The following is a 72,089-nucleotide window of genomic DNA, read 5'->3' on the forward strand; positions in this document are numbered from 1 at the left end:
ATCTCACCACTCCTGAGTTTGAGCCCCTCTTCGGGGGCTCTGTTGTGACAGTTCAGTGCCTGGAACCTGCTTCCAATTCTGTGTCTCCCTCTCTCTCTGACCCTCTCCTGCTTACACTCTGTCTCTTTCTCTCAAAAATAAATAAACGTTAAAAAACCTTTTTTTTAAAAAATAGTAACATTCTGATAGTACCAGATACTATAGTTTCCCTGCCTGAAATTGTTCTCATCTATCCCACCTAATATTTCTTTCTTTCCAAAGAAAATTATTTGCTCCCATCTTTCCAACACATCAGGTGAGGCAAGCCCATCCCCAAAAAGGATGAAGCATGATTTGTCTGAGTGTATCGCCGTAATCCTGTGGTCCTCTCAACATGTGGAAAGTAGGTCTACTGGGGACACCTGAAAAAGGTATAGATCACCCTTATAAAAGCATACCAGAGCAGTTCCCTTTTCCTGCCTTTGGAAATTATCAGATACAATGAAGCGTAAACCTGCTGCAGGCATCCTACTACCATTTCAGGAACACTGACAAGTGGTGTATGATAAGGAGATGAGATACAAAGTCCCAGCATCATTGGTGACACCACTGGCCTGATGAATTAACCAGTCTAGAGATGAGGTACCTTGGGTCTATCTGCTCTGTGAGACAAGTAGTTAAAGAAAAATAAAGTCAATTAGATTGGGTTTTTCCACTAGCAACACAAAGCATCTCCACTGAAATACTCCTGCCATACATTTTAATTCTATATTATAATGTCACACCATAGGTCCCAGATGAAATGAGACAATTCACTTCTTCATCTTAGGGAACAAAACGAAAGTAAAGTTGCAACCCTGGGATCAGCAGAACTTATCCCAACCATATAAACATTGCATATGTTACTGTTAGTTATTAACTTCCCAGGCGATAGTAACCTGTTTCACACAAATAGTGCACAATATATGACTGAAATATACATAAACTTTGAGTTGGCTTGAAATTTATAGCTGTCTCTGATCGTGGAGAAATTGTCTGAGTGTCTATTACCTTGAAATAAACTTCTGAATCTGTTGTCTGCTCTTTAGGTTTAATTTACATTTGACACTGACTCTTCAGACAGAATATGATAACAGAACTCATCATCTACTTAAACAATTTCGTTGCATTTCTCTGAAACCTTTCTAACTCTTTTATATTACTGAAGTCTATGAAATTTAACTATATATTGATTTATAATTATGATTCCACATTGTTTTATGCAAGAGACACAAATATTTGGTTTCCTTGTCTAGTTTGTTCCCATCATATACTCTCTGTCACATTTCTTTCATTAAATTGGGTTCATTTGTATATATTGTGTAAAGTTTTATCACGTTAAATATTGCCAATTCCTCACTATTAAATGAGAAGGGTGCCTGGGTCGCTCAGTCGGTTAAGCCTCCGTCTCTCGATTTCCACCCGGGTCATGTACTCATGGTTCATGAGTTTGAACCCTGCATCAGGCTTCACATGAGCCTGCTTAAGATTCTCTCTCTCTCTCTCTCTCTCTCTCTCTCTCTCTCTGATCCCCTGGTCCTCACTAAAGGCTCGCTCTCTCTAAAAGAAATTTTTGAAATTAAAAAACTATCAAATAAGACACTTCCCGAAAAGTTCAGCTTTCATTCCTATTCCCTTCAATCTATTCCCTCATGGTGCCCAAGAGGCAACCATTTTTTAAAAGTCCTTTCGTTGTCATATATAAAAAAGTAAATAGATTTAATAGATGATGGAGAAAGAGATAATGATAGATGGATGCAGATAAATTGAATTGATATAGCTATGTATTCCTATTCTCTTCCTGGATCCTACTAAACAAAATGTTGTGTGTTGTACAAAATCTCCTTACCTGTACAGAAGTGGAGATTATTGTAAGCAAGGGTTATTTTTTTCTTCTAGCTACATAGTATGTCACTGTTTGTATGCACATCAGAGTATTCATAATTTCCTTCTTTGTTTCCCAGCATTGCCTTGGATTTCTAAGATGAGATCCATACAGGATGTTCCCGTACAGACAGTACATTTGCTTACAATCTGGAAGGCCTCAGACATACCTCTTTTCCACTAGAGTCGTGGCTTGATCCTGATGGTCTAAGGGGAAGGATGGGGAAGCATGTGTCTTAAGCCAAAGTGTCAGCATGCCACTGATGTTTATCTGAGACACAGAAAGTGATGGAAGTGTAGATACAGCCCACCATCAGGCTAATGAAAGGGGTTTCCACAGGTTTAGAGACTTTAATATGAAAAATCAAGGAAAGGGGCACCTGGCTGTCTCAGTCAGTGGAGCATTCGACTCCTGATCTCAGGGTCATGAGTTTGAGCTCCACATTGGCCGTGGAGCCTACTTAAAAATAAAATGAAATAAAAATATGAAAAGTAAAATAAAAAATCTGGGAAAGGAAACAAAGTGAGTACAAAAATTTTGTGGGTGTCATATCATTATAAGTGGATTTCTGATATTTTTTGTCCCCTCTTTTGTGCAAAGGGACTTCTGGTTTGTCTTTGAGAACACACAGGTGTAGGACACCAGCATCATATGGGCCATGAAGCTCCATTTCCTAGCTCCAGAAAACACGCCTAATTACAGAATGGAAAAAGACCAAGTATAAAAGGGCATGATACAAAGATACCTTCCAGATCCACATCTGACCCAAATTCTGGAATATAAATAAAAACCAATATTGTAATTTGTTGCAATCCTCCCTTTCTCCCTTTTTCTCGCTACTTCTTTTCCTTGAAACTATATGCAACGGATGATTGTCACTCCATGTTTATTTGAGAAAAGCTGATAAAGACACGTGAACAGAGGTGAGTTCCAATGTAAAGGAGGCATTAAGGGGCTGAATACACAGGGAGCTGGGAGAGAATGAAGATAAGGAACTGCAGTCAGTACTGGGGCTTCCAGGTCAAGGACAGGGTGGAGGGAGCCATCAGGGAGGACAGGTTCTGCAGGGTCACTGAACGCAGGGCAAACCAAATCCTGAGAGAGCACTGTGTTTGTGGAAGAATACGAGCCAAACAGGAAACGTTTTCACTGTGTGAGGAAGCCTGAAAAGAAGGTTCTTCCTGGACTGTCAGCATCTCCACTTCAGCTCAGGAGTCCTGCAGAAGACAGAGCAGAGTGTTGTTCCCAGAACCACCTCCACAAGCAGCTTCCTCTCCCCTCTCCCAGGGCCTCATGTTAAAGCACCACAGTAAGAAGAAGAACATATTCTTTCTTGTGTATCCTTGATCTAAAGCTATTTGCAGTGCAGGCCTTTTAGTAGGTGGAGAGAAGAAGCTTCAGTTAACTGCCTGAGCAGAAGTCAGGTCCCAAATCTTTCACATTGTTTCTGTCTTTTCGTCTCCACCATCTGTTCCAGGATAACCAACTCTATCTCTAAAGAGCGTCAAAGAGCATTACCTGTTGGCTGAAGTCCAGAGTGTCCTGGGAAAGAAAAGGGACAACATACACTTAACAGAGACACAGGTAAATCTGTCCCCACATACAAGGTCCCAACCCCAGACCCACCTACCACCACAACCCGCATCGCATGATGCCAGTGGGATCAGAAAGGGAGAGATGTGACCCGGGAAGTTTCTATCACACCAATCTACTGTGGCTTCATTAGCTTTCATAGCTCTTCCTGATTTGGCCAAGGACCCCAACCCAAGATATCTGTCTTGTTAACCTCTTTCTTGTCTCTACAACCCATAATCTCTTATGCTGAAACACAGTAACCATGGACCCTCGCTGTCTGGATTTCTAGGAAATCTGAGGGCAAAGGGAGAAGGAAAGGCTTTACAAGGCCACTGGTCTACAGAGAGTTTATGCGATCAAAGCTGTATTTCTCTCCCACAAGGTCTATAGGGAGGCCCAGCTACCAACAGGTGCCTTACCTTTCTGATTCCGGAAGTAGATGAACAGCCCCACCACCAGGAAGAGCAGACCCAGAACAAAGCCCCCGATTCCACTCAGCATCTTGCTCTGTGCAGATTCAGAGTGAGCCCCTGAGAGAAGAAGCAGTTTTAGTGATTTTACCCCAAATCCAACTTCTCTGACAGACACTCTAGGATTGAGAACTTCGAGAATGAGGAATGTAGCCTGCCCTGGAAGAAGGAGAATAAGTGGCAATTTCTAGGGGAAAAAAAAATTTTTTTTAAATCCCATTGCGTAGATACAAGGTTTAGGTATTGAACTTTTTAAACATCACAGCTTTGACAAATCCACTACTTCAACATCTATGGATGAGGAGCCTGAGACTGCATGAAGTTCAAGTGCTTGTGCAGGGTGACAGAGCTAATAAAAGGCAGTGCCAAGACTGGATTCCCCTCCTGTCAGGAAGGACCCTACACAATAGAGGATGTGCTTCTTCCTGGATCACAACGAACAACACACAGCAATGGTGCCAGAAGCACAAACTCAGCCCGAGGCAGGGGACTAGTGCTCAGCATCACAGGAGAACCACTACCCGTGAGCCATGGAAAGTCTCAAAACATGGACAACTTCATTTCGGCCAGCGAGGCATAACTATCTCCCCAAGGGTTGTAGGATCTGTAGACACAATCACAGAATATCTATAACCTATCAGAGGATTCTACCACAGGATATCACTTGGCTCCTCCCAGTGACTGTGCTAAAGAGAAGAGAACATGGAACAAATGAAAATATGGTGAAAGGAGAGAGAACCCTGGCACTCAGGGAAAGCAAAGCCCCCTCCCTGCTGGGCGAGGAACTTATGGGATCAGAAAGCTTCTCACTCCACTCCACGGTGAGAGGGCTCGTGCGACTTGGATGCTCCACGTGGCAGGTGTAGACCTCTCCACTCTGAGGAACTGTTTCCAGCATCACCAGGGTCTGGAAGGTCCAGTCTCCATTACGGATCAGGCCTGTGGACACGACCCCAGTCTGCTCCTCCTGGCCGTTCCGGAACCACTTGACCTCAATGTGGCCTGGATAGAAACCATTCACGGAGCAGACCAGGAGGTTGTGGTGCTGCAGGGGCTGCGTCTTCGAGGGGAACACGGTCACTGTCGGCTCAACTAGAAGACAAGTGGTAGCAGGACTAAGTGAGGAAGACAGTCTCCCTGGTTGGCTGCCCTCCTGCCTCCGGTCTCTGGTCCCAGGCTGCATCTCGTGCCGGCCTCCCACAAAGCTGGCCACGTGGCCCAGTACCAGCCAGTCTCATGAGTCTTGAATTCAATCCTGACAGTACGGGTCCATTAAGTTTGAGACATGTTGTGGGAATTTGTGGGGTTTATTTTTCATAGTGTGAAGCAGTTACTCCTTTTTAAATTGAAGTGTGTGCACATTTTGCAAGGCATACAGTGTATCAGTTAAAAGCATGATTTCTGGAACAGGCTGCCTGGGTTCAAATACAGACTCTGCTTCTTAGTGATTGATCCTGGGAGAATATGACATTCCTCTGCACTCAGCTTTCTCCTCTATCAAGGGGGATAGTAACACTTATCTCTTAAGGTTCTGTGAGGATTAATGCACCTAAAGTATGTAAAGTGATAATTGGATTTTAGCCTTCACTATGTTTAACTACTTATTATCCTTGTTTAATTAAAGAGAAAATATGATTTAAAGCAGTCTGGGTAAATTGGAGAACAGCTTGAGGTTGATGGGGAAATAGACTATAAATCCTGAGAATGTTACAATTACACCTGAGAACACCCCAGAAATTGTTCTCCCCTGGGAAGCAGGAAAGACAGAGGTGATACTCTAGCCTATTTGTTTAATTTCAAGAACAGTGTGAGTCCTGAAAGATCGGGAAAGGAATGAGGAAACTCATTGATTTTAAAAAGTTCTCATAATTGCACTCAGATGATCAATCCTTCTTCTGTGCAGTATAAAAAAATTACTGTTATTGGAATTGTTATACCTTTATAATTGTCTCCCTTTGAAAGCTGACATTTGAGTTCAGGGTAGAGACTCGGACTATTTAACAGGTATCCTGAGTGCAGAGACAATCCCTTACACTACCAGCCTCAATAAATACTGCTTTTAAAAAGGAAAAATATGGGGGAAACATTTTTACAATACCATAAAATGGTAGATTTAGGTAGATGACAAACCTTTGCTAACAATTTTGTAGCATATTCATTAAATATAAATGTTTACATTCCTAGCATGAAAACTAATAAACAGTGCCAAAATATAAGCCACAGACTAGAGAAAATGCTGAATCGACTATCAGCAAAGCATTAATAATCTTATGCATAGAAAACACCTAAAATCACTGAGAAAAATACCAGAATCCCCAAGATAATAGTAGATAATTTTTACATCAGTAACAACAATTAGCCAGTAGATATGTAAAAAAAAATCCAAGGACCTTAAAGGCAAAGAAATACACATTAAAAATAAAAAAAGATATAAAATTTCAACCGAGTATTTGCAATATTGGGAGAAAAAGATCTAACAAAGGGGAAAGTGAGGTGAATTGTTACAACTATATAAAGAAATAATATGCAACTCCTTAAATACTTTCATCATTATAAAAACAGCAACATCAATACATTTAGTAACAAAATTATAATTAAGATACCTGGTTTCACAATCATTTCAAGAATGTAAGAATACATACTCTAAGAGAACAAAGAGCGGGAAGTTGAGACCTAAAAGAAGCCTCAGAAATATCAGGAGGGTTTGGGGAGCCTGGGTGGCTCAGTCAGCTAAGGGTCCCACTTGGCTCAGGTCATGATCTGACAGTTTCTGGGTTCGAGTCCCGGGGCAGGCTCTGGGCGACAGCTCAGAACCTGGAGCCTCCTTGGGATTCTGTATCTCCCTCTCTCTCTCTGCTCCTCCCCTGCTTGCACTTTTTCTATCTCACCCTCTGCTCTTCCCCCATTCCCACTCTGTCTTACTGGATCTCTCCCTCAAAAATTAACATTAAAAAAAAATAGAAATGTCAGAGGGACCACAGAAGTCCCCCAAATCTTCAACGATTAGTCTGGCCATTTTTCTCACAGCAGTGGTAGCACATACAGACACAGGCACACGTATTTCAGGGGCTTCAGAAAAAGAAGGGTGAGTGTCAGGGACAGAAGGTGACCGGCCTCCTCACATCTCCCCAATCTCTTAACCCTCCCCTCCCCTCCCCTCCCCTACACCTTCACCCCAACCAGGACACCCTCCACTTCCCTCCCCAGGTCTCCAACCACCTGCCCAGGGTGCCCTCCAGCTGGAGCTCCTGAGCCCCCCAGGGGCCTCCAAGGATGCCCGATGTCCCTTCCTGTTGCCTCCCCCACACCCACTCTCTCCACACGCACCACCCGCCCTTCCCACACACTCATTCTCTGTCCCCCTCACTTCACAGGGCACCCCTCCCACACTGTCCCCACAGCCACACAAGGACACACGACACTGTCCCCACAGTCACTCATGGACACAACCACGCCTTCCCCACAGTCACACACGGACTCACCACACTGTCCCCTCAGTCACACATGGACGCAATCACACTGTCCCCACGGTCACAACCATATGGTCCTCACAGTCACACAGAGACTCAGCCACACTGTCCCCAGTCACGCATGGACACAACCACGCCTTCCCAACAGTCACAAAACATGGTCCCCACAGCCACACAAGGACACACCACACTGTCCCCACCCCACAGACACAGCACACCCTCCCCGACGTCGCACTCTCGCAGGGATCCCCGTGACGTGCTCTTGCTCAACACCCTGTAGGCTCACTGGGACCCAGTCTCTGTCTCACAGTCGCAACCGCGCAGCCCCGGCCGCCCCAGCCCCCCTGCCCCCGCTCACCTCGCCGCTGCACCGTGAAGCTGTCAACAACACCGTAGTTGTGTCTGCAGACCGTGTCCACCTCGGCGCGCTTCTGCTCCATGAAGTCCTTCAGCCCGTTCCAGTACTTGGCGTCAGGCCGCCCCAGCTCGGTCACCGCCCGGAACTCCCCCACTTCGCTGTCGAAGCGCACATACTCCTCCCCGTTATAGAAGTATCTGTCCAGGAGTCGCACCCGCTCCGTCCCGTTGGGATAATGACACTCGGCCTTCCCCAGAAACAAGAAATGTGCTGTGGGGACAGGGGGACCCGGTCACTCGCGGGCTCCTGGAAGACACTGACGCCGCCACCCCTCGGGGCTCCACCCGCACCCCCAAACCACCAGCACCCACGGCTCTTCTCTCCTCTGTCGGCGGGGGCGGGGGGAGTCGGGGAGGTGACCCCTCTCCTGGGAGCTTCTCCGGGTCACTGGGTTCCGGTTCAGAAGTGGACCTCCCAGCCTGAGGATTTGCCCCTCACTGCCTCCTCCTGGACGCCTCCTCCCGAAGGACACCCACCTCCCTCCTCGCCTCCCACAGCCCTTTCCTGGCCTCACACACGTCCCACCTGCGTCCCCCTCCCCCACTCAACACTTGGTCTGGGCTGAGCTGGCTCAGGCCCCTGCGAACCCAGAGAAGGGAAACACCCCCACATCCCCTCCACTCTCGGGTTAAAATTTATGGAAAGTGATGGACAAAACCCAGCCAGGCAGGACTTTATTTACCTGGGGGGAGAAATGTCACAGGACAAGCCTGCAGTTCTAGAGCAGAGGATAACTGGGTGATCTGAGTTTCCTTAGGGCGCCAGACAGGTGGTCTCAAGGGGGATGTTTAGGATGTGACAGGAAAGAGTAACTAGATGTGAACTAGAGGGCGTGTGTGTGTTTGATAATTCAGGGAAAGGTAATACAATGTGCAAAATCTTGAAAGAATTGATGAACTTCCTCAACAAAATGGAAAAAGGGAGTTCACTGAAGCACAATGGGACAAAGGAAGGCAAAAGGTTAGACTGGAGAAATCATGGGGAGCTGGCAGTAAAAGCCTTACAGGTGATGTTGGAATTTTGACTTCATACTTCACGTAATGGGAAACTACTGAAGAGTTTTAAGGACATTAAAACCATGACTGCACTACAGTTCCTCAAGTCCTTACCTGGAATTTCCAAACTCCGGAAACCTAGGAAACCAGATCTTTTTACAAGTTTTGATGACAAACTCTTTTGCCAAATCTAACCTGATGAGGTAAAGGGTCAAACATGTCAGACCTCTTATTGGTCAGTCAGTCACATGGGCTTCTGGAGTTTCAATATATAAACACACACACATCATAACATATGTACAAACATGCATATACATACATGAATATACATATACATACATGTATGTATATATTTTGATGTTTTATTTTCTGTTTAATTGAACTAAGAAAAATTTTTATTCAACTGGATTTGACATGAACATTTTAAAAATAGTTTAAAAATACCTGTGCCTTTAAAAATGAGACAAATAAAAGGAGCTTTTGACATTATCAACCGAACAGAATGTAGCATTACTGCACAAGTTTGATACATTTTACAGAAAAATACTTGTGACGGTCACAATTGATGACTCATAAGGCAAGCTGTTGAAAGTTAACAGAGATGCTGATGATCAAGAAATCATGAAATCCTATAAAACATTGCATAAGGCAAAGAATAAAAGATGAAGATCTCGAGCTTGCATTGACTGAGTGGACTCAGCGAGAAAGTGTTCAATCTATGAACTGTTGATCTTATTATTTTTTGTAATAAAATAAGCTAAACTACACCACAAAGACCTGAATTGGAAGGTGAGTGTGTGTATAAAGGGTAAGTCTAGAGGTTTTAGAAGCAGCAGAGTATAAACCGGTGTTTCCAACATCAGTACTCTTGACATTTTGGACGAGATATTTTTTGTGGGAAGCCTGTTCTGTACGTTGTAGATTGTTTACTAGCATCATTAGCTTCTACCTAGCAGATGTCAAAAAAAGCCCCAAGTGACTACCAAAAATGGCTCCAGACATTGCCAAATGTTCCCTGAAGTCCCCATATGAGAACCACTGTTACACCACTTGAAAAATCTGTGGTAAAAAAAGCCAATGTTAATTCTATGGCAGCTGAGAATTACACTGAAAAATTTGCCAATATTGTATCTGGTAAAAAAAAAAAAAAAGAAAAAAAAACATTTGATACTGAACAAATTTATTTTTCTGGAAAAATGGCTCTTCACTGAGACCAGATTCTGAAAAAAAAAATTCATACTCTCTAACAAAAGAGTATCAAAAGTTACTATGAATTCCAACCACAAGATGATTGCTCTTGGGTGTGCTAATGCTTCAGGCTTACCCAAATCAAAGTGGGCAGACACTGGAAAAAGCCAAAATCCAGGATGCCTGAAAGGGACAAATATTTTACTTGTGCATTAGTTTTCAAAAAAGATAATATGGATAACCAGATACATATTTTATTTGGTTCAAAACCACTTTGTACCAATGGGTTTCGTTCATGAGAGGCAAGCTGGACTGGAAGAAACCTGGAAGTTAATTGTCCCTGTATAATTGTTCCACATACTGTACTCCTCAAATTCTTATAAAAATTAAAGCTTTGGCTTCTAATTCTCCCCCTGCCCCACCACCAAGTATGACATCTATGTTGCAATCTTTGAACAAGGAATTTTCTTATCCCATGAAGAACAAGTATAAAAAACTTTTAAACTCTGTTCTTGATGCAGTTTACAGAGGCCTATGAATCCACATCTTCTGAAATAAGTTAAAGGCTAGTGTTATGGCAAAGCTAATGTTTAATAAACCAACCTGAAAAACTGCCTAGCAAGACTTTGGGCTACATCCGAGTTTGCAAATGAACTACCAATTGAAGACATTGAAAACTGTCATGTGATTAATGAGAAAATATTATATGACACTTCAATGTATGTAAAGTTTATCTAAATAAGTCCAAGGAATAAGATGTACACTTGAGATGAGCACCAGGTAGCGTATAGAAGTGTGGAATCACTACACTGTACATCTGAAACTAACATTACGCTGTATGCTAACCAAATGGAAGGTAAATAATAACTTTAAAAGATATTCTCTGCCTAAATGTATACCTATAATCTTAAACAATCAAACAAACAAATAAGTCAAAGGTGCTGATCCAAAAATACTTATCACTGATGATGGGGTCACACGGGGCATTCCCTGAGTGATGGAAACATGGTAGTGGTGACTGAGAGCACTCCCCAACTTGCTCCCTACACTCCAGCTTCTCCAGCCTTCCTTCTGTCCCTTGCACTCAGCAAACATCTTCCCGCACTTGACCTTTATCCTATTTTCTCCCCCTACAACACTTGTCCTGTACATCCTTCACTTGCCTGGCTTCTGTCACCAGTCATATCTCAACTCAATGTCACTTCCTCAGGGAGAGCTCCCTACACACTTGAACTGAAGTCAGGTGTATCCAATTCTGTCTGTTTCACAGAAACAGTATTATTTTTCAGCGTACTTATTGTTGTCAGAATTTTTGTTGTTATTGTTAAATGTTTATCGGGCTTTCTCCTCTGTCATTACATAAAATCCATGATGCTAATGATCTTTAGCCTATTCAAATAGAATTCACTGAGCCCAGAACAGAGCCTAGTACATCATAGCTGCTCAGAGAAATGTCTGTGATACAATGGATAAACACAGGGCTCTGAGAATCAGTCATTGTGAGGATCCTGGAAAGCAAGAAGGGGCTCAGGTCCAACATTCTTTTACTCTGATGATACATTATATCCCCTCCACTTCCTGTGAGAAATCCACACAAACTACCTCCTTCTCCGTCTACTGTTGGAAAAAATATCACAGGTAAGGAAAAGGTGATTTTAAGAAAAAAGAAAAATCTCATTAAGTTTCAGCTCATCCTGTAGATCTGTGAGAGTGCTGAGGTCTCTGCATACACGGGGGATTCACAGTAATGGTGACAGCATGGCTCGGGAAAGAATAGGAACTGGAAGTGGAGGCAACCCAACATGACTATTAAAGAAAAACAGAAAACATGAGGAATAAACCTATGCCATCTGGGGACAACACCTCAGTGAGCCAATAAATTCCCTTGACTTGCATTTTGGCTTTCAGTCCTGTGAAATGTAAACACCTTCATGCACTCTGTACTCTGCTCGGGGTAGATAGTTGGAACCATATGAAATTCCTGATGTTGCCTATTTTTGGGTTACAAAGCCATAATTGCATATAATTTATCCTATACTAGTTGAATCCCTTCCTGTGGGCTCAGGCCACAGAACAGAAAGATGCAGGAGAAACGGACACCATAGAAAGGATCAACATAGATTCATAATGAAAAATTAACTTGTGCCGGGTTCTCAGAAAATATCTTAAGTTCTTTAAGACTCCAAAGAACTTCCCATATGTGCTTCTCATCTAAAATGTCATTTCAAGTACTAAGGATCTCTGCTGTACCTCCAGGGTGAGAAATAGAGATAAAACTAGCCCCAACTTTGGTCAGAGAACCTTCAGTCCAGGGATAAAGGGCTTGTAAACTTTGAGGTGCGGAGAAAGTAAAGGAGATAATGGGAGAGAACCCTTGATACAGCCTCGCATATTACAGAGAGGTACCAACATAACTAACCCTGTGAAGACATAACACAGGGTCTTCTAGGAGACACCTTTCTAATTCCTTTTGACTCTCTGTCCAATTTTCTGAGAAACTTTCTTATTTTCTAGCATAACTCAACATTATAAAGGGAACCACTTATGGGAATTAATTTGAAATCATTATTTCTGAGTCTTCTCAAGACCCTGAGGGAATGAAACTCAAACCTGGAGAGTTTTGACTGGGGAAGAGTTGGGAAGAAATGGCCTCTATATGTGGAGGCCCCTTACACAGCTCTTATAGAGAGGGCAAGGATTCAGCCTCCTTTTGTTTTGAATAGAATTGGGGATCTATATGATAAAGGTGGGCCATCATTAAAGAAAATGTCACAATTTTCTAAGGCACATGGCATGGACACAGTGGCAAAACTAATTTCTTTCTTTCCCCCCACTCCATAATAGCTCACCACCCAGGAGTGCACTTACATGAGGTGTCCCTGGCCCAAGCCAGGGGAGGGCTCAGCACCATCGATATCAACATCAGAGCTGTCATCCAGGAGCCTCCCAGGAAACACAAGCACACCATGCTAGAGAACAGAGAGGACAGGGGGCAGGGGAACAGGCAAGTCTCAGTCAGTGAGAACTAAGACCCTCCTTTAGCCCCCTCCTAAATAATACCAACCAAGGAATTTGTTTCTCTGCTCCTGGATTGGGTAATCTAGGTTTGACAACCAATCAGCATCACAAATATACTGCATCATCAGTTGCTGGTCAGAGATTCTGTATCAAGAGCCTCTTCTGAAACTCTGATTTCCTTCATTGGAAGGATTATTTTAATTTAGTACTTAAAAGGTTTGATCCAATATATGTGAAACATTTGACTGGGACCCTATTGTAAGCCAGCTCTATGCTGAGCAGTGATGTGCACAAAAGTTTGAGTCTTTAGGAGTATTCATGCCTCTCCCGTGAAGACAGAATAGTTTTGACGATAGTTTGTGTCAGTGTTTTAGGAGCTGAGCGAGTGGAGGGAAGATGATTGTTAATCAAAACATCTGGACCTTTTTGCACCATCACATAGTGTAGATTTGGGGAAATTAACCTTGAAATGAAGGCTTTCTGATACTGCAGACTTTCTGGTACTTGGATACTGGAAAGTGGTATGATTCTCTGGACTGCTCAAGCAAGGAGCAGCATCCCCTGGTAACTGATGATATGACAGAATTCTAGCTGTTAATTGGAGAGTATTGTCTGTATCTCTTTAGAGGTAGGGAGATCTCTGATAAACTAAGAGTCATTGGAATTTAGTCATTAACTTACCCGGAGTAAAAGGGTTTTTCAAGTTTGTCTGCTGATGCTGTCATTGAGTTTGAGGCACCTCCAAAATATGCAGAAAGGGGCTTAGAGAACATGATCTATGTGGAATGGATGGTCTTGGAAAATCCTTTGTATAGCACTTAAGCTAAAAAAGTGATCATACCAACTGTCCAAATCAAAGTATGCAGGGAGCTGAGACATTGATAAAGGACTCAAAGTCAGCCTTTAGCATAAAAGCTCTGCCTTAGAATAATTAATATTTTATGTGAAAATGTGTTCAGTCCATAGCTTTGGATCCCACTCTGATCTCCTCATTTTATTGGGGTTATGTCCCTTTATTATGTACCTTCTCTTGCTTTATGCTAAGGAGACATATAAGAAGCTGGTGCTCATGAATACATTACAGAGCATCCAGGAAAGAAAACACAATGGAAATACTATGAATAACATCCTTTGATGTAACCATATAGTTTTAAGCATATGTTTCTACTTTTATATAATTATTATGCATTGTATTAACAGAAGTGTAATCTCTCAGATTCAATAAGATTTTAAAGGACAACTATCTACCTAAAGTTCTGCAATAATTCACAATCTTCTACAGTCTGATAAGCAGCCCATGTTTATGGACTAGTGCCAGAGAACTCACCATGTTGCAATAAATGTGACTAATGTTTACTGAGCAAATTTTGAACATTTTATTTTGTACCCAGAATTATACAAGGGCTTTTTATACACCATATTTATATTTAACTCTCACATCATCTCAGTGATTTGAGTACCCTTTGTATCCCTTCAGATGCAGAGAATAAAATGATGGGTGTATGTTAAACAACTTTGGCAAGGACACACGGCCAGTAAATGGTGCACTCCATATGGAGCCAAGTTATATGTGAGTCCAGTCTCCAGAAGCCTAGCCATTACATCACACACCACCTCACATTCACTTTCTGAATAGAATACTCTCTATTGTGTTGAAACTATTCTTATCATGGTTGTGTATAACAATGCAACTACTCTTGTCAAAGAGTGACAGCATTTTATATAAACTGATTAGTTACCGTGTAGTAGTAACTCTAGTTCCTCCAAAAGTAGATGTTCTTTGATCCCCAAGTATTCATGGTCTTTCCAGTTTTTTCTGGTGGCTAATTTCATTTCTCAGAGCCTTGTGGCCTGAAAATATGCATAGCGTTGTGGTCTCAATCTTTTTGTACTTGTTGAGGGCTGATTTGTGACCAGTATGTGATCCATTCTGGAGATTGTTCCATGTGAACTCGAGAAAATGTGCTGCTTAGGATGACATGTTCTGAGTCTATCTGTTGAGTCCATGTAGCCTAGTATGTCACTGAAAGCCATTGGTTTACTGTTGATTTTCTGCTTAGATTTTCTGTCCATTGGGTAAGTGGGGTGTTAAAGTTCCTACTATTATGGTATTTTTATGAATGGGTTTCATGTTTATGATTCATTGATTTAAGTATTTGGGTGCTCTCAAGTTAGGGGCATAAATATTTATAATTATTAGATCTTTTTGGATAGATCCCTTAATTATGATTATAATACCCTTCTTCATCTCTTGTTACAGTCTGAGTTTTAAAATATAAATTGTCTGAAATAAGTATGGCTACTCTGGTTTTCTTTTGACATCCATTAGCATGACAGATGGTTCTCCATCCCCTCACTTTCAATCTGCAGTTGTCTTTAGGTCTAAAATGAGTCTCTTACAGGCAGCATATCGTTGGGTCTTGTTTTTTGTTTTTGTTTTTTTATCCATTCTAATATCCTATATCTTTTGATTAGAGCATTTAGTCCATTTAGTTTGAGAGTGATTATTGAAAGATATTAATTAAGTGCCATCATGTTGCCTATAGAGTAGGTGTCTTTGATGTTGTTCTCTGGTCCTTTCTAGTCTTTGTTGCTTTTGGTCATTTTGTTTTGTTTTGCTTTTTCTCCAAAGAGTACCCCTTAAAATTTGTTGCAAAGCTGGTTTAGTGGTCATGAACCCCTTTAGTTTTGGTTTGTCTGGGAAACTCTTTATCTCTCCTTCTATTTTGAATAACAGCCTTGCTGGTAAAGAATCTTGGTTGTGTATTTTTCCAATACAGCAAGTTGAATATATCCTGCCACTCTCTTCTGGCCTGCCAAGTCTCTGTGGACAGATCTGCTGTGAACCTGATCTTTCTTCCCTTGTAGGATAGGGACTTTCTTCCCATGCTGCTTTCAAGATTCTTTCCTTATCTGTATTTTATGAATTTGACCATGATATGCTTTACTGATGGTTGGCTTTTGTGGAGTTTAATGAAAGTTCTCTGTGCTTCTGGGATTTTGATGTCTGTGTACTTCCCCAGGTTAGGAAAGTTTTAAGCTATAACTTGCTCACATAAACCTTCTTCACCTTTTTCTCTCTCTTCATCTTCTGGGATTCCTTTGGTAGGAATATTATTCTGTTGAATAACTCATTGAGTTCTCTAAGTCTTGTATTATGATGTTTTGCATTTTATTTCTTTTTCTGCTTCATTATTTTCCATAATTTTATTTTCTATATCACTGATTCACTGCTCTATTTTGTCCATCGTCCAAGTAGAAGTGGTTCTACACGGGGAAACAGGAAAGACCGAGGTAATTCTCTAGCTCTATGAGCTGAGTCCTAACCACAACACGAGTCCTGAAAGAAAGGCAAAGGAGCAAGGAAACTTATTTTTAAAAGTTCTCGTTACTGCACTCAACTGATGAATCCTTCTTGCGGAACTAAAATATGTCTCGTTGGAATCGTTATCATTTTATTGTGCTTTGCCTTTTATTGATTTTTTTATTATTAAAAATTTTAGATAGTTATTCATTTATTTTGAGAGAAAGAAAAGAATTAGGGAAGGGGCAGAGAAAGAGAGAGAGAGAGAGAGAGAGAGAGAGAGAGAGAATCCCAAGCAGGACCCGCACAGAATTCGTTGCAGGGCTCACACCCACAAACCGTGAGATCTTGACCTGAGCTGAAACTGAGAGTATGACATTCAACGGACTGAAGCACCCAATGCCCCCTCTTATTTCCTTCTTTTTAAGCTGAGATTTGAGTTCAGGGCAGGTTCTGAGGCTCATTAATAGGTATCCATATTGCCTGAGACAATCTTGACACTACAGTCTCAATAAATACACTTACTGTTCTTATCAAAGGAGAAATACGGGGCAAACTTTTTTATCCTACCATAAAATGGTAGATTTAAGATTCATGAGAAGTCATTACTAACCATTTGTAGCATATTTCATTAAAGAAAAATGTTTACATTCCTGGCATAAGTAATAAGCAGAATCAACATATAAAGTACAAACTAAAGAAAATGCTGAATCAAATATCAGCAAAGGAATAAAAATCTTATGCATAGAGAACACCTAAAATCACTGAGAAAAACACCAGGCCACAGAGATAATGGAAAGTATATTATTTCGGAGCTGGAACAACAATTAGTCAATAAATATGTGGAAAAAAGTTCAAGAACCTTAGAAATCAAAGGAATATGAATTATAAGTAAAAAAACATAAATTTTCAACTGACTCTGTCAACATTCAAAAAAGATCTAAAAACGGAGATGTGAGGTGAATTGTTATAACTATAGAAAGAAATCATGTGCAACTCCTTAAATAACCTTATCATTATTTCAAGAACATAAGAATACATACACCAAGAAAAAAGCAACAAGCTGAGACATTAAAGTCTCAGATAGATCAGAGGGACCTCAGATGTCACCCCAACCTGTCAAAAAATAGTCTGACATTGTTTCTCTCTGAAAAGGTCACACACACACACACACACACACACACACAGACATAGGCACAGTTCTTTCAGGGGATTCAGAATTAAGAAGGGTGAGGGGCAGGAAGACAGGGTGACCACAGGCTTACAGTCACACACGGGCACAACCACACTCTCCCCACATCACACACGGACACACCACACTTTTCCTGGAAACAAGCTCTCATAGGGCCCCTCCTGACTTGTACTGGATCAAGACCTTGCACGCTAGTCCTGGACAGAGTCTCAGTCTCTGTCTCTCTCTCTGTCTCTCACTCTGTCTCCATCTCTCTCGCCCATCCCACACACACACAAACACACACATGCCCACACACACCCCACCCCTACCAGCCCTGCCGCATTCACCTCGCTCTACACAGTGAAGCTCTCAACAACCCCTTAGTTGTGTCTGCAGAGACTGTCCACTGTGGCCTGCGACCTATCCACGAGGTCCTTGTGCTGGGTCCAGTGCTCAGTGTCAAGCCCCCCCTGCTCTGTCACCACCTCCCCTGCTCTGTACTCCCCCACATCGCTGTCGAAGTGCACGTTCTGTTCCTGGTTAGAGATGTATCTGACCAGGAGCCACACCTTCTCCTCCCACTGGAGTAATGACACTAGGCCTTAAATTGCTACATGTAATGTGCTGTGGGGACAGGGGCGATCCGGTCATCCCGTGGGCTCCTGGAAGACACTGATGGAGATATGCCTCAGGAGCTCCACCCGCACCCCAAAACCACCAGCACCCACGGCTCTTCTCTCCTGTGTGGGCAGCGAGTGGGGGAAGGTGACCCCTCTCCTGGGAGCCTGTCGGGGTCACTGGGTTCTGGGCTCAGAGGCTGACCTCCCAGCCTGACTGCACCAGGCATTTGCCCCTCACTGCCTCCTCCTGGACACTATCTCCTGACAGACACCCACCTCCCTCCTCTCCTCCCACAGCCCTTTACCTGGGCCTGAAACATGTCCCACCTGCTTACCCCCTCCGCCCCTCCAAACCAGCACTTGGCCTGGGCTGAGCTGTCTCAGGCCCTGCCCGCACCTGAGAATCCAGAGAGGGGAGACAAACGCATCACCTCCACTAGGAGAGTTTAAAATTTAGGGAAAGTGATGGACAAAACCCAACCAGGTAAGACTTTACATGGGGGTGAGAAACGTCACGAGACAAGTGTCCAGTTCTAGAGCAGAGGATAATTGGATGATCTGAGTTACCTTAGGGTGCCAGAGAGGTGGTCTCAAGAGTGATATTTAGAATGTGACAGGAAGGAGTAAGTAGATGTGAGCTAGAGGGTGGGGGGGGGGGGCGGGGCGGGGAGAGAGTTACATTTGAGGTCAAGGTAATGTAGCTGTGCAAAAGCTTGAAAGAATTGGTGAACTTCCTCATGAAACCAGAGGAAAGAGTTTGTTGAGGCACACACAGTGAGAGGAAGGAGAGGGAAGTTTCGACTAGAAAGATCACATGGAGGTGGCACTAAAAGCCTGTGGATGTGGTAGCATTTGACTTTTATACTAAATTCAATGGGATATGCCTGAAGACTGTTAAGGAGATTAAAACTATGATTGAAATACAGTTCCTCGGTCCTTTGCCTACATTTCCAAATCCAGAACCCTCAGAAAACCAGATCTTTTTAAAAATTTTGATGTGGAACCTATTTGGCAAATCTAAACTGGTGTGGTAACAGGTCAAACAATTCAGAGCTCTTATTGGTCACTCAGTGCCATATGCTTCTGTAGTTTCAATATGTATGTAATATATAGAAAGATATATGTAATACATGTGTGTATATATCTGTACATACATGTGATAAACATACATACACACATATACACACACATATATGTATATATTTTGATTTTTTTAAGTTTATTTATTTGGAAAGAGACAGAGAGCACAAAGAGGGGGAGAGGCAGAGACAGAGGGAGAGAGAGAATCCCAAACAGGCTCTTCTTTGTCAGTGCAGAAGCCATTGTGGGGTTCAAACCCATGAACAGTGAGATCATGAACTGAGTTGAACCAAGAGTAGGACTGCTTAACCAACCAACTGAGCCACCCAGGTGCCCTGATATTTTTGTTTTATGTTTAATAGAACTCAGGGAAAAATTTTATTCAAGTATAATTAACAAGAAAAACTTAGAACTAGGGAAAAAATACCTCTGTGTTAAAAGTGAGACATACAAAAGAGAGCATCTGATATTATCAATAGAATAGAATATAGAATTATGGAGAAAATTTGATACATTTTCCTGAAAATGTCCTATGGCAGTCACAATTTATGACTTATAAAGAAAAACAAGTTGTTGAAAATTATCAGAGATGCTGATAATCAAGATATCATGAAATATTGAAAAACATTGCATAAGGGAAAAAATAAAAACTAAAGTTCCTGGCTTACATTGATGAACGGGCTCAACAAGAAATTGGTGAATTCATACAACTTTCTAGTTTCTTATTTTTGTATTTACACAAACTAAAATTCAAAGACTTGAGTTGCAAGGTGTGTCTGTATATGAATTGTGAGTCTAGAATTTTTAGAAGCAACCCAGTATAAACCAGTGTTTTCAAACTCAGCACTGTTAACATTTGGGAGGCTTGTTTGTTTGTTTGAAACCATACCCAGTATATTTTCCAACCACAACAGTACAAAACTACAGATCAACAATAAAACAGACCTGGAAAATTTACAATGTAAACACTCAGTATTTATTTGTAAATATTAAACAACGCACTACTGCACAAGCAACTGGCCAAATGAGAAATCAAGCAGAACACCAAAATATGCCTCAAAACAAAAGAAAAACTAAACACAAGTGCAATTTATGCTATCAATGTTTGTATTAAGGAAAAAAGTTCAGGTCTCTCCTCCAGCTATCCAAGCTGTTACAGGAAAGGAGGCTAAGGGGAAAAAAGTGGCCCCAGGCCCTGCTGTCGTGAAGAAGCAGAGGCCAAGAAGGTGGACAAGACAAGGCCCAAGAATTTTGTCATCAGACAGGAAATGCAGCCTAAAAGGGATCTCATTCATTGTGTCAAATGGCCCCACTACATCCAGCTGCAGCAGCAAAGGCATATTCTCCATAAACGCCTACAAGTGCCTCCCATGATTAACCAGCTCACCCAGACTTTGGACCACCAAACAACCAACCACTCCACTGCTGAAGCTGGCCCACAAATACAGACCAGAGACAAAGAAAGTGAAGAAGCAGAGATTCTTGACCCAGGCTGAGAAGAAAGCTGCTGGCAAAGGGGATGTCCCCACTGAGAGGCTGCCTGTCCCTTGCGGTGGGCTTAATAGTGTCACCACCTTGGTGGAAAAACAAGAAGGCTCTGCTGGTAGTGATTGCATGTGATGTGGATCCCATAAAGCTGGTTGACTTCCTGCATGCCCTGTGTCATAAAGTTTGGGTTCCCTACTGCACTACTGTTCTTCAAGGAGAAGGCCAGGCTGGGGCATCAGGTCCACAGGAAGATCTGCACCACTGTTGCCTTCACACAGGTTAAGTTGGGAGACAAAGGAGCTCTGGTTCAGCTGATGGAAGGAATCAGGACCAGTACAATGACAGGTATGATGATATCTGCCATCACTGGGGAGGCAACATCCTGGGTCCAAGGACAGTAGCTCACTGCAAGGTGGAAAATGCAAAGGCTAAAATACTGATCACCAAACTGGACTAAGTGTGCATTGTATAAAAATTTTTTTATATTTATTTATACTTTTGAGAGACAGAGAGAGACTGTGAGGGGGAGAGAGGTAGAGAGAAGGAGATACAGAATCTGAAGCAGGCTCCAGAGACTTTGAAGCTGTCAGCACAGAGTCCAATATGGGGCTGGAACCCACGAACCGTGAGATCATGACCTGCGCTGAGGTCTGGCTCTCAACCAATGGAGCCACCCAGGTGCCTTAAGTGTGCACTGCTTAAAAAATGTTGTTTTCTAGCCTGTATTGAAAGAAAGAATGAGGGGCGCCTGGGTGGCGCAGTCGGTTGGGCGTCCGACTTCAGCCAGGTCACGATCTCGCGGTCCGTGAGTTCGAGCCCCGCGTCGGGCCCTGGGCTGATGGCTCAGAGCCTGGAGCCTGTTTCCGATTCTGTGTCTCCCTCTCTCTCTGCCCCTCCCCCGTTCATGCTCTGTCTCTCTCTGTCCCAAAAATAAATAAACGTTGAAAAAAAAAAATTTAAAAAAAAAAAAATAAATAAATAAAAAAAAAAGAAAGAAAGAATGAAGAAAGAAGAAAGAAAGAAAGAAAGAAAGAAAGAAAGAAAGAAAGAAAGAAAGAAAAAAGAAGCAAGGAAGAAAGGAAAGAGGGGCACCTAGGTGACTCAGTCAATGAAGCATTTGACTTCGGCTCAGGTCATGATCTCATGGTTTGTGGGTTCAAGCCCTGCGTCCGGCTATGTGCTGGCAACTCAGAGCCTGAAGCCGGCTTCGGATTCTGTGTCTCCCTCTGCCTGCCCCTCCCCCACTTATACTGTGTCTCTCTCCCTCTCTCTCAAAAATAAAGGAACACCTCAAGGAACTAGAAAAAGAAGAAACTTGGGGAAAATTTAGTAGAGGAAGGAAAAACAAAGAAAAATCAGAAATAGAGACCAGAATACATAATAACTTAACATTGAAAGTCACCGTGTTGTTTAACATAGTGTTGGAAGTTCTAGCATCAGCAATCAGACAACAAAAGGAAATCAAAGGCATCCAAATTGGCAAAGATGAAGTCAAGCTTTCGCTTTTTGCAGATGACATGATATTATACATGGAAAACCCGATAGACTCCACCAAAAGTCTGCTAGAACTGATACATGAATTCAGCAAAGTTGCAGGATACAAAATCAATGTCCAGAAATCAGTTGCATTCTTATACAGTAACAATGAAGCAACAGAAAGACAAATAAAGAAACTGATCCCATTCACAATTGCACCAAGAAGCATAAAATACCTAGGAATAAATCTAACCAAAGATGTACAAGATCTGTATGCTGAAAACTATAGAAAGCTTATGAAGGTAATTGAAGAAGATATAAAGAAATGGAAAGAAATTCCCTGCTCGTGGATTGGAAGAATAAATATTGTCAAAATGTCAATACCACCCAAAGCTATCTACACATTCAATGCAATCCCAATCAAAATTGCACCAGCATTCTTCTCGAAACTAGAACAAGCAATTCTAAAATTCATATGGAAACACAAAAGGCCCCGAATAGCCAAAGTAATTTTGAAGAAGACCAAAGCAAGAGGCATCACAATCCCAGACTCTAGCCTCTACTACAAAGCTGTCATCATCAAGACAGCATGGTATTGGCACAAAAACAGACACATAGACCAATGGAATAGAATAGAAACCCCAGAACTAGACCCACAAACGTATGGCCAACTCATCTTTGACAAAGCAGGAAAGAACATCCAATGGAAAGAAGACAGTCTCTTTAACAAATGGTGCTGGGAGAACTGGACAGCAACATGCAGAAGGCTGAAACTAGACCACTTTCTGACACCATTCACAAAAATAAACTCAAAATGGATAAAGGACCTGAATGTGAGACAGGAAACCATCAAAACCCTAGAGGAGAAAGCAGGAAAAGACCTCTCTGACCTCAGCCATAGCAATCTCTTACTCGACACATCCCCAAAGGCAAGGGAATTAAAAGCAAAAATGAATTACTGGGACCTTATGTAGATAAAAAGCTTCTGCACAGGAAAGGAAACAACCAACAAAACTAAAAGGCAACTGGGGCGCCTGGGTGGCGCAGTTGGTTAAGCGTCCGACTTCAGCCAGGTCACGATCTCGCAGTCCGTGAGTTCGAGCCCCGCGTCAGGCTCTGGGCTGATGGCTCGGAGCCTGGAGCCTGTTTCCGATTCTGTGTCTCCCTCTCTCTCTGCCCCTCCCCCGTTCATGCTCTGTCTCTCTCTGTCCCAAAAATAAATAAACGTTAAAAAAAAAAAAAAACAACTAAAAGGCAACCAACGGAATGGGAAAAGATATTTGCAAATGACATATCGGACAAAGGGCTAGTATCTAAAATCTATAAAGAGCTCACCAAACTCCACACCCGAAAAACAAATAACCCAGTGAAGAAATGGGCAGAAAACATGAATAGACACTTCTCTAAAGAAGACATCCGGATGGCCAACAGGCACATGAAAAGATGCTCAACGTCGCTCCTCATCAGGGAAATACAAATCAAAACCACACTCAGGTATCACCTCACGCCAGTCAGAGTGGCCAAAATGAACAAATCAGGAGACTATAGATGCTGGAGAGGATGTGGAGAAATGGGAACCCTCTTGCACTTTTGGTGGGAATGCAAACTGGTGCATCCACTCTGGAAAACAGTGTGGAGGTTCCTCAGAAAATTAAAAATAGACCTACCCTATGACCCAGCAATAGCACTGCTAGGAATTTACCCAAGGGATACAGGAGTACTGATGCATAGGGGCACTTGTACCCCAATGTTTATAGCAGCACTCTCAACAATAGCCAAATTATGGAAAGAGCCTAAATGTCCATCAATTGATGAATGGATAAAGAAATTGTGGTTTATATACACAATGGAGTACTACATGGCAATGAGAAAGAACGAAATATGGCCTTTTGTAGCAACGTGGATGGAACTGGAGAGTGTGATGCTAAGTGAAATAAGCCATACAGAGAAAGACAGATACCATATGTTTTCACTCTTATGTGGATCCTGAGAAACTTAACAGAAACCCATGGGGGAGGGGAAGGAAAAAAAAAAAAAGAGGTTAGAGTGGGAGAGAGCCAAAGCATAAGAGACTGTTAAAAACTGAGAACAAACTGAGGGTTGATGGGGGGTGGGAGGGAGGGGAGGGTGGGTGATGGGTATTGAGGGGGGCACGTTTTGGGATGAGCACTGGGTGTTGTATGGAAACCAATTTGACAATAAATTTCATATATTGAAAAAAATAAAAGAAATAAAAAAATAAAAATAAAAAAATAAAAAAGAAAAAAAAGAAAGTAATGACTGGATTTTCAGAAAAAAAAACAACAAAACAAAATTAACAATGCTCTATCTACATTAACTAAGAAAAAAAAAGAGGAGAAGACTCAAAACCAAAATGACAAATGTAATAGAAAACTATATAATTAATCAATAGCTGCTGACATTTTGGAGAAGGTAATTCTTGTAGGAAGACTGTTGTGCACATGGTAGGATGTCTATCAACATCGCTAGCCTCTACCCACTAGATATTAGATGAAACCCCAGCTATGAAAACCAACAAATGTCTCCATACATTGCCAAATTCCCCAGTGAGGGGTGTGTGTGGCAAATCTGTCCCCGAGGAAGAACCACTGTTATAACATCTGAATGCATGTGGTGAAAAGGTGCCGTTAATAGTGAAGTAACTGAGTATTACGTTGAAAAATTTGCCAATATCACATCTGATAAAAACTTTATACTGAGGAAATTTATTTTGCTGGAAACTATCTCCGTACTAGGACCAGATTCCTAAAAAACATTCGTACTGCCTAATAAGAGAGCGTCAAAAGCTACTATGAATTCGAACCAAAAGATGACTGCTCTTGGCTGTGCTAATGCTTCAGGTTCACCCAAAACCAAGAGGGCAGTGATTGGGAAAAAATGCAGGATGTCTGAACGTTGTATTTTACCCGTGTGTATTTTCTGAAAAGAAAATATGGATAACCAGATATATATTTTCTAACTGGCTCAGTCACTACTTTGTATCAGTGACTTACATTCCTGATAGGCAAGCTGAACTGTGAGAAAGCTGTAGTGTTCTATCCCTGGAGAGTTGTTCCTCATATTTCTCCTCCGAATGTGTTATGAATTTGGCTTTGAATTTCCCCCAGTGTGACATCTGGGTTGAAATCTTATGACCAAGGAATTTTTGTCTCATCATAGCAGGTATAAACAATTGTTTTTAAATGTTTGTTTGTTTGTTTGTTTGTTTGTTTTTGAGAGACAGAGAGAGAACATGCAGGAGAGGGGGAGAGAGAAAGGGAGACCGAGAATCGCAAGCAGGCTCTGCACTATCAGCACATGTGAGGACATGGGGCTCGAACTCATGAACCCTCAGTTCATGACCTGTGCCAAAATCAAGTCAGACACTTAAGCAACTGAGCTACGCAGTCACCCCAGGAATAAACAATTTTTAAATTCCATTCTATTACCGGTCACAGAGAGAAGCCTACAAATCCACAGCTTTCTGAAATAATCAGGTAGAGTATCTGTTATGAAGCTAAGAATTAATCAACTTTAACAAATGTTTGGCACAGACTTGGGGCTATGTTCATGTTTGCATGAACTAGGAGACGAAGATTTTTAAAACTATCAGGTTGTTAATGAAAAGGAATTCATATCAACTTCAACATAAGTAAAGGTTTGTCAGATAAAAATCTAAATAAGTAAAAGCTCACTGAGCCCTACAAAGTACTGAGCGCCGACAATGAGGCCACGTGGGGCATTTCCTGAGTGATGGAAACATGCTAGTGGTGACTGAGAGCACTCCCCCACTTGCTCCCTACACTCCAGCGTCTCCAGCCTTCCTTCTGTCCCTTACACTCAGCAAACATCTTGCCACAGTTTGGCCTTTATCCTGTTCTCTCTCCCTACAACACTTGTCGCTTAGATCCTTCACATGGCTGGCTTCTTTTCAGCAGTCACGTCTCAACTCAATGTTCACTTTGGTGGCTAGAGCTCCCTACACACTTGACCTGAAGTCAGGTGAATCCAATTCTCACTGTCACAACACACTTTTAAGGAATACTTATTGCTCTCTGAAATTTCTCTGTAAAATGTTTATTAAACTTTCTACTCTGTTATTAGGTAAGTTCTTAATGACTTTGATAGTAGGGGACTATTTATGTTGAACTATAATTAACACACAGTGTTATATTTGTTTCAGTTGTATGATATAATCATTTCACCATTCTATATGTTACCCAGTCATCATGTGATGACTATATGTCATCACAATAAGTGTGCTCTTAATCCCCTTAATCTATTTACCAATCCCCCCAACCTCTCCCCTCTGGCAACCACCAGTTTCTCCTCTGTATTAAAAGTCTGTCTTTTTCTTTGTCTCATTTTTAATTTGTTGGGTCATTTGTTTGGTTCTTAATTCCACGTATGGTGAAATTATACAGTTTTTGTCTTTCTGTGTCTGACTAATTTCACATTTCATTTCTTATTGCTTTTGATTAATATTTGCTTGATACATCATTTTCCATGTTTTTACTTTCCTGTACCTATATTGCTGTAAGAGTAGTAATTTCTTGTAGACATTAAAGAATGGGTCAGGGTGCCTGGGTGGCTCAGTCAGTTAAGCATCTGACTCTTAATTTTAGCTCAGGTAATGGTCTCCTGATTCTTGAGATCAGGCCCTGCTTTAGGGCCTGGTAGGGATTTTCTCTCCTTTTCTTTCTCCTCTCCCCCACTTACTTGCATGCTCTCTCTTACTCTCAATATAAACAAATAAACGTTAAAAATAAATAAATAAATAAATAAATAAATAAATAAATAAATAGTGGGTCATTATTTAACAATCTGCTAGTCCTTAAACTTTTGAGTACAAATTAAACATTTGTACTTAGTGTAGTTATTGATATGTAAAACTTTAAGCCTGTCATTTTACTCTTTTTGTGTGGTTTGTTCCTTCTATTTTTCATTTCTATGTTTTCCTTCTTTTCTTTCTGTCTTTCTTTCTTTCTGTCTTTCTTTCTTTCTGTCTTTCTTTCTTTCTTAATGAGAAGTGTCTTTATTTGTATTTCAAGTAAGGAATATGCTTTCTTTTTTCTGTCTCTTGTGAGTTACTTGAATATTTTTAATTACATTGATTTATACCTAGTGCTTTTGAATAGCTCTGTATGTATAATTTTTATTGACTGCTCTAGGTCTGATATTTTATGCTCATTACTTACCACAGTTTAATGGTGTCCACTTTTCACAAATTTTAATGAAGAAGAGACACTTTATCTCCTGTTAAGTCCCTTTACTCTCCCACTTGTAAAACAGTTTCTTTAAATATGTAGTCAATAAACGGTGGGAGTCAGATCAATGTTTTGATTTTTGCAATTGCTGCAGACAATTTCTAAAACTCAAAGAAACAAGGAACATCTTTTGTATTTGCTCATGTTTTTCTGTTTGTTGTTCTTGCTTTCCTGATACTTGAGTTCCCTTCTTGTATCATTTCTTTCCCATTTAAAAACACTTGCTTAAATCCTTTAGTAAGTGCTGTTGATGAATTCTTCTGGTTTTTCTTCATCCAAAATGTCTTGATTTCCCCTTCATTTCTGAAGGATATTTTCTCTGGATGTTGAGTTCTGGTTTGACAGTTTTTCAGCACTTTACAAGTGTTGTGCCCCTTCCTTCTGGACTCCATCGTTTCTGATGAGAAACACTCTGTTCTTTGAGCTGTTGTTGCTGGGTAGATGAGGTATCCCTTCCCTTTGATTTTGTCATTACTATTTGTCTTTAGTTTCCAGGAATTTTATTGTGATGTGTCTTGGTGTGTATTTCATTAGGTTTTGATCCTGAAGAGTGCCTTTTAGCTGTGCATGGCTACCTAACTGGCTGTCACAGGTGGGCAATCCTATACAGAAGAAGTCCACTGCTTGATGGCTTTTTTTTTTTTTTTTTTTTGCATTTGCACTAAAGTGTACTGACTATACAGCGTAATGCCGGGGAGTCCTTGCCTAAATGATAATTTCCCAAAGAAACAGCCAGAGTCGTCCTGAATATTGGAGATCACTAAGCAGAACTGGTATGAGGGCCTTAGATATATTCTCTGTGTGCTAACGTCCCACCAGAAGACAGTTCCCTTTAATGGGTTTTAGACTTCAAGTGTGTTTACCAACTCTCAGCATGGATCCAGCTGCTAACTTAAGGTGAAAGGGCTCTGGGGCGCCTGGGTGGCGCAGTCGGTTAAGCGTCCGACTTCAGCCAGGTCACGATCTCGCGGTCCGTGAGTTCGAGCCCCGCGTCAGGCTCTGGGCTGATGGCTCGGAGCCTGGAGCCTGTTTCCGATTCTGTGTCTCCCTCTCTCTCTGCCCCTCCCCTGTTCATGCTCTGTCTCTCTCTGTCCCAAAAATAAATAAACGTTGAAAAAAAAAATTAAAAAAAAAAAAAAAGGTGAAAGGGCTCAGATTTTCCTAAAGTCCTATCACATCAATTAAGGGCCAGAACATACCAGTGGCAACTCAGGCCCAAGCAGGGGTTACCAAATAAAGATGCCAAGCAATGCCCTTAGAAGGAGAAAAGGCAAAGCTGCCTTACCTGAGCTGTGTGTGGGGGTAGCACTGGTCCTCATGTTCTAACTGGTAAAGAGGGACAACCTCCTTCATACAGACACAGCTCCTCATAAAGGTAAGTGGGCTCAGGGCCTACGGCCCCTCTGCTGTTGGCATAACTTGTTGCTGCTGCACATTTTCTCCTGACCCTTACACCATTCCCCATATAAGATCTAAGGACTGTCCATCTTATCAGGTTTCTTGGCATAGTGAGGCCAGCTAAGGACCAAGGAGTATCTCTGATTATAAAACATCAACTCTTCAAAATCAAACCTCCCACTCCACTTTGACAGGAGCCGCTTGTATTAGGTCCCTTCACCTTTCAAAGGCAACACAGTCCACATGCACGCATTCGACTTTGATTGTTTTTGCCATTACACACTAGTGGGCTTCTTTTCACTGGAGAGAACCTCCAAGATTGCCTTATGACTGGCCCAGCAAAACATACAGCAGGTGCTGCCTTTAGTCCGACCAGGCCCAGACTTCTGAGTTTAATCACAGGAAATACTTGATTTCACTTTTTGAACTTTGTGGACTAAGCGTGGATCTATTCTGCTGCCGATGGGATTCGAGGCCAAACATCTTCCCCAGACAGCAGCCTGGTCCATGCGATTGAGAGCCACATCTTGACAGCCTGACCCCTTAGAAGCAGAGGCACTAACTGGCTCACAGCCTATAGCACTTGGCACACAAAGATCCTGCCTTGGGTCAAGGATCCAACCCAAGAGAGGCTTGGCATGGCCACTGATGACTCACTGTTAAAATGGAGATATTAAAATGGAAATCATATATTCCAGAAGAGCTAAACTTACTATCAAGAGCCCTTTCAGGTGAAAAGACAATGTGGTCTTCCTCATGCTCATTCTCTGCTTCCCTGGTCCTGAGGCACAACTAGTGGTACTCCTCACTGCTGGCCCCTAGCAGTTTGGGAAGCACCATGGGACCAATTGTGTGACATGGAAAAGGAGCTGATGTTCTTTCCACCATTGTACACATGGCAGCCCCCAAGAAGGCTGCACTATATCATCTTATGGAAGTATATGCCTAGTTGACAAGGGTTCTCTAGGCTCAGCACAACTGGCAGAATTGGTGGAAGTGTGCCTGGTCCGACAACAGGCCCTAAGAATGAGGCCCCCAAATTTACACATTTTTACTGACTTGTGGGCTGTAGACAATGGGCTTAGTCTCATCTGGACAAAGGCAAAAGGCTAATTTTTGAATGCAGGGAAAGTATCTGGGCTGCCTCCATTTGGAAAAAATAGCCAACTCACACATGCCAATTATGCTCACTAACATCTCTACACACATACACCAACACACACCAGAAGCATATTATAATAACATGGCAAAACTCCTTATCCAAAGTAGATGCCTCACCCAAGGCCCTACACAGGTCACTTCCCAGCATAACAGACACAGCCCCAGACAAAACTCTTTCTCCAGAGAAGCTGAACACACAGCAGAATGGTTCCATACCACAACAAACCAGAGGAGAGTGACAACACTCACTGAGTGGGAATATAAGTGCAGCATCTCCCCACTCCAGCTCGGGCCAAAGTAGGGGTAGACAATAGCTTCCTTGGCTGCCAAAGAAAACTGGATGTTCCCTGATGGGGACATGTGCCCTTGGGCTATTGACCTTACTCATGATGGCAAATGGATTTTATTGGACTATTTCTGCCTTCTTCTGGAGCTACTAGCTATGCAATCATTATCATCAGCCTCTTCAATGGATTCCTGCTGGCCACTCCTTGCAGAAATACCACTTCCCATGATGTAATCTCCATCTTAACCAGATTTGTGTTCATCTCATTTGGTCTGCCTGACATCAAAGATTCAGATCTGATGCCCATATCACCTTCCAAGTTGTTCAGGTGTGGGCACTAGAACATGGACTCTTGTGGAATTTACACCTAGCGGACACACACCAAGCAGCTGGAATTACTGAGAGGCACAGTTTCCTAAGAAGACATGAGCCTCAAGCTTTGAAACAATAAGTGGTTCCCCAAATTGACAGAAATTTTATCCTAAATTCTAATACTGCTTAATTCTCAGGTTTCAGGCCTCTAAACCTCACACACCAACTATTATTTCCTCCAAAGACTCCCTGCTAGTATTCAAAAGGAACCCCAATTCCCTTGACATCATAGTGAATGTCATACTAATCCACTTACCCGATGAATGTGCCCGTACCATTTTGATTTTCTGAAGTCTTGCCCCCTTCTTCTTCTTCTTCTTCTTCTTCTTCTTCTTCTTCTTCTAATTCAAGTTAGTTATCATAGACTGTACTCTTGGCTTCAGGAGTAGAAGCCAGTGATTCATGTCTTACATATAATGGCCAGTGCTCATCCCATAAAGGGCTCTCCTTAATGCTCATCACACATTTAACCCAACCCCCCGATCACCTCCCATCCAGGAACCCTTAGTTTGTTCTCTGTATTTAAGAGTCTTATGTTTTGCCACCCTCTCCGTTTTTATCTCATTTTTCCTTTCCATCCCCTATGTTCATCTGTTGAGTTTCTCAAATTCCCCATATGAGTGAAATCATATATCTTTCTTTCTCTAACTGATTTATATTGTTTAGCATAATGCCTTCTAGTTCCATGAACGATGTTGCAAATGACAAGATTTCATTCTCTTTGATTGCCAAGTAGTATCACATTGTACATGTATATAGCACATCTTCTGTATTCATTCATAAGTCAATGGACATTTGGACTCTTTCCATAGCAGAGCTATCAACATTGGGGTTCATGTGAGCTTTCAAATACGCATTTTTGTATCTTTTGAATAAATTCCTAGTAGAGCAATTGCTGGGTCATAGGGTACTTCAATTTTTAATTTTTTAAGGACCACCCGTATGTCTTTCCAGAGTGGCTGCACCAGTTTGCATTCCCACCAAGAGTTCAAAAGCGTTCCCATTTCTCTGCATCATTGCCAAATTCTGTCATTTCCTGAGTTGTAAATTTTAGCCATTGTGACAGCTATAAGGTGGTATCTCATTATGGTTCTCAATTGAATTTTTGGTGATGAGTAATGTTGAGCCTCTTTTCATGTGTCTGTTAGTCATCTGGATGTCTTCTTCAAAAGTGTCTATTCATGTCTTTTTCCCATTTCTTCACTGTATTATTTGTGTTTGGGTGTTGAGTTTGGTAAGTTTTTTAATGTTTATTTACTTTTTGAGCTATATATATTTTATTTTTTAATATAGTTTATCATCAATTTAGCTAACATACAGTGTACACAGTGTGCTCTTGTTTTCAGGGGTGAATTCCCGTGATTCATTGCTTACATACAACACCCAGTGCTCATCCCCACAAGTGCTCTCCTCAATGCCCATCACCCATTTTCCCCTCTTCCCTGTCCCACCCATCAACCCTCCATTTGTTCTCTGTATTTAAGAGTCTCTTATGGGTTTGTCTCCCTCTCTGTTGGAAACCATTTTGCCCCCTACCCATCCCCCATGGTCTTCTGTTGAGTTTCTCAAGTTCCACATAGGATGAAAACATATGATATCTGTCTTTGTCTGACTGACTTATTTCACTTAGCATAATACCCTCCAGTTCCTTCCACGTTGTTGCAGGATTTCATTCTTTCTCATTGCCAAGTAGTGTTCCATTGTATATAGAAACCACAATTTCTTTATCCATTCATCAGTTGATGGACATTTAGGTTCTTTCCATGATTTGGCTATTGTTGAAAGCATGGCTATAAACATTGGGGTACCTGTGCCCCTATGTATCAGCACTCCTGTATCCTTTGGATAAATTTCTAGTAGTACTATTGCTGGATCATAGGGTAGTTCTATTTTTAATTTTTTGAGGAACCTCCACACTGTTTTCCAGAGTGGCTGCACCAGTTTGCATTCCCACCAACAGTGCAAGAGGGTTCCCATTTCTCCACATCCTCACCAACAGCTGCTGTTTCCTGAGTTGTTAATTTTAGCCCCTCTGACTGGTGTGAGGTGGTATCTCAGTGTGGTTTTGATTTGTATTTTCCTGATGACGAGTGATGTTGAGCAACTTTTCATGTGTCTGTTGGCCATCTGGATGTCTTCCTTGGAAAAGTGTCTATTCATGTTTTCAGCCCATTTCTTCACTAGATTATTTGCTTTTTTGTGTGTTGAGTTTGGTAAGTTCTTTATAGACTTTGGATACTAACCCTTTATCCCATATGTCATTTGCAGATACCTTGTCCCATTCCATCAGTTGCTTTTCAGTTTTGTTGATTGGTTCCTTCACTGTGCAGATGCTTTTTATCCTGATGAGGTCCCAATAGTTCATTTTTGCTTTTATTTCCCTTGCCTCTAGAACCATGTCAAGTAAACAGTTGCTGTGGCCTAGGTCAAAGAGGTTGCTGCCTGTTTTCTCCTCTAGGATTTTGATGGTTTCAAGTCTCACATTTGGTCTTTCATCCATTTTGAATTTATCTTTGTACATGGTGTAAGAAAGTGGTCCAGTTTCATTCTTCTTCGTGTCACAGTCATTCTCCCAGCACCATTTGTTAAAGAGACTGTCTTTTTACCATTGGATACACTTCCCTGCTTTGTTGAAGATTAGGTAGCCTTTATTTATGGGTCCATTTCTGGGTTCTCTATTCATATATTCCGTTGATCTATGGGTCTGTGTTTGTGCCATAACCATACAGTCTTGACAATTACTGCTTTGTAATACAGCATAATGTCTGGAATTGTGATGCCTCTGGCTTTGGCTTTCTTTTTCAACATTATTTTGATAATGTTTGGTACTCAGGTTCTTTTCTGGTTCCCTAAAATTTTAGACTGTTTGTTCTAGTTCTGTGAAGAACGCTGGTGTTATTTTGATAGGTATTGCATTGAATGTGTGGATTGCTTTGGGTGGTGTTGACATTGCAACAATATTTGTCCTTTCAATCTATGAGCATGGAATGTTTTTCCATTTTTGTGTCTTCTTCAACTTCCTTCAGAAGCTTTGTATAGTTTTCAGCATACAGATGTTTTACCTTTTTGTTTGGTTTAGTCCTAGGTATTTTATGGTTTTTGGTGCAATGGTAATAGAATCAATTCCTTGACATCTCTTTCTGCTGCTTCATTATTATTGTATGAAATGCAACCTATTTCTCTACATTGATTTTGTATCCTGTGACTTTGCTGAATTCATGTATCAGCTCTAGCAGTTTTTTGTGGAATCTTTTGGGTTTTTCATAGAGAGTATCATGTCATCTGCAAAGAGTGAAGATTTGGTTTCTTCCTTGACAATTGGATGCCTTTTATTTCACTTTGTTTTCTGATTGCTGCAGCTAGGACTTCCAGTTCTATGTTGACCCAAAGTGGTGAGAATAGATATCACTGCCATGTTCCTGATCTCAGGGGGAAAGTTCTCAGTTTTTCTCTATTGAGGATGATATTACCTATAGGCCTTTCATACATGGCTTTTATGATATGAAGGTATGTTCCTTTTATCCCCATTTTCTTGAGGGTTTTTATCAAGAAAGGATGCTGTGTTTTGGCAATTGCTTTTTCTGCATCTATTGACAAGACCATATTCTTCTTATCCTTTCTTTTATTAATGTGGCATACGACACTGATTGATTTGTGAATATTGAAACAGCCCTGCATCCCAGGAATAAATCCTACTGGATCATGGTGAACAATTCTTTAATTTACTGTTGAAATCAATTTGCTTGTATATTTTGAGGATGTTTGCAACCAGTTTCATCAGGAATATTGGCTTATGATTCTCCTTTTTAGTGGGGTCTTTGTATGGTTTGGAAATCAAGACAATGCTGGCTAAATAGAATGAGCTTAGAAGCATTCCTTACATTTCCATCTTTTGGAAAAGTTTGAGCTGAATAGACATAACACTTCTTTAGAGGTCTGATAGAATTCCTCTGGGAAGCCATCTGGCCTACGACTCTTATTTGCTGGGAGATTTTTGACAATCGGTTCCATTTTCTGCTGGTTATGGGCCTGTTCTATTTCTTCCTATTTGAGTTTTGGTAGTGTGTGAAAGTCTTGGAATTTGTCCATTTCTTCCAGATTATCCTGAAGTGGCATATAATTTTTTATATTATTCTCTTATAATTGTATTTCCATGGTGGTTGTGATCTCTCCTCTTTCATTTGTGATTTTGTACATTTGGGTCCTCTCTCTTTTCATTTTGAGAAGTCTAACTAGGGGGTTATCAATTTGGTTTCTTCTTTCAAAACATCCTGTCTTAATTTCATTGATCTGTTCTACTCTTTTTGGGGGATTCTATATCATTTACTTCTGCTCTAATCTTTTTATTTTCCTTCTTCTGCTGGCTTGGGGCTTTATTTGCTGCTCCTTTTCTAGCTCCTTTAGGTATAAGGTGACGTTGTGTATTTGAGATCTTTCTTGCTTCTAGAAACAGGCATGAATTGCAATGTAGTTTCGTTGTAGGACTGCTTTTGCTGTATCCTAAAGGGTTTGGACTGTCATGTCTTCATTTTCATTTGCTTCCATGCATTTTTTTTTATTTCTTCCTAAACTTCTTGGTTAACCAATTTATTCTTTGTTAGGATGTTCTTTAACCTCCATGTATTTGAGGGCTTCCCAAATTTGTTCTTGTGGTAAGTTTCATATAGACTTATGATCTGAAAAAAAAACGCATGACAAGATCTCAGTCTTTTTATACCTGTTAATGTCTGATTTGTGACCCAATATGTGATCTATTCTGGAGAACGTTCCATTGTGCTTGAGAAGCATGTGTATTCTGCTGCTTAGCATGAAACGTTCTGAATAGATTTGTTGAGTCTATCGGGTCTAATGTGTCACTCAGAGCCATTGTTTCTTTGTTGATTCTGTGCTTAGATGATCCGTCCATTGACACTAAGTGGAAGACTAAAATCTCCTACAGTTAAGGTATTATTATCAATAAGTTTGCTTGTTTGTGATTAATTGATTGATATATTGGTGTTGCCCAACTTGGGGGCATGAATATTTACAATTGTTAGCTCTTCTTGATGGGTAGACCCCTTAATTTTGATAAATGCCTTTCTTCATCTCTTATTAGCATCGTTATTTTAAAAATCTACCTTGTCTGATATAGGTGTGGCTGTCCAACCTTTTTTGTTTTTGTTTTTTTTTTGACATCTGTTAGCATTATAGATGGTTCTCTATCCCCTCACTTTCAATCGACATGTGTCTTATGTCTAAAATGAGTCTCTTGTAGGTAACATAGAGCTGGGTCTTGTTTTTGTCTTTTGTTTTTAATCCATTCTGATACCCTATGTCTTTTGATAGAGCAGTTAGTCCATTCACATTCAGAGTGATTTTTGAAAGGTAAGAATTTAATGCCATTGTTTTATCTATACATTTCATGTTTTCATGTTATTCTCTGGTTCTTTATACTCTTTGCTGCTTTCTGTTCATTGAGTCCCCCTTAGAATCTCTTGCAGGACTGGTTTAGTGGTGATGAACTCCTTTAGTTTTTGTTTCACTGGGAAAATCTTTATCTCTCCTTCTATTCTGAATAACAGGCTTGTAGGATAAGGGATTTGGGGCTGCATATTTTCCTGTTCAGCACATTAACTATTTCCTGCCACTCCCTTCTGGCATGCCATGCTTCAGTTGACAGGTCTGGTACTAGACCTAAGTGTCCACCCTTGTAGGTTAAAGACTTTTAGTTCCTAGCTGCTTTCAGAATTCTCTATTTTTGTATTTTTCCAGATTTACTGGAAACTGATATGTCGTGGTGTTGACCTGTTTTTGTTGACTTTGAAGGGAGCTCTCTGTGCCTCTTACGCTTGGATGCCTGTTTCATTCCCCAGATTAGGGAAGTTCTCAGCTATAATTCATTCAAATAAACCTTCTGCCTCTTTCTCTTGCTCTTCTTCTTCTGGGTTCCTATAATACAGATATTGTTTCATTTCATGGAATCACTTAGATCTCTAAGATTTACTGGCTCAATTATGGCCCACTATCAACGGCAAAACTAACACCACCAGGGTTTCCACACCATGCAAATTATAAAGGCTAATAAATTTAAATGAAACTCATCAAAAGTTTTGCAGAAGATTGACATTATAGCTCTGGGGCCCATGAGTGGAACTGTGTGGACATTAGAGAGAAGAAAAGAGGCACCTGGTAGATGCCAGGCACATGAGGAAATGACATTCAAAAAGGAACCCTGGGATCTAGTGGCCACAATCAGCAGAGGAGGGCCAGGCCCCCATTGCTCCTTAGAGGAAGAGGTCAAGGACCTCTAGCTTCAAAGATACAAGATACACCTTGTCTTCCCTCTGTATCCACATTGCGCAGTCAGAAGGCGACCCCACAGCTAATCAAATGCAATCAAATCAATCAAATGATTGACACTGAGGACTGTATACAACACTATAGGAGTCTATAGAAAGAGCTGAGGACCAGCCTCAGAAAACTAATTTTTGTCCAAGTGTTTGTAAACTGTACCTCTGCCACATTCCTGGCAGCACTAGGCGTCATTTCACCTTTATTGCAGGCAAGCCAAATGATATATTCTAAACTATGCTAACCATATAGGCACTTCTTTAAAACTTCCCAGGCAGATGTTCTCAACTCGATGATCCGGGACCTCTTGGTGCTGTTTTCCTGGCTCAGTGTCCTAGATTACAGTTTTTCTCTCCACCTAACATCCCACAACATACCCTGCTCTCCTAGTTGTTCCCACCAGCACCACCAGCACCTCCTCCATATTGGAAATTGCCACCTACACTCCTCTCCACACCTTACCCATAAAGTCTTCCCCATTGTCTGACACAACCCTACCCCGTATCACAACCACATGGACCACATCCAAACTGAAAAATGTATTCATACAAATCTCTGAGCACAGGCCTTGCAAGCAAATGATGCTGGGTCTGTCACCTTGCAGGGGCTGACCTACAGCCGCATGTCACTATCATCCTACACCTCTTCCTAGTGATGAGTCCCTTGTGCCAATTCCAAGCATCATGAGTCTCATTTAGACTAGACACGTGCTTCACCGAAACCTCAAAGTAGGAGACTTGTTTTCTGCTTAGCAAGTATTAACTTGACAGACTCATGACAGACTCCATTTTCTGTCTGTTGTTCAGATTGGGTAATTTCTGTTGTTCTGTATTCAGTTAGCTGATACTTTCCTCTCTTCTCTTCATCCTGCTCTTTAGTCCATCCAGTGAGAATTCATTTTGGGTCATTATTTTCAATTCAAAAATCTCCATTTAGTCTTTATATCTTCTGCTTCTTCGGTTGACTTTCTAATTTTTTCACTTAAATTGGTTCATAATTTGTCATCCAAACATTTTTTGATAACAGCATAGCTTTGAGATCCTTTAAAGATAATTCTGACACATGTATCATCTCAGCAGTGTTCTCTGTTGATTGACTTTTCTCGTTCATATTGAGATTTCTCTGGTGCATGGTATGCTGTATATTTTATTATGCCATGGACATTTTGAATATTATGTTAAAGGATTCTGGATCTTATTTAGATTTGTTTTACCCTGATGTCCCAGATACCAGGCCAAGAAGAGAAGGGAGTTGCCACCACTTCATTACTGCCAAATAGGTGTGAAATTCCAAGTTCTCACCTGGCTCCATTGATACCCACAGGGCAGGAGTGCCTTGCACCCTCAGGGTGGGTATAGAAATTCAGGCTCCTCACTAGCCCTCTGCTTCTACAAACCAGGCTGGGAAATGAGGGGCATCTTTGCACTGTTCTCACACAGCTTCCCCTGGCACTGTGATGATAAGAGTGTCTTATGACAACTAGACGGTGGTGAAAAGTGCCAGATTTCCATCGGTCTTCTTCTGACAAACTCTGGAAGAGGAGGAGACAGCTGCCTCATTGACAACTGTGTGGAGTAGGAATCCAGACCCTCTGTAGAGATTTCCCCAATGACACAGTATGGAAGTGGTCTACTATTTATACGTAGTGGTGAAAGACCTGGATCCTGCATAGGCTTTGTCTGACACAGTCCTGATGGGCTTATGGGGTGCTTCCTTACATCCAGGTTGTGTGCTAGTGTAGGCCCCCGACTCAGCCTTTCCTGCCTGAGGTGGACTTAGGAGGCAGAGATTTTTCTGAAAATTTTGGCTAGCATGGTGTGGTTACTTCTACATAATTTGCCTTGCTAAGGCTGTCCTTCCCTGTTCATTTGAGTAAAGAAAGCATGTTAATTTTTTTTTTTTCATTTTGGGAGAGAGAGTGAGTAGCGAAAGGGCAGAGGCAGGGAGACAGAGGTTACAAAGGGGGCTCCATGCTGACAGCAGAGAGGCCGATGTGGGGTTTCAATTCTTGAACCATGAGGTCATGCCTTGAGCCTACGTCTGATGTTTAACTGACTGAACCACACTGGGGCCCCAGGAAAGCATGTTATTTTATATTTTTTATTTAAAAAATTTTTTTAATGTTTATTTACTTTTGAGAGAAAGAGAGACCAAGCATGAGTGCAGGAGGGGCAAAGAGATTGGGACACAGAATCTGAAGCAGGCTTCAACCTCCGAGCTGTTAGCAGAGTTTGATGTGGGGCTCCAACTCACAAACTGTGAGATCATGACCTGAGCTGGGGTCAGATGCTTAACAGACTGAGCCACCCAGGTGCCCCAAAACATGCTTTTTAAAAGGACATTTAGCTCTGCACTTTTTCATGTTTCCTGGTGTCCAGTTTCTTTAAGCACCATTTCGTACATATATTCATTAAGATAAACAAAAACAAGAGCACCTAGGTGGCTCAGTCAGTTGAGCATCTGATACTGGCTCAGGTCATGAGCTCATGATTCATGGGTTCGAGCCCCACATCAGGCTCTGTGCTGACAGCTCAGAGCCTGGAGCCTGTTTCAGATTCTGTGTCTTCCTCTCTCTATGCCCCTCCCCTGTTCATGCTTTGTCTCCCTCTCAAAAATAAACATTAAACAACTTTAAAAAAGATCAACAAAAACAAAAATAAGGAAATCACCACTATGTCACTGCTGAGTCTAAATTCCATAGCCAATCTGCCTTCTTTTGTCCACCTTTTAGAATCTTCTGTTTGTCTTTTCTGTAACAATTGTCAATAGGAAAAATTATATCTATTCCATCTTGTCCTAGAAATACAGAAGTATTCACCATAATATTTTAATATCTTTTTGGTATATTTTAAAATACTACGCACCAGTCCTAGGGTATTTGTAATAGGTTTATTTCATTTCAATTAAGTTTGATAACAAAAAACAAGCAAAACAAGCGTGGGCAATGATGGTGGTGGAGAGGAGACCCTAGCCTCACCTTGTCCCATGAATAGAACTTGATAACTATCAAATCATCCTAAATATCCCAGAAGTCTAGAGACCACTCTAGAGATGCAGAACACACTCCACAACTAAAGATAGAGAAAAGGTCATATCAGACAAGGTATGAAGTGTGGAGACATAGTTTGGGAGACACACGGACAGTGGCTGCTGTGAAGGGGATGGAGCCCCAGTTTCAGAGAATGGTGAATAACAGACTGACAACACAAGGGAGCACATATGGAAAACAAACCCCTAAAGAAATTGTCCTGGTAGTTTTGCAAAGCCTCAGTTCCTGCAGTAGTGGCAATAGGTTTCATTTCAAAAGCAGATCAGAGCGCCCTTAGTTAAAACGCACCACATTCAGGGCAAGGACCAAATGCTGCCTATGGTAGGCAAGGAGAGCCTCTATAGACAATTGGGCTGAAGGACAAAGCAACCAGGACAAAACAGCAGGGCACACACAACATGCACTGGAGAAACTCCCAGAAGTGCAAGGCCATGTGGTACAGGGGACAATAAATGACAGAGCACTGCAGGATCTCTTCTTCATGAGGCCATTACCCTCAATACAGGAGACTAGTCTGACTTTTCTAGTAACTAGAAACAGGCACAGATACTTAGACAAAATGACAGGACAGAGAAATCTATCCCAAATGAAAGAACAGGACAAGGCCACAGCCAGAGATCTAAGCAAAACAGATACAAGTAACATACTTGTGGAGTATTTAAAGCAATAATTATAATGATACTCACTGGACTTGAGAAAAGTATGGAAGACATAAGTGAGACCCTTAACACAGAGATAAGGAATAACAAAGCAGAGACAAAAGGCTCAATAAACAAGATGAGAAACACCGTTGATGGAATGAACAGCAGGCTGGCTATGCAGAGAAACAAATTAATGGCCTAAAGGACAAAGTCATAGAAAGTAATCAAGCTGAGCAAAAACGAGGGAAATAATTACACAAAACATTAATAGACTTAGGGAACTCAGTGACTCTATAAAATGCAACAGTATTTGTATTATATGTATTCCAGGAGAAAAAGAGGAATTGGGAGAAGATTTAGTTGAAGAAAGAAGCTGAACTTCCCTCCTCTGGGAAGGAAACAGCTACATCCAGGTGGCACAGTGAATCCCCATCAAATTCAACAAAAGTAGCCAGACTCCAGGACATATTGTCATTAAAGTGGCAAAATATCATGATAAATAAAATGTTTCAAAAGCAGCAAACAATCAAAAAAAAAAAAAAAGACAGTAATAGGCAAGGTAAAATACATGAGACATGCAGAGGATTATTCAGCAGAAACTTTCCAAGGCAGAAGGCAGTGGCATGATATTTTCAAATGCTGACTGGGAAAAATCTCCAGCCAAGAATACTCTATCCAGCAAGGCTTTCATTCAGAATAGAAGGAGAGATAAAGAGTTTCCCAGACAGGGGCGCCTGGGTGACTCAGTCGGTTAAGCGGCCGACTTCGGCTCAGGTCACGATCTCGTGGTATGTGAGTTCGAGCCCCGCGTCGGGCTCTGTGCTGACTGCTCAGAGCCTGGAGCCTGTTTCAGATTCTGTGTCTCCCTCTCTCTCTGACCCTCCCCCATTCATGCTCTGTCTCTCTCTGTCTCAAAAATAAATAAACATTAAAAAAAAATTTTTTTAAATAAAAAGAGTTTCCCAGACAAATAGAAGTTCATGAGTACTAAACTATCCCTGTAAGAAATATTAAAGGAGACTGTTTGAGTGGAAAGCAAGGGCCAAAGTAAGAAGGTAGAAAATACAAAAGAAGTGAAAATGAATATTTCTGTAGAAAATCAATCAAGGAAATCATAAAAAGAAAGGATGTAAACTATGATACAATATACCTGAAACATGAAGAAGCCAGGAGTGCAGAACGGGTTCAAACTTAAACAATAAACTTAATATAGACTGCTATATGCAGAAGAGGTTTTATACAAACCTAATGTCTGCCGTCTACCAAAAACCACTAATAAATATGCAAAGAATAAAGAGAAAGAAATTCAAATATATCACTAAGGAAATTCAGTAAACCTTGAAAGAGGGAAAAAGAAAAGAAAGGATCAGAGAAAAACTTCAGAAACCGCCACAAAGCAAAAAATGAAATGAAAATGAATACATATCTATCAATAGTTGTTAACGTAAAAGGACTAAATACTCCAATCTAAGATACAGGTGTCTGAATAAATTAAAAAAAAAAAACAAGACCCATCTATATGCTGCCTAAAAAGATACCTGCAGATTTAAAGTGAGGGGACAGAGGGGTACCTCAGTGGCTCAGTTGGTTAAGTATCCAACTTGTGCTCAGGTCATGATCTCACAGCTTGTGAGTTCGAGTCTCATGTTGGGCTCTGTGCTCTGGAGCCTGCTTTGGATTCTGTGTCTCCCTCTCTCTCTGACCCTCCCCCACTCACGCTCTGTCTTTCTCTCTCAAAAATAAATAAACATTAAAATTTTTTTTTAATTTAAAAACAGAAAGTGAGGGGATGGAGAAACATCTACCTTCCAAACAGATGTCAATAGAAAGCTGAAGTAGCAACACTTAAATTGGACAAAGCAGACTTTAAAGAAAAACTGTAACAAGAGAAAACTGAGACCATATAATAATAAAGAGGACTATCCAATAAGAAGACATAACAATTGTTAATATCTATATATCCAACATAGGAACATCCAATTACAACAAACAGTTAATACCACCATAAAGGAGCTAATTGATAATAACACAACAATACTAAGGGGCTTTAAGAACCCACAAGCACTAATGGACAGCTCATCCAAAAGGAAAATTGTTCCAAAAGGAAACAATGACTTTGCATGACACACTGGAAGAAATGGATTTGATAGACATATTCAGAACATTCCATCCTAAAACAGCTGAGTACACAATTTTTCCAAGTGCACATGGAATATTCTCCAGAATAGATCACATATTAGCCTATAAAACAAGCCTCAACAAATTCAAAATCAGTCATACCATGCATCTTTTCTGACCATAACACTATGAAAATAGAGGTCAACCACAAGGAAAAATCAGGAAACATCACAAATACGTGGAGTGTGAGGGATAAGCTTAGGAATCTCCCGGGCTTACACCAAAGGGTTAATTAACAAGGCATAAAGAAATACAAAGCCATAGAATGCTCGCACCCGAGTTTGGGTAAACTAGATGGGCACCCCAAGAATAGGGAGGTGCAAAGGCACCCCAGAATACAGAGGGAGGGGCAAAGGCCCAAAATAGGCACAGGTGCAAAGACTCTAATACAAAGGCATATGAGGTAAACAAGATTAGGCATGCAGGGCAAAAATGTCCCCCCAATTAAGTACTATAGCAGAAAAGCTGCTTTCACAGGAGAAAAGGGTCCAGTTAGGTAAACTGGTGAACTGGACTATGGACCACTGAGCTGCAGGTGAAGCAGCCCAGAGTGGAGATGGTTAACAAAAGAGAAGGTGCCTTGTTAACCCTGAGGTTTTTCCCCCTATCTATCTCATCCCCTAGGCTAGCTAAGATAAACAGACATGGCACCTCCTGTGTGCTGTTAACAACCATCTGCCCATCTGCCCAGCACCAGGATTTTATTTTATACTGACCCAAACCCCAAACACTGTATATCTTCAAAATCACCCTTTTGCCTCCTGTCCCCAAGTTAATGCTCACAGTTTCTTTGTCTCTTTGTGCACACCCAACACATTTGTAAGCCTTATGATCTTAATAAATATGGGGCAAGAACCCTTGTTTGGGGCTCTTGTCTTTTCCTGGACATTAGTCATCTCTCGTTTTCATCCTGCATCCTTCTCTTTTGCTAGGCAAGACAGAACATTAGACCCAGAGTCCACAACAATAGAGGTTAAGTGTCATGCTACTAAACAATGAATGGGTCAACCAGGAAATCAAAGAAGAAATTTAAAAGCACATGGAAACCAATGAAAGTGAAATCACAATGGATCAAAACCTGTGGGATGCAGCAAAAGTGGTTCCAAGAGGAAACTTGATAGCAATACAGGTCTACCTCAAAGGCAAGAAAAATCTGAAATAAACAACCTAACCTTCAAAGAGCTACGAAAATAACACACAAAATCTAAAACCAGCAGAAAGAAGGAAATAATACAGGTTAGAACATAAAGAAGGAATAAGAAACCTGAAAAACAATAGATCAGATCAATGAAGGGAAGAGCTGGTTCTTTTGAAAAAAATCAAGAAGATTAATAAACCTCGAGCCAGACTTGCCAAGAAAAAAGAAAAGGACTCAAATAAATGAAATCAGAAATGAAAGAGGAGAAAAAACAATGAAGACAATAGGAATACAAAAAATCATTATAGAATATTATGAAAAATGATATGCCAACAAATTGGACAACCTAGAAGAAATGAATGAATTCCTAGACATGTAATCTACCAAAACTGAAACAGAAATAAATAGAAAATGTGAACAGAATGATAACCAGCAAAGAATTTGAATCAGTAATTACAAAAAAAACAAAAACGAAAACTACCAACTAACAAAAATCCAGGACTAGATGGCTCACAGGCAAATTCCACCAAACATTTAAAGAAGACTTAATATCTATTCTTCACAAACTACTCCAAAAATTAAAAACAGGGAAAACTTCCACACTCATTCTATGAGGCCAGCATTACCCTGATACCAAAACCAGATAAACACATCATTAAAAATGAGAACTACAGACCAAAATCCCTGATGAACCTAGATGCAAATATCTTCTACCAAATACTATAAATGGAATCCAACAATACATTCAATAATTCATTCACCACAAGCAAGTGAGATTCATCCTGGGTTGCAAGGGTGGTTCAATATGCGCAAATCAACATGATACATCACAGGCACCAAGAGAAAGAATAAGAACCATATGATCATCTCAAAAGACACAGAGAAAGCTAATGACAAAATGTGAAATCCATTCATGATAAAAAAAAAAACCCTTAACCAACTGTGTATAGAGAAAATATCTCAATATACTTAAAGCCGTTTATGGAAAAACCACAGATAATACATCCATAATGGGGAAAAACTAAGAGCTTTTCCCTGAAGGCCATGAACAAGATAGGTTTGTCTATTCTCACCACTTTGTTTAACATACTCCTGGAAGTCCTGGGGAAGGCACCTGGGTGGTCCAGTAGGCGAAGCGTCTGACTCTGGATTTAGGCTCAGGTCATGTTCTCACAGTTCCTGAGATCAAGCCACGTGTGAGGCTCCATGCTGACAGTACGAAGCCTGCTTGGGATTCTCTCTCTCTCCCTCTCTGTGCCACTCACCTCCTCTCTCTCTCTGTCTCGTCCAAAATAAATAATTAAAACTTAAAAAAAATTCTCCTGGAAGTGCTAGCCACAGTACACAAAATAGAAAGAAATTAAAGCATCCAAATGGGTGAAAAAGAAGTGAAACTTTCACTCTTTGCAGATGACTTACTACTATACAAACAAAACCAAAAGATTCAACCAAAAAACTGATAGAACCGATAAATGAATTCAATAAAATCAATGGACAGAGATCTGTTGCATTTCTATACACCAATAATGAAGCAGCAGAAAGAGAAATCAAGGATTCAATCCCATTTACAATTGCACACAAAACAGTAAGACACCTAGGAATAAACTAACCGAAGAGGTAAAAGGCTTGTACTCTGAAAGCTATAAAACAATGAAGGAAGAAATTGAAGATGACAGAAATAAATACAAAGACATTTCATGTTCAAGAATTGGAAGAATAAATATTGTTGAAATGTCTGTACTATCCAACGCAATCCACACATTTTACATGAACCTTACCAAAGTACTAGCAACATTTTTCACAGAACTAGAACAAACCATCCTAAAATTTGTATGGAAACACAAAATGTCCCAAATAGCCAAAGCAAACTTGAAAAAGGAAGACCAAGCTGGAGGCATCACAATTCCAGACATCCAGTTATATTGCAAAGTTGTAGTAATCAAAACAGTATGGTACAGGCACAAAAATAGACATATAGATAAATAGAACAGAACACCCATAAACACCAAGAACCCGGAAATAAATCCACAACTATATGGCCATTTCATCTTTCACAAGGCAGGAAACAATATCCAATAAGGAAAAGACAGTCTCTTTGATGAATGGATTAGGGAAAACTAGACAGCAGCATGCAAAAGAATGAAACTGGACATTTTCTTATATCACACACAAAAATAAATTCAAAATGGAATAAAAACCTAAGTGTGAGACTTCAAACCTTGAATATCCAAGAAGAGAACAGAGGCAGTAACCTTTTTGGCATTGGCCAGAGCAACTTCTTTCTAGATATGTCTCCTGAGGCAAGGGAACAAAGACAAAAACAAACAAACAAAAATTATTGGGACTCTATCAAAATAAAAATATTCTGCACAGGGAAGGAAACAATCAACAAAACTCAAAGGCTACCTACAGCATGGGAGAAAATATCTGCCAATGACATATCTAATAAAGGGTTAGCATCTGAAATTTATAGAGAACTTATACAACTCAATACCCCCAAAATAAATAATACAATTAAAAAAGGGGAAGACATGAAAAGACATTTGTCCAAGGAAGACTTACAGATGGCCAATACACACATGACAAGATGTTCATCATCACTTACCATCAGAGAATACACATCAAACCTCTAACAAGATATCACCTCACACCTGTCAGAAGGGCTAAAGTAAAGAGAACAAGAACAACCAGTGTTGGGGAGGATGTGGGGAAAAGAGAACCCTCAGCATTGTTGGTGAGAATGTGAACTGGTGCAGTCACTGTGGAAAATGGTATGGACATTCCTCCAAAAGTTAAAAAATAGAACTACCATGTGATTCAGCAATTGCACTAGTGGGTATTTACCAAAAGAATACAAAAACACTATTTCAAGAGAATGCATGCACCCTGATGTTTATGGCAGCATTACCTACAATAGCCAGTTATGGAAGCAGCCCAAGTGCCTATCGATTGATGAATACATAGAGAAGATGCGGTGTATACACACACACACATACATACACACACACACACACACACACACACTATATATATATATATATATATATATATATATGGAATATATATATTCCACACATACAATGGGATATTATTCAGCCTTTTTTTAAGGCTTGCCATTGTAAGCCAAATCCTGCCATTTGCAACCACATGGATGGTGCTAAAGAGCATAATAATAAGCAAAATAAGTCAAAGAAGACAAATACCATATGATTTCACTCACTTGTGGAATTTAAGAAACAAAACAGTTGAGCAAAGAGGTAAAAAAGAGACAAATCAAGAAACAGACTCTTAATTATGGAGAACACACGTAGATGCCAGATGGGGGTTTGGGGGATGCTTGAAATAGGTGATAGGAATTAAGGAAGACACTTGTGATGAGCACTGGGTAATGTATGCCTGTGTTGTATTATAGACCTGAAACCAATGTAACACTGTATGCTAACCAACTAGAATTAATTTTTTTAAGGGAAAATAAAATATCAGGTGTGAGATTATGTTAAAGCTGTAAACATATGAAATGTTTTAAAAATATCTTATGAAATTATATATTTATTTATAAGAATATAATTTATATATGAGATGCAGTATATATGATACATACACATATTTAATATTCATATAATTTATATGTGATATACATTATATATCATATATATATTTCTAATGGATAAAAAGACAGCATTCCCATACACACACACACACACACACACACACACACACACATATATGTGAAAGAAATGAAATGAAATTGTTCATATATCAAGATCCAGGGGATTTTCTTACATTGAAATGCAGATTCACATGATTGCCCCAGGCAACACTTGGCTCTCAGATTCACTCAGTAGGATGACAGACAGAAATGAAAGCATGTCAAAGGGGCCGCATCAGATATTTTTATCTTCAGTGGGACATAGTCTTGAAAAAGTCCATAATGCAGTCCAGGTGCTAATCTCTGCCCACCCCACCCTCAAGGGAGACTTTAGGTGTGGGAGATGAATTGACACCTATGGGAGTGGAGTCTGCCCTGGCTTAGCATCCTCATCTCCCTTGGAGCCTGTACGTCTAATAACAACTCCATGAGCATAACTTCCAGACCCCGGTTACAAGGGTCACTGCATTTAGCGATGTTCAAACTGTGGGTTCCCACCATTTGTTAGACTTCATCCAGTATTCTTCCCAGGCATGATATGATTTACCAAGCAAAGGGCATTTTGACCAGACATTTTTCTCTAAAAATCTAGCTGACATTCCTCCTTTATCAGATTTCCAGAAAAGACCTAGAAAATGAGCCTAAGATTAAATTTGCCATGGAGCAGTAGAAAGGGTGTTACACATTTACTGTTACGAGTCGAAGTGATTTACATTTACTTTTTCTTTTTTTGAAACACACCTTTGTTTTCCAAGCTGTATGACTTAACATATATGGACTCTAAAACAAACGACCAAACACCAACAACAACAAGGAAGAAACAGACTCATAAATGTGGAGAATAAACTAGTTGTTGCCAGAGAGGATGGGGGGGATGGTTGAAATTCAAGAAGGAGATTAAGAGGTACAAACTTCCGGTTGTAAAATAACTAAGTCCTGGAGATGAAGCCTACACCATAGCGAATATAGTCACAAATATTGTAATAACATTGTGGGGTTATACATGATAACTACACTTCTGGAGAGCATATCCTAATGTATATCATTGTGAAGTGACTATGCTATACACCTGAAACTAATACAATATTACTGGAGTTCAATCAAACATTTTTTAATTAACAAATATTTTTAGGCACTTGTGGGGATGAGCACTGGGTGTTGTATGTAAGCGATGAATCATGGGAATCTACCCCCAGAACCAAGAGCACATTGGATGCAGTGTATGTTAGCCAACTTGACAATAAATTACATTTTTAAAAAATTAAAAAATTAAAAAATAATTTTAACCCTCAAAAAACAGGATTTAAAAAAAATGTGTTTAATGTTTACTTATTTTTGAGAGAGAGCAGGAGAGAAACAGTGTGAGCCAGGGAGGGGCAGAGAGAGAGGGAGACACAGAACCCAAAACAAACTTCAGGCTCTGAACCATCTGCACAGAACCTGATGCAGGGTTGGAACTCACGAACTTGAGATCATGACCGGAGCCGAAGTCAGACAGTTGTGAACCGACTAAACCACCCAGGAGCCCTCAAAAAACAGTATTTTTAAAAGCACATTCCATTTTGTGTTCTTATCAAAACAAAACCAAAAAATAAACAGAGGTGGCTAGGTAGCTCAGTCCTTTAAACATCTACTCTTGATCTCAGCTTAGGTCATGATCTCAGCTTAGGTCATGATCTCAGGGTTCGTGAGTTCAAGCCCTGCCCTGATATCACAGATCCTGCTTGGGATTCTGCTCCTCCCTCTCTCTGACTCTCTCTCTCAAAATAAACAAACAACCAAACAAATAAACAAAAACACAAAAAACCCAGTGATACTTAGTATAAAAAGACTTTAAAGGTCATTAACCTAGTAATCATTAAACAACCTAATTACATCAAACATACCTGAGAATTTCAGATGTACATGTAGAAATATTAGGTAATGCATCCTGAATTAAGAGCTTTGACCTTCCCAAGCCCGCTGAATACTCTGTCAAAATTTAAGAAGAATTAAATACTATTGACCACAAAAGAGAATATCCTAGTACCACTTTTACTGTGCATTATGAAAAAGACAAAAACAAAAACAAACAAACCAACAAAAAAACAGGGAAGTTTTTTCCTGAAAACCTTTGAATATTCACCTATAGGCACAATGTCAAGACAAAACAATGCCATCCCTTCTGACTGCACTTATGTTGAAGTGATTTTACAGTTTTCAATGGACTCATTTTACTGGCTACAGGGTCAGACACTTGATTGAGAATACCACCGTGTTTACCCCCTAAGTGGAACCTTCCCCTAAGATTTTTTAAAGCTCAGATTTCACAGAACAAATTGTAAATGCAATTATTATCTAGAAGATATGATGGTAAGATTTAATATAGTCATTATTTGTGGGTTTTTTAATTGGTGAGAGAAAGTGCGTACCAAAACACCTTCCAGTGAAACCCATAGCAATCCGCAGGCCTAGTTCTCTTCTTTCTTCCTACCTTAAAAGTTTTAAAGTTTAAAAGTAACCTCAGAAATCCAAACTGTGTGAGGTTACTCTACATCTTCACTCCTGGTTATTCTAAAATAGTTTACAGCATTGACCACTCCGCATGTATTATCCCAACAGAGTGTTGCAATGATCTGTTCTTGATATGCCATTTGTCCACTCCTGTTCTCCCTGTCCTCTTGTGTTCACCAACATGTCCCTTCACACTCTGTGCTGGACCCACGCCACACTTGGTGCAAACAAGCCCCACCTCCTGCACCAAAGTCTATTTTTGTGTAAAAATTTCCTTCAGTCATTTATGACATTCACTTGAGACATGAACTAGGTACATTCTTTTTAATCACTCTCTAGCACCTTATCCTAATCCAGTCGGTCAGCAGGCCTAGTGATTCATCTTCATGTTGCTTAACTTTTCATCTTCATACTACCTGTATTCTTCTTAAATTCTCAGCGAGGGTTCTCCATTTTATTCTCACTAAGACATGTCCTGCCTTTTCGTCTTCCTCCCTCTCTCTGAATCCATCCCAACTAGAATGTGAGTAAGATGAACTCAACTCACTTCTGCCTGCAAACATTTCCAGCAGGACGTGGAAAAGGATTTATCTTAAATCCAATTGGGACAATTGATTCTTACATTGTTCCAAACAGTTTAATGGCTGAATTCAGATATGTTTATGCAATGTACAGGAAATTTTAGAATGCTCTACTTATTAAAATTTAGCAAATAAATCCTATGGTATGCTATAATTCCTATACAACATCACGAGAAGAACTCCTCTAATGAGTGTGTGTGCGTCTGTGTGTGTGTATGTGTGTGTGGCATTAATCTGCATGTTCTTATTGACAAAGATTACCCAAGCAGAGAAGCGTGATTTCACAACCCCAGGGCCTATTAAAAACTCAGACTTTTAAGAATATATTTCAGGTACAGGTGAAGAGAAAATGAATCAAATTCACATACTGTCATTCTCCCAAGTTAGAGATGGGCCAAAGCACCATGGTCTCTTTATTCACACAGAATAGGTTAGGGAGGCCCACGACCACGCCACTCTAGCACATTGGTTAATATCAACAGTTGGCAGTCTTTACACTGAAAGAAATTTATTTCAGAACACTAGCTTCTGCCACCTCTCAAGATGGGATGGAGAAATGAAACAGAACCAGTAAAGTTTCTCCATGTAGATTTGGGAAGGACATGCCTGGATTGATATTCCTCCCCAATCCCACCATCAACTCTGATAGGAAGTTCTGCATGCTAAGGGCAAAACGCATGGAAGGAAGCCAAAAGAAGGGGCTGGAGGTTCGTTGAACACAAACCACACACACATGAAGCGGTGAGGTCCCAGACATAACCTGGCTCCGTGGAAAACTATCATGTCCAAACCCTCCCCTAAGAGCCCAATTAATTTTTTTTCTGGTTCTAGGTTACCCACTGTGGTAAGAGCCTGAGTGAACCATGGTGGAGATAAACAGATGCTAGAGATCTAGATGTATCAAGATGTAAATATATTTTCGTAATTTTCCTGTCAGCTTCTGTGATTTGTGGGTACTACAGGGAATAGACGTAAGAGTTTCTTTGCCCTGGGATCTGGATGTGGCCTACACATTGCAAGTGAAAGTTAGTAGTATGAGATTTCGGAGGTGGCAGGTAGACTGAAGCTATCTTGGGTGGTGGACACAATGGTTTCACACGCAGGAGTCTTGGCAACAGCCTTGTGTTCCCAAGACAGTCTTTCCCTTGGGGCTCTAGAAGAGCTGAGATGTCCATAGAGGCTTCCCACAGGTTCTTGACCCCTCAGAGTTAGGGGTCTGCACTGACCTGTGCTCCTTCAGGCTTCCTAACAGTCTAAAGATGGAAGTCTCTATTATATAGAAAAATTGTAACAAACAGTTCTGTTGAGAGTGTCTCCAGGGACTTCTATTTACAGACTGGACTTTTACTAGCACAGTGGCTCCACACCATTTGATGCCACTGAGAAGACCTTATTCAAGGATCCTCGGAAATCCCCTCAGACTTAGGAAGCTCAAGTATAGGAAGAGACCCGGGGACCATGAGTAGAGTCCAGATAGGAACTTCTCTCCTGTCACAGGGAAAGGGAAATGAAAGTATTTTCTAAAGTTTCCCAAATGTACTAATTTCCTGAGGAGAACCAATCAGTGCTTTAGAACTCAGCCATATCATAAGTTGCTGCAAAACACCTGAGGGTGAAGGTGCTATTACAACATACAAAATGTTTTTCTATAAAATGCCTGTTTACCATATATTTATGAGCACCTTAAGAACAACTTAGTATGCCAGCAAGCAAAGGGCAGGCATAACAACATCAGACTTGCTTTTTCCTCTGAGAGAGGAGATGAAAAGCCTAAATCATCGGAGCCGACTCTCAGCAGAGACTGATACGGTAGAACTCTCATCTGGACCATTCTTTTGCCTCCAGGAAGTGTATTTCTTAACAGTTTTAGGGCAACACTGTGCTGTGGATCTCTCCCAAGTGATCCAAAAACCAGGGTCAGGGGATGTTCAAAACCCTTGGATGTGATTAGATAATCAGTAATGGTAGGGTTTTCTCCCTCATGATTTGTGAGGGCAGCTGTGGGGCAAATAAGACATCAGCATAGTAGTGTGGAAAATCCACCCTGAGCGTATGTGTCATGACTGATATTCAACAGTGAACTCACCATCAGATGGCCTGCCTCACTGACAGGTCTCTCTTCACTGGTTGTATTCAGATTCCAGCCCTTTCTATGTGTGGTTTAATTGTCCTTATTATGGTCCCGTATGTTCAGAAACATCAGGGCCAGAGTGTTTTAACTTTCTGTTTTCTCAGGAGAGAATATCAAAATAAATTCTTAGGAACAGAATTTCAATAATTTATGTCATGAGGACAGCAGTCATGATGTTATGACATGAGGAAGGTTATGGTCAAGCTTTCCTGTAGTTTCTTATCTCTATTACTGCCAGTAAAATAGGCTCTGCCCAATTTGCTCTACCGTATTCATCAACCTGATTCCTCAAGTGAGGTGTGTCCCCCCAGTCTACTCCAATCTCTGGTCATATTTCAAATAGTAGAGATTAGAGTCCACGGTTTCCAGTAACCACCACCTATGACATCTCTAACATCCATGTATAGTTAGGGGAATGTTGAAACTAACTTTCACCTCTGATGTTCTCTAAATATGGTACAGTGCCATGGATTCCCAGCTCTTGGACTGAGTTGTCCCTCTGGGACACTAGGACATGGAGGTGAATCTTAAAGCAATAAGAAGCTTCTTAAGTGAAACTCTGTCACACAACACTGCCAAAATCAGGCATTCTCCATGGCATGACAATTTACCATCTCTTAAGATGGTTTATTAGCCCTGAATTAGCATCCCCAGCTGTCACAGCACAGAGGAATCATCTGTCATTAGCTCTCACTTTGGTGTGTTTCCATTGACTCTCCTCTCACTATTAAGCTTCAAGCACATCTCTTTCTAGCATTTGGGCTGAAATGGAAGAGTCTGTGAGTAACTTCACAACATTCTTAAAAACCTGATGTTTTGTGTTGTTATTTGGTTGTGTGTTTATTTGATTAAGAACTTTATTTCTTTATCTAATGAATGAAGTGGTTCCTTTCCTGAACCATTTACAAGAGCCCTTCCCTTAGTAACAGATGTACCATCTCAGAAGGTCTTTGTGATTGGCTGTACCTTAAGTGATTTGAATTTTTAATGTCAGACCTTCTCTTTTCTTCTAGTCTTGTCACTTCTACCCCAGTCTAAGGCTCTACTGCCCCCATCAAAGCACCAAAGAAGAAAATGGCCATAAATGGAGTCCTGGTGCTAGGATTTCTTATCGTGGCTTTCCTGATGTGTCCTCAGGAATCCGGGGCTATCAAAGGTAGGTGCTGAGAGAATCAAATCTAGGGATATGAGCTCTGAAAGCACTGGAGAGATGAACTGTAGACACTTGCAGGACAATCTTTGAAGTGAGCAAAATGATGACAGGTATTATGTTGCTATAAATCTGAAAGTATAGCAAATTGTAGTCTGGAGGAGTGCTGCCATTACCATTAATTGAAGTCAATCACATGTAGTTGAGAAGCAAAAACTGAGTTCTATATTGACTAATACCATTGACTTTGAAGTGTGCCAAATGTGAGGGAGGAGTAGGTTCTGAGAAGCATTAATAAGCTGCTGTCTGGGCTTCAATGTCTCTTACTGGAAAAAATGAGTGCCATTACAAATTTCAACCTCACATAATTTTGTGGGGATTCAATGAGAAAACAATATGAGATGTTCTCAGCTCCTGTACTTAGCTGAATACATGCTGATTAAATTTTGGCATGTGAATCTTATCAGCATATTTTGAGCACAGATATTATATTGATGATCACTAGAAAGGAACATTTCCCCAGAGCAACAATCTATCCAGGGAGAGGGAAGGCCAGGTACCTGATATGAATTGCAGTATATATGTGTATAGATATCAGAACATTTGTTTTCTAGCTAAAGTGAATACAATCTTGTATGTCAATTTTATATCCATTGACCGAAGAGAATTCAATATTTCATTTGATTCCAGAGTTCAGGACATAGCCTTTTAAAGAGTGTCTCCCTATTCTTAAAACTGCAATAGGCTGAGATATTTACGCAATTAAGGCTGAAGTGTATTCAATGCCTGGGAAAATATAGTGAGTGATCAATTCCTTTTTAGCAGCTGCTGGTGAATTTCCAAAGAGTGGATCACTTCACAGCTTGTAACATGGAGCTTAACAACAGCTTCGCAACACTGAGGGATATTCATCCCTCTTTCCCTTCAATCCACCCTCTCTAACTCTGCCCCTTTATTTCTGCCTTAGAACTCTGTTCAGCCTGGATGTCCTCCACCTGACGCTCATCTTCAGACTCATCCCTGCCCTCCACCACTCCTTCACTCTGTATGGTTCCACTCCGTATGGTTCCACTGCCCCTGCCAACATGTTTTTCTCACATACTGGATTCTTCTTACTCTCTTCCACCTGGTACCCACTCTGACACCCTTTCCTGCCTTTTCAGAGGAGCATGTGATCATCCAGGCTGAGTTCTATCTGAAGCCTGACTCATCAGGCGAGTTTATGTTTGACTTTGATGGTGATGAGATTTTCCACGTGGATATGGAAAAGAAGGAGACAGTGTGGCGGCTTGAAGAATTTGGACGTTTTGCCAGCTTTGAGGCCCAGGGTGCCTTGGCCAATATAGCTGTGGACAAAGCTAACCTGGACATCTTGATAAAGCGCTCCAACAACACCCCAAACACCAATGGTAACTTCTACACTGCTAGACATTGGAATCCTAACGTTGAAACAGATGCTTTGGCTTGTGTTACATTTTTGTGACTGACTTTCCCTCCCAGGGGCCTAGAGTCGCCATCATGCCAAAGGCCCACAAACAATGTATGAGTTTATTCCTTTCCTGAGGTGCTCACATCTTATCCTCACCACCCACAGTGACTCATACTGTGAGTCATTGCCCCAAATCTATGCCAGGGGAGACAGGAATAAAATTATACCCGTTACTTAAAGTATCCCAATATATCTTATACCATAACATTGGTTCCAATTCATGGGGGAGAGTATCAGAGATAGGTATCTGAGACTGTGGCATAGATTCTCGGGACACATTTCCAATTGCTTTTTCAAAAGCTTCAGTGGGAGGGAGAGGGCATAGCCTAAGCAGGGAGGCCTAATTTCTGTCATGTGTCCCCAGAACCTCCTGAGGTGACTGTGCTCTCAAACAGCCCTGTGGAACTGGGAGAGCCCAACATCCTCATCTGTCTCATCGACAAGTTCTCCCCACCAGTGATCAATGTCACGTGGCTTCGAAATGGAAAGCCTGTCACCACAGGAGTGTCAGAGACCGTCTTCCTGCCCCGGGAAGACCACCTTTTCCGCAAGTTCCACTATCTCCCTTTCCTACCCTCGACGGAGGATGTCTATGACTGCAAGGTGGAGCACTGGGGTTTGGATGAGCCTCTTCTCAAGCACTGGGGTATGGACCATCCGTCAATCTCCTTTCTTCTATGGTTTCCTCCCATGATGCTTTGTCTGGTGCTTTGAGACCCAGAGTACTGTAACTCATCCATAACCATTGCTACAAATCCTATTCCTTGTCTTATCCCATTATTCAGCTCCCACTTGTTAATCTGCATTCCCTTCATATATCATTCTGTCTTCCTCTTATTTAGGTGACTAATAACTCTTCATTGACTAAATGTCTACATTTGCATCTAAGTGCTTTTCCAGACCATGATCATTACTTCTGTACCATACTCTGTTTTATTTTCCCCAGAGTTTGATGCACCAACCCCCCTCCCAGAGACAACAGAAAATGTGGTATGTGCCCTGGGCCTTGTCGTGGGTCTGGTGGGCATCATTGTTGGAACCATCTTCATCATCAAGGGCATGCGCAAGGTCAATGCTGGTGAACGCCGAGGGCCTCTGTGAGGCATCCACAGGTGGGTTTAATGTGGGCAGAGGAAGACATACATGGAGTTTTCCAAGGGTAGGAAACAGCATGGGAAAGATGATTGTGATGCCTTTAAAGTGATAGGAAAGTCATGGCTCTTGCTAGGATATCTTTGCTAGGATAGAGCCAGACATTGACATCATCTGGTATCCCAAAGCTTCAAGATCCCATATTTCTTTCCGTACATGTGTACCTAGACCAAAAGTTGAGTCTTGGAGATTATCTCCACTACCTAAGACCATTGTTTCACATCAGAGTATTGAATCCAAGTGTTCAAGGAAACATTTGGGCACTTCCTGGTTTGTATTTCCTGAGGCAGACCTTCAGTTAAGAAGGGTTTCCAGAGTTTGGCTCACTTGGGGTTAGGGCAGATTCAGTGCATGAAATGAAATTCTCTTGAAGGTCAATACCTATATTTGCTTCTCTAATCTGAAAAGTGATGTTGAAACTTCCAAGAGAAGGTAAGGCAGTGCTCTGCTCATTCATCCTTACTCAGAGTGTAGGGGATGCAGTTCATGTTGGAACAGTGGTATTTAGGTTGTGTTTACTGGACAGATGTGAGAGGAATGTTATGAGGCTTTTCCAAAACAAAGGATTAAGGGAGAAGAAAAAGGATCTGAAAAAAGAGCTTAAAATACTCCTCTTAATCTTTAGTAACCATGTATGTCTTTCTACAGGCAGTGGCTTTTCCCAAAGAGAAGATCAATGAAGAAATTTGTGCCTTGAAAGCTGTATAAGCCTGGCAATATCCCAATTGCTCACCTCACTGAAGACAACTATTTTTCAGCATTTTCAGCCCTTTAGCTATTCTAAGAAGAATGATGCCTTCCTGATCTGTCCAGGCTCTGATGTGGAGTTATTCCCTGTTTACTGCCCTTCTTGGGTCTATTTTTCTCCATTTTCTACCATCATTTGATCATCACCATGTGTTGCCTCTGGAATAGACCCCAGAGGATCCCTTCTCTGCCCGGAAACACTTTGAATGTTCAATTCAAACATCTCTTCACACTTATTGCTTGGGTTTCTCCCAACTGTGATTGTGGTTTTTTTTAAACACAATAAACTTTTGATGTTCTGAGGGAAAGTTTGGTGTGTAAGCCAGTTCTTCACAGAGACTAGAGAATATATACGATTCTTTCTTCCGAAATGCATGAATGTTGAATGTCTGTGATAAGTTCTGTAAGTAATCAGAAATATCTAGGTTCATTAGGACCATGCCTCACTTGTAGCATCCATAAGCAATTCAGTTGCTGTGATCCAGTCCCCCTATGGAAAACCCTAGAGTAGAGTTCGTTGGGAGATCTCTACTTAGCAATGGTTTCAGGATCTGGTCTTGGTTCTTGAGTCTCCAACCCAATGATATATCCGGATCTTTGGTAGAATGAATGCAAAATGTAGGGTTTAGCCTCAGATAATGAATAAGACTCATGATGGGGATCAGGTGGGAGTGGAGTAAGGAAGAGAAGAGTAGGAGTCATATACCTTACAGAATTTATGTATCAGTGACACTCATTCCAGGTTTAAGGAAAAATAGGATTGGAGATTGCATGTCAGCATTACCCATCTAATTAACATGGTCTTGGATACCTGTTTCATCACCTGGAGAATGGTCTGACTTATTCCTGGAAGACTCTTGTATTGCGTATGTATCCCTGAGTAGAAACCCCCGGTAAAAAGTGGGAGGTTGGACAGGACATGACATTTAGCTGGACTGAAACATGTTTGAGACACAGAGGGCTATTGCTCTTTATCTATGAAACTCTTACTAAGTGGTTACCAGGGCCTAGCCGATACCTTCCAGATTAATTATCCTGACAGTTTGCTAGAGTGGCAAATAAGGGCAATTGCAATGATGTCAATTTGGGGTTCAACTCACTCTACCTTTGTTATCTGTGCATTCACTGGTACCCTGCTTAACTAACCTATCTGATTCCTTTCTTGAAGATACTGATGGCAACTTTTCCCACACTGGGTTATTATTATAAGAATCAAAGGAAAACTGCAAAAAGACTAAGTACAATGCATAGAAGTAACAATGCTTCAAGAATTATAAATTCCATTATTTTTTTCTCAAAATTTCAATACCTGATGATGAAAATCCCGGAAAAGAACAAATCAAGGCAAGATGACTTTGAGGGGTAGCAGAATACATCACCCCAAAATATACCACTTAGCCAAAAGGATCCTTTAGAGCTGAGAAGTTGGTCTTGGGTAATCAAATTGTGTTAGGTTGCTTATTGGCTGAAGAAGGAGTCTGTGCCACAGCAGATACCTCCTGCTGCTCCTGGATCAACATCCTAATATTACAGAAACCCAAATACAGGAAAATGACAAACAAGCTTCTTGGCTAAAACACATTGATACCAACTGGTTTGGTACCTGGGGGTCCCGACTAAGAGACATACTTCAGTCCCTTGGTATTCTCCTGATAGTCGTCATGAAGCTGTGCTCTCTCAAGGGGCTTAAACACATGTTTATAATCACCAGCAGTACATCAGATGGTCTCACTGCACTTGGAGAAGCAGAAATGGCATGAACGGTGAGGTGCAAACACCTTCCACGAACCTGATCTGATAACTTAAGAGTTTCACAGGGAAACAAGAATAACTTCAGTCTGATGGTGACTGAGAGAGTCACTAATGCCAAATTTTTGGTCCATCTCTCATGCATGAAAGGATGACCAAAATGGGAGATGATTGGAGTAATTTTACTAGGAGGCTATTAGACAGAGATGGCTCCAACATCTTGGTAACTTACGTAAGCAAACTGAATCCTAAGCCAGGCTCTATTCCTATAAGTGCACTTGTATCCCAGCCAAATTCACCAATAGCCAACTGGGCTTTTCCAAGTCAGACTGAATAAGATATAGCGAATCAGGTAATTTCCATGTTTTGCTTCTGCATCTGCTCTATGAAAGCCTTTCTCCAGTTCTTGTCAGAGTTCCATCTCCAGAGTTCTTTCACCATTTTTGGTTGGCACTGCCAGATTTGAATCCTGCTCTCGAACAAGCACTTGGAAGTTATCTCATGCCTCAGTTTATCTTTCAACACCCTATAGGAAGTTTCTAGTTGTGTAAGCTATTGACTCTTGGTTCCATCTCAGGTCGGGATCTCAGGGTCATGAGATGGAGCCCTCCCCAGGGCTCCACAATGGGTATGATGCCTTCTCCAATTCTCTCTCCCTCTCTCTCTTCCCTTTCCCACTCCAGCGCGCGCTCTCTCTCTCTCTCTCTCTTCCTCTCTTCCTCTCTCTCTCTCTTTCCCTCTAAATTAAAAAAAAATTGAAAATAGCAAGTTTCTTTAGTTATGGGTTATCAAATCAAAGCCTTGTGTTTAGAAAGTTGATAACAGGCATGGGTGTTTCTTTTACATATTCCTACTTTTTACTATAAAATAAATAGGTGTACAATAGAGAATACACTAAAACTCAGACACATGGAATAAAAAGAAAACATCTCAATCGTCTCATAAAGAAACACATACTTTGAATACTTTCCTTTTGAAGAGTAGTTTTAGCTTTACAGAATAATTGAGCAGAAAGTACAAAGTTCCTAATTTGCATGCCCTCCCCTCTCCCCCCTCCCCCCACCACATACAGTTTCTTGTATTAACATGAGTCATTAGTGTGGTACATTTGTTGCAATTGATGAGCCAACATTGATACATTATTACTCACTGATGTCCATAGTTTAGATTAAGGTTCACTGTTGACATGATACAGGTCTCTGTTTGGCTTTTCCAGGATATCGTAGAATTGAAACCCTACAGTAAGAACTTTTTAGCCTAAGAGAACTCTTTCACTAGCAATATGCATTTAAGGTTTCACTGTGTGTTTTCAAAGTTTAATAGCCTTTTTAAAAATTGCTAAATGATACTTCATTGTATAGTTTTTCCACAGTTTATCCATTCACCTCTCGAAGCTCATTTTGGTTGCTTCCAAGTTTCCAATTGTGAACACAGCTGCTATAATCATTCCTGTGCCAGTTTTTGTGTGGATATATGTTTTTAATCCTTTGAGCGAATGCCTATGAGTGTGATTGCAGGACTGCAAGGTAACAGCATGTTTAGCTTTGTAAGAAATCACCATGGTTCCTTCCAGAACAATGGTACCATTTTGCATTACCATCAACAAGGAATGAGATTCCTTACTGTACCACATCCTGGCTGGCTAGCACTTGATGTTGTGAGGGTTCTCGATTTTAGCCAGAAGGCCACCTTTTAACAACTTCTTATTTTGAAATAATTAGGGTTTCACAGGAAGTTGAAAAGGCAACATAGACAGATTCTGTGTATCCTTTTGCCTAGTTTCCCCAAGTGATTACATAGTAAATACCTTAAATAACTATAATACGATCTCAAACCAGGAACCATATCGGTAAAATGTGCATGTCCAGTCGTACACCTATGTTTCATCCCATGTGTGCTTCTGTGTGACCGCCACCACCGGCAAGCACAGAATTATTCCAGTACCACAGAGATCGCCCTCATGCTGCCCTCTATATTCACAACCACTTCCCTTCAGACCCATCACTCCACACCTGACAACCACTAATCTGTGCCCCGTCTCTGTAACTTGTCATTTTGAGGATGTTAGATGGATGGAATCATTCAGTAGAGGACTTTCTGAGACTGGCCCTTTTCACGGGCACAATGCCCTTGAGAGCCATCCAGGTTGTCAGGTGCTCCCACAGTTTGCTCCTTTTCATTGCTGACAGTGTTCCATTGTATGGACGCACCAGTTTGTTTAACTGTTCGCCTACCGCAGGGCCTTTTGGTGGTTTCTAGTTTGGGGTTATAGCAAATAGAACTGCTGTGAACATTTGTGAACAGTTTTGGGTGAATGTAAGTTTTCATTTTCTGACATAAAGCCATGAAATGTGATTCCTGGGTGGGGACTTTTTATGTGTATGCGTAGTTTTTAGGAAACTGCCTAACTATCCTCCAGAGGAGGTTGTACCAGTTCACTTCCCCCATCAGTGCAGGAGACTTCCAGTTTCTCTGCATTCTTCTCATCATTTGGCATTGACGCTATTTCATATGTAAACTATTTCAGTAGGTACATGATATCTCAGCATGTTCTTAATTTGCATTTTCCTCCTGGCTAGTGATGTTGAACATCATTCAATGAGCTTATTTTCTGTATGAATATTCTCTCTGATAAATGTCTCCTCATGTCTTTCATCCATTTTGTAATTAGAGCAGTTGTGTGTGTGTGTGTGTGCGTCTGTGTTTCTTTGCCTGTATGTGTATTTACTGTGGAGTCCTGAGAGTTCTCAGTAGATTCTAGACACATGTGGCATTTTGGATGTGAAATGTTTTCTTTTAGTAGCTAACCTTTTCTGTCTCTCAATAGGATATCTTATAGAATAGAAGTCTTTAATTTTGATAAAGCCCAATTCATCCATATTTTCCCTTTATGGATGATGCTTTGATGTCAAGTCTAAGAACTCGCCACCAAACTCAAAGATTTTATCCCAAAGATTTCCTCCCGTTTTCCTCTGAACGTTGTACACTTTACATTTAAATTCATGATTTCATTGAGTGAAAAATTTAAAAAGTGTTAAGACTTGATCTAATGTTTTCCTTTTCCTTTTTTCCCTTTTTCCTCCAATTTTGTTTGCTTTGTTTTTGTCTATGAATATCCATGTGTTTCAACTCCATTGTTTGAAAATACATTCCATCTTCCTCATAGCTGCATTGTACCTTTGTCAAAAATGAGTTGGGGGCACCTGGATGACTCAGTCTGTTAAGCATCTGACCCTTGATTTCTGCTCAGATCATGATTTCAGGGTTCATGAGTTCGAGCCTCGCATTGGGGCCTGCTTGGTATTCTCTCTCTCTCTCTCTCTCTCTCTCTGCCCCTCCCCTGCTCATGTTATCTCTCTCTCTCAAAATAAATAAATAAACATTAAAAAACAAATAATTAAAACATTTTAAAAATGAGTTAGTGTGGATCTCTTTCTGAATTCTCTACACTGTTCATCTCTGTGCCTGACCCTGCACAACCCCCATTAGCCCTGATCACTTGAGGTACAGAAAAGTCTTCAATTAGTGGTCATTCAATTTTACTTTTTCCTCAAATTTCATTTTATCTATCCTAACTTCATTGTTTTTTCATAAACATTTTAGAATAACTATCTACAACTAATGAAAATTTTGCTGAGATCTGGATATTGCATGAAACTGGGATATCAATTTGGGAGGAGAACTGACATCTTTACTATGCTCAGTTTTCAGCTGGTGAACATGGTAAGTCTCTTCATTTAATTACATCTTTGATTTCTTTCCTCAGCATTTCTGTTAAGAGTTGTACATGTTCTCCTAGAGTTCTACTTCGGTGTTCCCGTTCTTTTCTTTTCTTTTGGTGAGTGACTGTAAATGGTGTTATACTTTTAATTTTTGTTTTTTTTTTACTTCATGGCTGTATGTAAAGATACAACTGAGTTTTTCTGTTGATCTTGAATCCTGTCACCTTGATGAATTAATTCCCTCCTTAGTTCGGAGGTTTTTTTATGTTGGGAAAACACTTCATTGGGATTGTTTTATGGAGACTATCACAACAAATGAGCATAAAGATTGTTTTATTTCTTCCTTTCTGATGTGCCTGTCTTCTGAACACCTCTCATTCATCCTGTTGATGAAAGAGGGGTCCCCCTCCCTAAATAGCATGTGATAGCTGAACATATAACGCTCAACATGGACAGATGAGATCGATAGCAAGTTACTACATATACTCACAGCCTGACACAGAAGGACACTTCATTCCACGTAGAGCCACACGAAGGTTGCATTCAGGAACAGAGTGAATCATCAGGACTGTGGCAGGCAGGCTTTGTAGTAACAAGAAGATGAGGTGCCCCCTGGCTCCCATAGGAGGATGCTTTCGTTTGAATAGTTTCAGGGGCAGACAGACAGGGAAAGGAAGCCTGTAGGTTAAGGATCGGGTGGAGAGCAGCTTTTCAGGCTGGTAAGTAGCTGATAGAAGTCCTTCCTTCTGGGCTGGGGAAAGATACCTGGTACAGGCAGGGGCACTCATGGTTATGCTTTTTGCAGCCCTTTTTGAGGCTTTGCAACAAGAGTGAGCGCTTTCTGTCTTGGTGGTGGTGAGGACTGAAGGAGCATTCAAACAAAGGGTTTTGAGAGAAATCACACTTTGGTAAATGCTCCAGGGGACTGAATGCTCCTCAAGTTGAAAGTAGAAATCCTCAGTGAAGGAAGTCAGAAGAAAGATTTTAAGAGGATTTTACTGAGGATGATTTTAAATGGCCACATGAGGACCCTTTAAACTACCTAATTAGTCTTTCTCTATATGGCTTATTTCCCTTAGCATAACACTCTCCAGTTCCATCCACGTTGCTACAAAGGCCATATTTCATTCTTTCCAATTGCCAAGTAGTATTCCATTGTGTAATAAACCACCATTTCTTTATCCATTCATCAGTTGATGGACATTTAGGCTCTTTCCACAATTTGGCTATTGTTGAAAGCGCTGCTATAAACATAGGGGTACAAGTGCCCCTATGCATCAGCTCTCCTGTATCCCTTGGGTAAATTCCTAGCAGTACTATTGCTGGGTCATAGGGTAGGTCTATTTTAATTGTTTGAGGAACCTCCACACTGTTTTCCAGAGCGGCTGCAGCAGTTTGCGTTCCCACCAACAGTGCTCTCTGTCTCACTCTGTCTCTTTCTGTCTCTCTCCGTTTCAAAATAAATAAATAAACTATATATATATAAACATAATTATGATTGTCTCAATGTCAGAGTTTGTCTTCTTAGGTGAGTCGCATTCCTAATTGATACAGTACATGAACCTTGTTGACAATTTTAAATATCTAGAAGTGGTGTATATGATTGTAGTTTTCCTTCAGGTGAGTAGTATGTTCAGTGTTATATTTATGACTTGAAAACTTAACAGCCATAGAATTACACTGTATAGTCTATTATCATAGTGGGTAAAATCAATTCAATCTCATTTTAGGTCAAAAAGGGAGAAATTCATTAAGAAAGAAGTAAAGAATAAAAAATATCAGAGATATTGTGTATGACATAAAATACACATGGTAGAACTCTCCAAACTTAAAAAGATGAGAAAGCACAATGGATTTAAAAAATTAAGTCACATAAGGGCGCCTGGGTGGCTCAGTCGGTTGGGCATCCAACTTTGGCTCAGGTCATGATCTCGCGGTTCCTGAGTTCAAGCCCCATGTTAAGCTCTGTGCTGACAGCTCAGAGCCTGGAGCCTGCTTCGGATTCTGTGTCTCCCTCTCTGTCTGACCCGCCCTGGCTCATGCTCTGTCTCTCTGTCTCTCTCTCTCTCTCTCGAAAATAAATAAACATTAACAAAATTTAAAAAAATAAGTCACATATGCTCTATAATGTGATACAATGATATTCTCTTATTTTAAAAGAGAAAAAATAGGAATGACACAAAAGACATAAAGGAATACAAAAGTAATAAAAAATCAATTTTACCCAAACAGGAAATGTGACAAAAATGATAATGTATCTTAAAATGTACAATGTTGCTATAACAATATTGTTTAAAAATGTTGTAGTAGCCATGAAAATTAATGGTTTAGACAAAAATTTGCCAAAATACATATTAAAAACCCTCAGATATCTGGAAACACTTGGATCATGGATTATGGCTGACTTTTAATTCTTCACTGAAATTTTCCTTATGTTCACAGGTTTCTGCCACAAACGGATATTAGGTCAAATGTTAATATTTTCTTTTTAAAAAATCATACACCTCTATGATAAGTCAAAAGAACAGGAAAAACAAAAATTTAAAGAATAGCATGATCGTACGGGCGCCTGGGTGGCTCACTGGGTTTTCAGCATCCGACTGTGGCTCTGATCTTGGTCTCACAGCTGGTGGGGTCCAGCCCCACATCAGGCTCTGAGCTATATCTCAGAGCCTGGAACCTTCCTCGGATTCTGTGTCTCCTCCTCTCCCTGCCCCTCCCCTGCTCATGCTCTGTCTCTCTCGCTCTCAAAAATAAGTAAACATTAAAAAGAAAAAAAGAATAGAATGATTGCAAATAATTTAAATGGAAATTATAATGTAGAGTAGTATAGTATATATGACATGTTTTCTATGGGCAGAGAAACAAATTGGTCCCCAAGTTCTCATAAAATACAATATGAAACATATATAAACCACAATAAAAAAACTTAATATATTCTAAAAGATAATTTCTTACATGTTCTTCAAACATGATTTTAAATTGTACCAAGAGTGAATAACATCTACATAGAAGACAATATTTCCTGAAATTTGACTGGTTAGAGATTTAGCAAATAATTAAATGAACAGTGTTACATATAATTGTGTTTTACATTTCAATGTTTTTCTTTATTCACCAAAGCTGTAATGTAACTTTTTAAAACTGAAGGTGAAAACAATGAACTAATTATTCACCTCAAAGTTTAAAAAAAGACAATAAAGCCAACTCCATGAATTAGGGAGATTTGAATAGTAAAGTTATAATGAAAACAAATCCATTGCGAAATAAAACACTTAAGATCATATAAAATTGTGTGCTTAAGAAGTGATATGACAGATACATGGAGATTTTAAGAATTTAGGAGAATATCAGGTAAAATATCACACCAAACAATTTCAAGTAATATGAATGATTTTGTGAGGAAATAAAAACCGCCTAAATTAATCCAAGAAAATGACAGAAATAGAATAGAGATGCAAACACGAATTACATTTTTTCCATTTAAAATACCTCTAGGAAATGTATCAGACTCATATCAATTTTCTTTCTCTTGATTTTCAAAATAGAAATAATTCTTATACCGTATCAGCTATCAGGTCTTCCAGAGCTTAGAACAGATTGACCTTATTTTATAAAACTAGGGAAGTACTCACACCAAATCACACTTCCCAGCGTACGTAACTAATACTCATCGGAGAAAGTTCCAGCTCACCAGGATCTCCCAGAAAGGAGTTTATTGCTTTTGTCTGGTTCCCCAGTGTTTGCAGCTGCTGCCAGGGTCCACCCCTATCTTGCTCCACTCTGGTAGCCAGTGGGACTTCTGCTCATGGGTCCTACAGGACTGTAGCCAATGGAGAAAGAGTTCTTAGCCAGCTACCATGGTCAGGGCACAGCAAGAGGCAACTGATCAAGGAGTCCATCTCTCTGCCCAGGGGACACTCCTTGATCATCTGGCTCTTTGTGGCCAGGGGCCTTGCGTTTCTGGACTGTAACTATTGGAGAGAACATTCTTGGCAGACTAACATCCCCAGGGCACTATGCAGAGAGCAGGCTGAAACCCACCCACAGTCTTTCTATGAAAGGGGCCATTTGCTTGTCTTGGAACTTTGGTCTGGGAAACATGTTTGGCTGACATCTAGGAGCCTGTGGAGGTGCACTCAGGGGACAGAGGCCGGTGGGTGACATCGTTTCCCTCTCCCTCTGCCTCGCTCCAGGGACTCCTGCTCTTGTCCAGAAAGGAACTTGTACACTCAACTGGCATCACTTTTGGGACTGTCACCCAAGGGGACACAGCTAGTGGCCAGCAGCACTGACATTTGTTGTCCCCCAGCACTGTATGTATTTGTACACTTTGAAACCTGCTGCCTGACTATCTGGCTTCCAATCAGCCTGAATCTAGGTGACAACTGACACCCTCCCTCTGGGGCATCCACAGGGCTTGCCATACCCTCAAATACCGGGAACCACTAAAATACAATCGGCTGCTTGGACAGTCACCAAAGTTTGAGAGACCCTCAAATGCTAGTGCAGGTGTGAATGAGAAGGTGTATCTACAAGGGGCCACTTCTGCAACCCTGGGTGAAGTGCCTGTTTTATCTGATGCAGAGAAACCAACAAAGAGAGCCAGGCAAAATGAAGAAACAGAATATGTTCCCAAGGAAAGAACAAGATAAAACAGCAGAAAATTCCTTAATGAAATGGAGATATTTACCTTATCAAAGTTTCAAACACTGGTAATAAAGGTGCTCAGCAAACTAGATGAAGAATAAGCACACAAAGAACTTCAACAAAGAGTTAGAAAATATAAGAAAGTACCAAACACAAGCATTTTGTACCTGGCGTGTTGCTTTTGGGGTCCATCCAAGTTTTTGCATCCATCAGGGGTTTGGTTTTTTTTACTGCTATTTCATGGGATGGATGTACCACCATTTGTTTAATCAGGACCTATTGAGCAAAATGTAGCTGTTTGTACTTTTCAACTATTACAAGAAAAGTTACTGTAAATATTTATGTAGAAGTTTTTGGGTTTTGTATAAATGTAAATGTTCACTTTTTTGAAATAAATGCCTATGACTACAGTCTCTGGATCATGTGGTAAGTACACATTTCAGTTTTTTAATTTTTGTTTGGTTTGGCTTTTTACTTTTCCCCCAAGTTTTTATTTAAATTCCAGCTAGTTAACATACAGTGTGATATCAGTTTCAGGTGTACAATATAGTGGTTCAACACTTCATTACAACACCCCAGGCTCATCACAAGTGCACTCCTTTAATCCCCATCACCAGTTTCGCCCATCCCCCTGCCCACCTCCCCTCTGCTAACCATCAGTTTGTTCCCTATAGTTATCAGTCTGTTTCTTGGTTTGCCTCTGTCTTTCTGTCCCTATGCCTGTATGTTTTCTTTCTTAAATTCCACATATGAGTAAAATCATATGGTATTTGTTTTTCTCTGACTGACAATATTTTTAGCTACATCCACATCATTGCAAATGACAAGATTTCATTCTTTATTATGGTGTGGAATGTTTCACTGTATACATATGCTACATCTTCTTTATCCATTCTTCAGCCTATGGACATTCATGCTATTTTCATAATTTGGCTATATAGATAAGGCTGCTTACATGGGGGTGCATATATTCCTTTGAATTAGTATTTGTGCATCCTTTAGATAAATACCTAGTCATGAAATGGCTGGATTGTAGGGTAGTTCTAGTTTTACCTTTTTGAAGGACCTCGAAATGTTTTTCAGAGTGACTGCACAGTTTTCATTCCCACCAAAGTACAAGAGGCTTCCCGTGTCTCCATTTCCTTCCCAATACCTGATGTTTCTTCGGTTGTTGATTTTAGCCATTCTGACGGTGTGCAGTGATATTTCATTTGTATTACCCCAAAGATGAGTGATATTGAGCATCTTTTCATGTGTCAGTTGGCATGTGTATGTCTTTCTTTGGAAAAATGTCTGTTCATGTCTTCTGCCCATTTTTAATTGGATTTTTTGGTTTCGGGTGTTGAGTTTTGAAAGTGTTTATATATTTTGGATACTCACCCTTTAGCATGTAGGTCATTTGCAAATATCTTCTCTCATTCTGTAGGCTGCTTTTAGTTTAGTTAAAAAGGCAACATTTCGTGTATAAAACAGCCCATCTATTTACAGAGTGGCTATACACTTTTGAATTCCTGCCAGCAACTTTTGAAAGGTCTAGTTTCCCCACGTCTTTGCCAGCACTTTGTATTGTCACTATTTTCTTAGCTGGTTAAATAGGTGCAGTGATTCCTTACTGTGGTCTGAATTTGCATTTCCCTAAAATTTGTGATGCTGAACATTTTTTCACCTCTTTTCCTTGCCATCCAATATCCTCTACAAGAAGATTCTGTCCCTTGCTCCATATATCCATCTCTCTACCAATACCGCAAAGGTTTACTTGGTTACTATAGCTATAGAATAAGACTTCTATAATCTATGACTAACAAAAATGTGGGAAAATATCCCTTTGTAAACAAACATTTATCTTTTTCTCCCTACCTGATTTCTCTATAATTTGGAAACTCTCAGTGAGTATGCTTAATTTCATGGCAATGATAGTTATTTTCAGAAGGTCAGTAAGAATCTATTTCTCTTGTAACAGGAAACATTGATCATACCACCAAGTCTTTGACTGGAATGTCGTATTTGGGGAAGATATGCACAAACTCAGATATGACCAGACACCTTTGAGTTACTAAGGTTGAATTTTTGGAATCAATGAAACCCCTTGGAAAAATTACCCTGGTATCTTGTTTATAGGGTTCCCAGTAGCACAAACAAGTAAGGCTATTACCTAGCTGCTCAGAAACCTGGGATATTTGGAAGAACCTTCACAAGAGAGGAAATCACCCAAATCTATAGGGATTGAAACTGAATCTGATGCTAAGTATTTATTCTGACTCTTACCCTCAAAAGGCTACTCTAAGCTCAATCTGAAATTCCTTAGGAAAAGTTTTATAGCAAAGCAGATTAAAAAAAACTTATGGGGGTGCCTGGGTGGCTCAGTTGGTTAAGCTTCCATTTGGCTCAAGTCACAATCTCACAGTTAGTGGGTTTGAGTCCTGCATTGAGCTCTGTCCTGATGGCTCAGAGACTGGAGACAGCTTTGGATTCTGTGTCTACCTGTCTCTCTGCCCATCCCCTATTCAGGCTCTGTCTGTCTCTCTCTCTCTCTCTCAAAAACAAATAAACATTTAAAAAATCAGAAAAAATAACTTACATGGCCAGTCAGTATTCTTGCTATATTTAAGTAAGTAATTAGGTCAAGTTTATTATAACAGGACTTATTTTACATAAAAAATTAGTCTTAATTTGGCTATCTTTGATGGAAATGAGGGTGATTTTTAGAGAGAAAAAAACATGTTTCTGAACACACTGCCTTGGGTGTTAGATTCTAGTTCAGATGAATTGTCTTTGAGTATTTGTTGTTTATGCAACTGGGTTTGGATCCTAAATTCTTCTGGTCTCCTGTATATCTGGCTAGTTTTCTAACTGTCTGCATGCACAGCATAGGCCTAACTTGGAGAGCCCACCTGCAGGACCACCTCCTAAAATGAGACAACTGTTTAAATGAACTGACCCAATTTACCTCGTTATAAATCGTAGAAAAAGATGCTAACACTGTACATGGAAGTTCCAAAATAATGGCTCTATGAAGGATGGGGGCTGAGCCTGGTGCTAGGGAATATTTGCAATTGGGAGCAAGGCAGTTTCATTCCAGAAATCCTGATCCATGCCCTTTGTTAACAGGCAGTAGCTAGAGTGTTCATTGCTCCTACCCCGCAACAATGAGGAATGGTGAAAACAGTGGGGATTTGAAGCCAGAATCCATCTTGTCAGTTCAAATGGAAGAATGAGCACTAGAGGTCACATCCCCCCAGGCACAGCTGGACTGGCCAAGGAACACATACACCTAGGCTCAAAGCCAAGGAATGTTTGCTTATCATTCAAAGGAACCTATAAGACAAATAGCCAGCATATGCTAAAGATGTAATCCCTAGATGCAACTCTACTAGCTTAACAAAAAGAATGTATTAAAGACTTTCTCACCAGATAGTTCCCTCAAAGGTTGGTCTCCACAACTAAGAGAGGTGTTTGGATTCCTTCAGGCCACACTAACAGCAGGAAAACCAGCCGCATGTGAACATCTAACAAATAACACCCTCAGAGCTGGGGCACTGTGGGTAAGGGGACTGTCAGGAGGCTTGAGGCCTATTCAGTGACAGGAGGAACTCATTTTGCATTTGCCACACACCTCCCACATGCAAAGACTTTAGTACATGGGAAATTGGCTCCAAATGCCCCCATCCCCTCACCCTTGGTGGCTTGGTGTCCTAACCCACTGGGCCAAGGGGTCACATCCAGTGCTTCCTTTGTCCCCTTGTTCTATATTGGTCAGGACCAAAACATGGACACAACTAACTGCTTCTGAATAGCTGAGATTTGATACTACGGTGGAATTATTTCTATGAGTGGCACCCAAAACACCCGTGTATAATATAGACACACCCTCTGACAATATTAGGACAAAATATCTGCTAACATCCCCCAGGAAGGATATCTAAGCCAGGATATTTGCTCCTGGGGACCAAACAGCTACTGTGTTGTTGCTAAATGAAGACTTGATCTATGAATTGCCTTTAAACATTTGTCTTGTCTCCCCTGATCTCACACTGCTGATGTCCCTCCCTGTTGCCTGTCAAAGGCCACCAGTGATGTTGAAATTCACAATTGCTCCCACTGCCAGGTCTGTGGAATGCTGAGCATGTTGTCCCATATGCAGAAGATTATCAATCATGTAGAGAAGATCTCTTTTGCTGAAGCCTTCTTTCTCTAGATGGTTCACCTCTTCACTGACTTGCTGGGGAACTATAGTCTTAAGTATTTTCTTTTGTCTTAAGTATATCAACTTCACGTTGCCATGTATGTAAGTCAGTTCCCAATATCCGGCTCTAGGGTAATAATGGAAGAATGGCACATAAAATACTGTACAGGCTATAAAGTTGCTTGGGGTGGAGAGTAGGAGTGCTGAGAATACTCCTTCTTCGGCCTGCCATCTTGCCCGTGTCCCACCATTGACCTCTCTCAGGGCTACGTGTCCCAGGCCCCTTGGACATTAATGTATATGCCTTAGAATGGCAGACCGTGACCAGAATGCAGGGACGTTTGTTCGGGTCCTGTATATCTCTGTTTAGATAACTATGAGAAGTAACACAGTT

The 72,089-nt window shown here is 40.7% G+C and overlaps 2 protein-coding genes across 2 annotated transcripts; one reads left to right on the forward strand and one right to left on the reverse strand.

The window, feature by feature from the left end:
- Positions 1 to 2,772: 2,772 nt before the first annotated feature.
- Positions 2,773 to 13,063, reverse strand: LOC115513783 (DLA class II histocompatibility antigen, DR-1 beta chain). The gene is made up of 6 exons (XM_030315184.1): positions 12,888 to 13,063; positions 7,777 to 8,046; positions 4,759 to 5,040; positions 3,898 to 4,008; positions 3,422 to 3,445; positions 2,773 to 3,120 (listed from the first exon to the last, which is right to left on the reverse strand). The coding sequence occupies exons 1-6, from the start codon at positions 12,985 to 12,987 to the stop codon at positions 3,107 to 3,109; spliced, it is 801 nt and encodes a 266-aa protein (XP_030171044.1). The 5' UTR covers positions 12,988 to 13,063; the 3' UTR covers positions 2,773 to 3,106.
- Positions 13,064 to 53,890: 40,827 nt separating this feature from the next.
- On the forward strand, positions 53,891 to 57,699 carry LOC115513785 (HLA class II histocompatibility antigen, DR alpha chain-like). The gene is made up of 5 exons (XM_030315186.1): positions 53,891 to 54,009; positions 55,167 to 55,412; positions 55,857 to 56,138; positions 56,439 to 56,604; positions 57,293 to 57,699. The coding sequence occupies exons 1-4, from the start codon at positions 53,928 to 53,930 to the stop codon at positions 56,591 to 56,593; spliced, it is 765 nt and encodes a 254-aa protein (XP_030171046.1). The 5' UTR covers positions 53,891 to 53,927; the 3' UTR covers positions 56,594 to 56,604; positions 57,293 to 57,699.
- The last annotated feature ends 14,390 nt before the right edge of the window (positions 57,700 to 72,089 follow it).

Source organism: Lynx canadensis, chromosome B2 (genome assembly GCF_007474595.2).
Source record: "Lynx canadensis isolate LIC74 chromosome B2, mLynCan4.pri.v2, whole genome shotgun sequence".
NCBI lineage: Eukaryota > Metazoa > Chordata > Mammalia > Carnivora > Felidae > Lynx > Lynx canadensis.

Coding starts and splice junctions, on each gene's coding strand:
- LOC115513783 (XM_030315184.1), bottom strand. CDS start 12,987: ATGGTGTGCTTGTGTTTCCTGGGAGGCTCCTGGATGACAGCTCTGATG. Junction 8,047..12,887: donor TTGGGCCAGGGACACCTCAT/GTAAGTGCACTC, acceptor CTGTCCCCACAG/CACATTTCTTGTTTCTGGGG. Junction 5,041..7,776: donor CTTCACGGTGCAGCGGCGAG/GTGAGCGGGGGC, acceptor CTTGTCTTCTAG/TTGAGCCGACAGTGACCGTG.
- LOC115513785 (XM_030315186.1), top strand. CDS start 53,928: ATGGCCATAAATGGAGTCCTGGTGCTAGGATTTCTTATCGTGGCTTTC. Junction 55,413..55,856: donor CAACACCCCAAACACCAATG/GTAACTTCTACA, acceptor ATGTGTCCCCAG/AACCTCCTGAGGTGACTGTG. Junction 56,139..56,438: donor GCCTCTTCTCAAGCACTGGG/GTATGGACCATC, acceptor TATTTTCCCCAG/AGTTTGATGCACCAACCCCC.